Source organism: Malus sylvestris, chromosome 13 (genome assembly GCF_916048215.2).
Source record: "Malus sylvestris chromosome 13, drMalSylv7.2, whole genome shotgun sequence".
Lineage (NCBI taxonomy): Eukaryota > Viridiplantae > Streptophyta > Magnoliopsida > Rosales > Rosaceae > Malus > Malus sylvestris.
In genome coordinates, this window is record NC_062272.1 from 18,504,837 (window position 1) to 18,576,925 (window position 72,089).

General features: G+C 37.7%; 1 protein-coding gene across 1 annotated transcript; it reads left to right on the forward strand.

Moving 5' to 3' along the window:
• The first annotated feature begins 52,287 nt into the window (after nt 1-52,287).
• Nucleotides 52,288-56,639, forward strand: LOC126596372 (ethylene receptor 2-like). Its single transcript, XM_050262936.1, has 3 exons — nt 52,288-52,985; nt 53,330-55,177; nt 55,818-56,639. The coding sequence occupies exons 2-3, from the start codon at nt 53,429-53,431 to the stop codon at nt 56,370-56,372; spliced, it is 2,304 nt and encodes a 767-aa protein (XP_050118893.1). The 5' UTR covers nt 52,288-52,985; nt 53,330-53,428; the 3' UTR covers nt 56,373-56,639.
• Nucleotides 56,640-72,089: the final 15,450 nt, after the last annotated feature.

The window sequence follows — 72,089 nt, forward strand, 5'->3', positions numbered from 1 at the left end:
TCGTGTCATGTTTTTCATGTTTATTTTGTTTTCGTGACATACCCGATATCTTAACTAGTCAATACCCATTAAAATAAATGGGTAGTATGATCCGATCCGAAATCAACTTGTTAATATTAACGGGTAATATAACCTGACATTACCCGTTAAAGAAAATATTTTTTAAATCAATAAATAATCAAATGAAAAATATGGTACTAAATAAATTAGTATCTACATATCACATTGTCAAATAAATATTACTTCAAAACATAAAAACACATTTGTCTTACATACCACAAAATAAGAGCCTAATGAAGATATGCAGAATGAAGGGTTTCCTTTTTCAAGGTTACGGAGCCTTTCTAAAAAATCAGAACCTTGCCAATGAGACTCAAAGCTTGCACTTTTTTTTACAGCAAAACCTTTCAGTTTTCATTAATCACCAAGGAAAATGGTATTGGAACTTTGACTTGATCTATTGTCTTCAAGAGGTATATTGATGATGTTCTCAGTAAGGCTTCCTATATTAGCACATAAACTAAACATAGAAAAGCCAAACATTATAAACCATCCAAATTATTAGAAGTTTACCAAAAATAATTTTGAAAAGAAATAAAATAATAGTACTATGTTATATAAAATATATATTACCTATTTATTCAAAAAACCAATCTCGTGTGCACAACAAAGCTTGAATTGTGTCTGAAAACAATGAGCAATTGAATTTTTTACATTTCGCATACTTCTACATTAATTATTATGATTTTTATTAATTTTGCATTGAAACAAAAAAATTATTCATGAGGGTTTTAAATCTAAACGATTATTCTTTCACGATTTTCAACTTGTACACTACTTATTATGAATGTTTATTTATTTTGAACCCCCCTCCCCTCTAAAAATACTACTCATGAGAGTTTGTAGGGTTTTAAAAATTCAAACGACAATGTACCCATCGTCAAAGCGTAGAGGATGCGATCATGAGCGTTTGGCATATTTTTTTTCACATTTTTTACACTTGTATATGAATTATTATGATGTTTTTAATGTGCTTTGGAAAATTTTAATCTCAAGACTAAGTACTATGGCTATTGTAGAACAAGTACGGTTTTTTTAGTAGTTTAAAATAATCAAACTAACTTTTTTCTTAATGGGTTACCCGCTTGCAAATTCGTTAAGAATCCGTCATTAAAGGGTTTTTAACGGGTGACCCGATAACAACCCGATTAGTTATTGGGTTGACTCGAAACCTATTATATTTGTATCGAGTTAGCGAGTCGTGTAAGAAAATGCCAAATTTATGGGATGGTTTATAGATTTAATACATGAAGGATACAAACCCTATAAACACATACTGAAGGGTAATGTTAGGGAGACTAAATTTGGAAACGAAAGGACATGAATGTTTATGATTGGTTTATTACTTAAGCGTTTAATAAACGTGCACATTCCTATTGGTGACACACAATTTAGTTTGCAAATTTAGTCTCCCTAGTATTACCCATACTGAAAGATGATTTTATACTGTACCTCAACCCTAAGCTTGCTAAGAATCCAAAATTGAACTCGTAGCTCAAATATGTAATGCTTGAACTATATTGCCAATTTTGTGCTTTTCAAGCTGTTATTGATCAACTCCGCTATCTGTTATACATCTTGCAATCATTATTTCTTAAGGTTTATAAGCTCTACCAATGATTACATGGATCGAGTGTGAATAGTTTTAACAATAGCTAGCTTAATGGGACTAACCCAATTAAACTATCACAGACCATTCATTTTGGCCTTTTGGTTTTTTACACCGGGATTCCATGATTAGGGAAATGCTTAGATAGAGGTGACATTGGAGATGTTAAAAGATAAATGTTTAATGTTAATTTGATGATTGAATTGGTAAAGTCAAATTTTCTCTTCCTCCAACTCATATGTTTTTTTTTTTTGTTATAAGATATTTGTAGAACTCATTTTTAAAATGTAATCAATTAGAATAATTTTTCGTGATTTATAATTGGTGCATTAATGTGACTCACACAATAAAATAATTAAAGAATTAATTGACATCACCTCCAAAGGAGATGTTAAAAATGTCATATAGACATATAACAATAACAAATGACGTACTATTTACTCCAAACGAGATGTCAAAGCTGACATGAAAAAGAAGGCTAAGCTGACATGGACAAAGAGATGTCAAATTTGAAGTTGCCTTCAAGTATGATTTTTGCTATTTTCAAAGGCATTCCAACTTGCCTTACCTTAAATGTTAATATATTTAAGTATTATTTTATTATTGTTAAACCAACAACAACCAAACTTTTATTATTTTTGTTTAAATAAATATAAATGAAGCAATAAAATTTGGTATCTCGGGTGAAAGGAAAATATTGACAATATGTTAAATTGCCAATTCCACCATCAGATTGAAATTTGATGTTTCCTTTGAAAATGCTCTTATATGTCAATCCACGTAAGATTAACATATCGGTTGAAACCTGTTTTTAACTTCAAATTTGAAGGCTTATGTGGCAATTTGACATCTTATAAAGTTTTACTCTCCACCCGATATGCTAAATTTAAACAAAAAATAAAAATTTATATTTATTTTCTTTGTATTGGAAATGAAAGAAAAATAATTAAAAAGTATGAAAATACTTAAATATTGTATTGGTAATGAGAAGAAACAAAAAAGCAATGCTTTAAACATTTTGATATTTTCTTTAAAAATGCTAATTAGGCTAAAACCGAGGGCCAACATTGTTAATTAACAATTTAAAGTTAGTCATAGATATGGACCCCTTCACTTCCAACACATGGGATGTCATTGTATGAGCATGTGCATGAACTGTCATGAGACCCCTCCATCAAAACCAAGCACCAGCTTCCTTAAACATGTACCATCTCTCCATAGCTACTAGTGCACATGGAAATGTAATAAGGAAAAAAAGTCTCTTTGTGCTATCTCGACTTTCCCAACCCAATTATGCCTTTGTCCCTGTAATAATAAGCATTATTTTGCCATACCCATGCATTCTTGCTGAGTGAGCGAATTTGCATACTACATGCTTTTTCCCAAGTTTCTCTGTATTGCCATGTTTTCAAATACCACAACTTTTTGTCCTATATGAATACGTATCACTCCACTGTGTTGTTCATAAAAACGATTAGATTTTGTATATAAAGATTTTAGCAGTTAGATCTTGCATATGACCTATATCATTCAGTCATACGCATCAACAAGGACCCAGTTCTTTTCTTTTTCATTTCTTTTTTTGTTGCATATATATATAAGAGAGGATCCATGATATTATTTTTTTATATAATTTTTTACATACGTTTTTGCAGGGCGACTCTGTAATGAATTTCAACGATCAGACGTCTATCTTTTCGAACATCATTTATAGATCATCATTGTAAAAAATTAGACAAATCCAAAACCAGTACTAATATTCATTTGTAGTGAAGAAAATGAACGAAGTACATGATCCTATAAGAGAAACCTAAACTCTTAATCTAATGGTCATATAATTTTAGATTTTGGTGATTTTTGGTAGACATGATCTTTAAGGGAAGACTTAAAAGATAGACAGTTCGAATCCTTGATATACTTTATGAAGTGAGCCCTACAAAAACTTGTGTTAGCCTTTTTTTTTTTTAAGTAATGTCATGGATTCAATATATATATATCATCGTGTGGGCTAAAAATGTTCAAAACCACAATTGATGTTGGAAAACTGTGGACAGTGTATACTGAGTCAATGTTATAGCTATGGTACATGATGGCATTGCATACTTTTATATATATATATATGTGTGTGTGTGTGTGTCATCGTGTGGGCTAAAAATGTTCAAAACCACAATTGATGTTGGAAAACTGTGGACAGTGTATACTGAGTCAATGTTATCATCGATGATAGTGTGCGTGGAAGAGGGTGCAATCATGCCTGGCTTAACAAGCATCATGCATGATTCAACATTTCGTACGTGAGGAGGAACCATTTGTCTACGTGCGAGGAAATTTGTCAATAAACTCAATTATTTTTATAGAGTAAATATAGTCCAAGTCCCTGATATGATTCATGAATCTTCATTTTTAAGCTTTATCAGTAAAGCAGAACTAAAATATCTGGTATTAGTGATGGAAGAAGGACTTATTAAGACAGATGCTAGTTTTCAAAAAAAAAAAATATATATATATATATGTATGTATATATATTAAGACAGATGCCAAGTCATCCAAATCAGTCACTAGTTTGTTATAACACTAAATAGTTAGTTCTGATAATTGTGTAATTAGTTGTAGAAGTTAGGGGTCCTAGTGTAATAAGCCTGTGGCTATATATATCTTCTTATATTGTCATAATTATTCAAATCAATGAAAAGCAATATTTTACAAAGAATATCACAGTTTCTATATGGTATCTAACCAGCTGCCTCACGACGTTGATCCTCTTTCACTCACCGACTCGATTTCTCTATTTCTCGATCGATTTTTGTCTCCAATTCGTGATTCTTCCTCTCTTATCTCAACCCTTGCCTTTGTATATCATGGCCTCCCCCTCTGAATCATCATCTCCAATGAACTCGCCGCCATTACCAAACCCTAATTCCTCTAGAAATTCTCAACCTTAGAATTCGTATATGTCTCTTACGATCCAAAATATAGGTAGCATGGTGCCAATCAAACTCAAGCACACTAATTATCTACCACGACGTGCGTTTTTTGCCCTGATCCTGCGCAGATACAAGCTTTTTGGCCTCATTGATGGCACTGAGCCATGTCCAGCTCCACTTCTCCCTGATCAATCTCTGAATCCATCTTTTGAGTAGTGGTTTCAAAAGGATCAAAATCTTTTGATCTGGCTAAATTCGACGCTCTCTGAAGGCCTAATTCTTTTCAGGGTCAGTGTATCCATATCTCAAGAGCTATGGCAGAAACTTGAACAACGTTTTGGTGGCATTTCTGATGCTCATATCCACCAGCTCCGTTCTCGTCTTCAGTTAATTTAGAAATGCTCTCAATCCATCTCGGAATATCTCCAACAAATCAAGGAAATTTCAGATTCTCTCACCGTTGCTGGTGCAGCTATGTCTGATTGTAGGGCTGGGTTCAGTTTAAATCGGTTTGGTTTTTTGCCAAAACTAAAACCGAACCAAAATTTCAGTTTGGTTTTTTTCCGATTCGATTTCAGTTTGGTTTAGGTTTTTTTTTTTTTTTTCAAAAAATGAAAAAAATTGAAATCTAAAAATTTAAAATCTCCAACACAATCATAACATAAACATTCCAACTAGAATCAAAGACAATGAAAATAAACATTTAAAGTTCAACTAGAATCATCAATCAAGTCTTCCAAAGTCCAAACTTAAAATAAACATCAAAGTTTAAATAACTAATAGCCTCACAACACAAAAATCGAATCATCTGCAAACTGACTTACTCTTTTTCTTTAGGGTTCCACTCGGCAAGTGTGGACAAAGTTTAGGGTTTGCAGGACTTGTGGGCTACTATTGATGTATCAAAATATGAAGAGGGAGAAAAAAAAAGAAGAGGATGATTAGAGAGCAAAATAGAATGAAGGTTCGATTGGGGAGAAAAAAAAAACAAAGGGAGAAAAGAATGAAGGTGCGGCTGGAGTCTAGGAGAAAGAAATGAAAGAGAGAGACATAAAAGAAAAAGAAAGAAAGAAGATGGAGAGATGGTAAGGTGCAGCTAGGGTGAAAGAAAACAAGGGGGGAGAAATAATAGGTTAGGGTTTAGAGTTTCTAAAAGCTTTTTTTTTAATATTTTGTACTTAAAGTTTGGCAACACATTAGGCTTAGAAAATAATACCCAAAACGGATAAATAAATAAATAAAATAAAAATAATAATTTAATTAATTCGATTCGGTTTGGTTTCTAGACCACTGAAATCAAAATCGAACCAAAAGAATTCGGTTCGGTTTGATTCGGTTTTTTCAATTCAGTTCGTTTTTTTCTTTCGGTTCGGTTTTTTTTATCTTGATTTGGTCTTCGGTTCGGTTTTTTTTTATTTTCGATTTTTCGAACCCACCCTTATCCGATTGTGACCTAAGTGCATCAACACTTCATGGTCTCCATGATGAATTTGAGTCATTCATTGACTCAATCGTGCTTTGGTTGTCTTCTACTTCTCTTCGGTAGTCTTCTACTTCTTTTGATCAATTGCATGGTCTGCTGCTCACCAAAGAAATTTCCATGGCTCATCGCAAGCAAACAATTTCTTCCTCTGCCACTGAGCTATTTCAGGCATTTTCTGTCCAGTCTCAGACACCGTTGTTGCCAACGCCTGATCCACAGGCCTTTGTTGCATACAATTAGCCACTTCAATCTTCCTTTCGTTATAATTCAAATTAAGGGAGACATAATCGCAATTCGAACAAAGGGAATTGCAATTATATCACCAATCGTGGTAATTTCAATGGTCATAATCGTGGAGGTCAGAATCATTCTACTTATCAAGGCTCCAGGTCTAATTATCAATGTTCTTCATCTTCATCTGGTATCAAGAACACAATTTATTGTCTGCTTACCAATTTCTCAAAGACAATAATTGTTCTTTGATTCTTGACCCTTCCACTGTAAAGAATCGTGTTTCGAGGAAAACGCTTTTGTTGGGACGAGTTAAAGATGGATTTTATCCACTTCAAGGATCCAGTCATCACGCTAATTCATCACCATCAGCTCTAGTAAGTGTCAAAGCTTCTGTGAAGGTTTGGCATCGAAGATTAGGTCATCCATCTTCTTTTCTAGTTCGAAAGGTTATTTCCAGCAATAAACTTGCAGTGCAAGGCAAGGCTACTGTTGATTTTTTATGTTTAGATTGTGCTCTAGCTAAAAACCACAAGCTTTCCTTTGGATTTGCTAGCTCTACAACCACTCACAACTTACAATTGCTTTACTGTGATCTTTGGGGTCCAGCCTCCATTATTTCACCTAGTGGTTTCAAATACTACTTGTTGTTAGTTGATGATTACAATAGATATAGTTGGCTATTTCCCTTAAAGGCAAAGTCTGATGCCTATTCTACTTTTGTTGTATTCAAACATTATGTAGAAAATTTAATTAGCAATAAAAATCAAGATTGTGCATTTAGATTCAGGGGGTGAATTCATTGGTACTATGTTTAAATCTTTTCTTTGTAATCATGGTATTCTTCATCAACTAAGTTATCCCCACCCCCTTGAACAAAATGGTTGTGCTGAAAGAAAGTACAGACATTCTGTGGAGACTGCCATAACCTTACTTGTTGCTTCTAATGTTCCACATCTTTATTGGGTGGAGGCTTTCTCCATTGCTGTGTATCTCATTAACAGGTTGCCAATCTCTGGGATACCTCAGTCCCCTTGGGAATTCCTTTTTCACAAGCCATCAGACTATTCAAGGCTAAAAGTCTTTAGATGCAGTTGTTTCCCATGACTCAAGCCCTATGTTCATTCAAAGTTGGATGCAACAAGCAAAAACTGTGTCTTTTTGGGGTTTAGTTTACAACACAAGGGTTATAAATGTCTTGACCCAATAACTAGCATAATCTATATTTCAAGACAAGTGCAGTTTAATGAAACTACATATCTTTTTCGATCATTTCCTAAAGGCACTGCTTCATTTCTAGAATCTGCTTTCACTACTATGGATCTTCAGTTCTCTGTTCCAATTTTGAGATCACATTCTGGTTTTACCTCTTTAAGTTCTATCATTGAGAATACTCATTCATGATTATACAAGTTATGTACCACTTTATTCAAGTGACACATCTATACCAATGCCTCCTGGTAATACTCAGCACATGATTACTCGTTCCAAAGCTGGTATACATAAGCCCAAAGTATATGCAGCTACCAAGCATCCACTTCCAATAGATATTGATTTTGTCCTAACTACATACATGCAAGCATCTAAACATGCTCACTGGAGATCTGCCATGCAAGATGAACTCAATGCCTTGCAATTAACAGGTACTTGGACCTTAGTTCCTTTATCTTCCTCCCAAAATGTTGTTGGTTGCAAGTGGGTTTTCAGAATAAAGAAAAAAACTGATGATACTGTTGAGAGATTTAAAGCTTGTTTGGTAGCAAAGGGATGTCATCAGCAAAAAGGCATTGATTTTCAAGAGACCTTCACTCCTGTTGCTAAACCAGTCACCATTATAGTACTTTTATCACTTGCAGTGCAATTTAATTGGTTTTTAAATCAATTAGACATCAGTAATGCATTTCTTTATGGGGATTTAAAAGAAGATGTGTATATGGAAAATCCCTCAGGTTTTACTGATCCCAGTATGCCAAATCATGTCTGCAAATTAAGGAAATCTCTATATGGCCTTAAACAGGCACCATAGGCTTGGTTTGACAAACTATTTCAAGCTCATCTTCAATTTGGATTTGTGTAGTCTTCCTCAGATGCCTCTTTGTTTGTTTTCAGCGGTCATTCTCCAATCATGGTACTAGTCTTTGTAATGACATATTAGTCACTGGCCTTAATCTTTCTTTATGCACTCTGTTCATTCAAAAGCTTAGTGATATTTTTCCATTCAAAGATTTGGGTCCATTGCACTACTTTTTAGGATTAGAAGTTCAACGGTTTTCTGCAGGCATCTTCCTTCATCAAACTAAGTATTTACTGGATCTTCTTAGGAAAACCAATATGGATGTTGTTAAGCCTTGTTGTACTCCACTTGGCTCTAAGAAACTTGATCATATAGGCCATCTTCTTTCCAATCCAACTAAGTACAGGTCCATTGTTGGTGGTTTACAGTATTTAACATGGACACGCCCATATCTTTCTTTTGCACTTAATCAAACTTGTCAGTTTATTCATGCTCCTCGAGAACAACACATGCAAGCTGCAAAAAAGGTTCTTCAATATCTCAAAGGCAATATATCTGAAGGACTTTGGTTCAAAAAAGGTGTTACCAAACTCATTGCTTTCTTTGATGCTGATTGGGCTGGTTGTACTTTTAACAGACGCTCCACTAGTGGTTATTGTGTCTTTTTGGGATCTAACCTTATCAGTTAGTATGCCAAGAAACAATCCACTGTTGCTCGATCATCTATTAAAGCTGAATACCGTTCTCTAGCACACACAGCTGCTGAATTTACTTGGATCTGCAAAATCTTTCGTGACATTGGTTTCCCACTATCTTAGGTTCCTACCCTATGGTGTGACAACATTTTAGCCATCTTACTTACTTCAAATCCAGTGTTTCATGCCAGAACCGAACACGTTGAAATCAACTATCATTATATCAGGGAGTTGGTCTTGGTTCATCACATTAAGGTTCAATTTGTTTGTAGTCAAGATTAGTTGGCTGACATTCACACTAAATCTCTATCTTAAAGCCAGTTTAGTTATCTCTAGTCCAAGCTTCCTCTTGGTTCAATAGTTGATCCCAAACTCAGCTTGATGGGGTGTATTAAGATAGATGCTAAATCATCCAAACCAGTCACTATAGTTTGTTATAACAGTAAATAGTTAGTTATGATAATTATGTAATTAGTTATAGAAGTTAAGAGTACTAGTGTAATAAGTATGTAGCTACATGTATCTTCTTGTACTGTCATAATTATTCAAATCAATGAAAAGCAATCTTTTACAGAGAATATCTCAATTTCTATAGGCCTTCTTCTTATATACGTTAGTGGCAGAATCTGTCCTCAGATTTATGGGTCCTATCATTATATGAAAAACTGAAAATTGGTTTATTTCCTTGTATTAATGTTGCACAAAAATAAATTTAAAAACTCAATACCAACCACACTAACTTAAATGAGAAAGTAGTGTGTTTTTTTTTTTTTTTCTGCAAGTATCACCTCCTTTATCATTTGCCATGGTATTGGCTTCCCAACATGATTATAAGATAGGTTTATTTTTTATTTTTTTGGAGAATTAATACATAACCCAAAATTTCTGCTACAACAGTATCCTAATTTTTTTTTGTCAACCAACAGTATCCTAATTTAGTTGTCACCTCTAGTAGCATTTTAGCCGCGTGCTATTGTATAGCCCCTGCACCCAACCTAAACTACTTGGCTGCCGCAGACCATTGATCTTTAGTTCTTCACCCTTTTTGAGAAATCTCAAGAAGCATGTGGAAAGAAATGTTAACCATTTTTCATTTTTCCTTTTCCCTTCGTTTCATCTGGTATCGTGCCTTGACCATAGTAATCATATATCTTATGGACCAGCTTCACTGAAGGAAGTTAAGATTTAAATATAAAATCAATTAATAATGTGGGAAGTAATTCAACTTGAGTTTATGCAAGGTATTTATTCTTAATACGCTCCCTCACGTGCGGTCGATTTTTAAGACAAACACTCGGACAACTCAAACGGGATGACATGGAGCATGTGTGACCGTTGAGCTTTACACGTGAGACAATCTGTCTTTGTTAACATGAAAGAAGTTGAGGTTCCACTATAAAACTAATTAGTAATATGAAAAGTAACACAAATTACTTGAAAGCCAAAATGTATTTTCCCTCAACGTGTGATTCATTCTCAACTTTCTTATGAGCAAAAATTTAATATAAATTAAAAATTATACCCAATTTATCACATAGTTAATAAAATGGCCGAATAATTGAGAATTTGGCTTAATTTTTACAAAACGTATCTCTGAATAATATAAGTTTAGAAAATTATGTTGATCTTCGTACTAGATGCAAAATGTAAAGAAGATGATAAAAAGTAAAAGAAAATGGTCAAAGTTTTGCCAACTTAAGAGCATCTCTAGTTATATTCTCTAATTTTTAGTTAAATTTTATCTATAACGATTAAAGATTATAAAGTTATTTTAGAAGCTTCCTGAATTTTTTTTACTCCAATCATACTCTCTAGTTTAGAGAATCATAATAATCGTAGATCATCAGGGATAAAGTTTTTAAATAAAATATTAGTAATTACTGCTAGAAACTCCCTTCTCACTCCTGAATTTAAGAGCTTCTAGGATAATTTTTACCTTAGAAGATTGATAGAGAGTGTGATTAGAGATGTATTTTTCCAATCCTCTAAAATTTGGTAAAAACTCATTTAGGAGCCCTTAAAAGATGTTCTTGTGCAATCATTTTCCAGCTGACGTCTCCTTTTGAAAAAGTTCAACATGCATGATGCCTTTAAATTTGACAAAAATAAAAAGAAATGATGGCTTTAAACAGTGGTATAATTGAGAGAGTCGCGAAACCAGTCAAAAACAATGGGAGGGTGGATTTTTAGTCCCCTACAATCCTGAAAGAGACAGATAATGTACAAAGAGTATGAAACTGGAAACTGGAAACTGGAAACATATATGGAATATAATAAACCATGTGCCGATTAATTTTCTTTCTAATCAAATCGGTATAGGGTAATAATAGTAGTTTGAGCAGGTGAGCACACTTGCATGATTGGTGAATACCCATTGCAGCATCAAGAGAAACACTGCCACTGAAGGTGATTGAAAAAGAAAGAGAATGCCTTGAAAGATATGTTTATTCTTTTTAGGAAGAGGTATAATATACAATCTTAATTCTAACCAAATAGGGAAGAATAATTATAGGAGATTACAAAGAGATTTCTCCCAGATTACACGAGATTCATCCTAAACTAGGAAATCCGAAATTATAGGAAATTATACAAGTCAACACTTTCCCTCAAGTTAGTGCATATATGTTACACATACCCAACTTGTCTAGAAACTTAGATAACTTTTCACTAGAACTGCTTTGGTGAGAATGTCAGCTATTTGATCTTCCGTTCTGATTGGAGGCACTTCAATTATTTTACCTTATAACTTTTCTTTAATAAAGAACCTGTCAACCTCTACATGTTTAGTTCTATCATGTTGTACCGAATTATGAGCAATATCACGAGCAGCCTTATTATCATAAAACAACTTCATCGGTTGACTATGTTTGACACCCAAATCTTGTAGTAGTAGTTTAAGCCATAAAATCTCACAAATACCAAGGGCCATACTTCTGTATTTTGCTTCTGCACTCGACCTTGCTACTATTCCCTGCTTCTTGCTTTTCCAAGTAACCAGATTTCCACCAACAAAGGTGAAGTAACCTGATGTTGAGCGCCTATCATCACTCGAACCAGCCTAGTCAGCATCTGTACAACCTTTAATACTAAAATGACCATTCTTCTTAAATAAAATCCCTTTCCTCGGACTTCCTTTCAAATAAATCAATATTCTCATAACTGCATTCATGTGTTGTTCTCTTGGATCATGCATGTATTGACTAACGACACTCAAGGTATGAGCAAGGTCTAGTCTAGTTTGTGCTAAATACATTAATCTTCCTACTAGTCGTTGATACCTCCCTTTGTCCACCGGTACTTGGTTTAGATCAATGCTCAGCTTCATTCTTTTTGCCAATAGAGTAGTCACGGGTTTGCATGCTAACATGCAAGTTTCTTTTAAGAGGTCAAGAATATACTTTCTCTGTGACAGGAAGATTCCTGACTTGCTCCTTGATACCTCAATCCTGAGAAAATATTTCAGAGACCCAAGATCTTTCTTCTCGAATTTTGTACTTAAATATTTCTGCAAGGCTGCACACTCAATCGGAATATTACCGGTAACTACCATGTCATCCACATATACAATGAGTGATGTAAGCTTTCCATTTTGACGTTTCAAGAACAGCGTGTGATCACAGTTACTTTGCTTATATCCAAATGCTCCCTAGACTTTGTTTGTACCATACTTAGGGCCTCCGTATTTAGATCTCGTATAAATACTCGGGAGACTTAAATGTAATTATGTAATAAAGGAAGGGGCAAATATGTAATAAGTGAGGAGCCATTATTCTATAAAAGGACCCCTCACTCTCCTCATTAGAGGAGGCCATTTCTTAAGCCTCATCACATCCTCTAAGCTTTAAGCTCTCTCATGCTCTTACCCTCACAATCAAGCTCTCACAGAGAAATACAATATCAGTGTGGACGTAGCCCAAACCTTGGGGTGAACCACGATACATCTTGTGTTATTTTACATTCTTGCAGATTCACGATCGGATTTACGTTGTTCCAAGACTCCTCCAGTTTTGTGCATCAACATTTGGCGCCATTTGTGGGAATCGATTCAAAAAGTTGTGTCGGTTCTCTTTCATTTTTTCACCTCAATTGTGAATCTGCAAAACCCACACAGAAACACAAACTTTACACATTGTGTTATTTACTCTGCACACCTATTCGATATCTTTACCGACGAGATCATCCACGCCGTCCTTAACCACCTACACGACGACCCATTTACCAGAAAGTCCTTCTCTCTCGTCTGCAAGTCCTTCTACTTCCTCGAGTGCCTCCACCGCAAATCCCTCAATCCTCTCAGCTTCGAGCTCTTCCATAGAGTCCTCCACCGGTACCCTTCGATTTCCCACCTCGATCTCTCCTACTGTCCACGCATCAACGACCCATTACTCGCTTCACTTTTTGCTTCCTGGAAGTCCATGCTCCGTTCGATCAATCTCTCGGCACCAAATTTATCTGTTTGTGTGACTGTCTCGTGCTTGGACTCAGAAATATAAAAATGCCACCTTTTTTTCTAAGTTTACAGATGCTCATTTGGGCTCTCAGTCTCAGATTTGCTTGTTTTTGAAAGAACTGATAACAGAGAAGACAACCCATCTCAGCATATATTTCTGCTAAGATGAGAGGAGTAGGTTTATGACAACTTGGCCAGTCAATCACCCAGTGTATTTCTCAGGGTGACAAGAAGACTGTAGCTCGTCGATACTTTACCTTAAAAGCTGAACTCAAAAAGACAGTTTTTATGACTTCAGCGAGGTCAGGAATCGGTCCGGTAAGCGAGTTTTTTTTTCTGATGTTGTTCTATAATCCAGCGGCAGAAGGCTTGGGCGTCGTCATTCTCTTCGCCTCCGAGACTTCCCACGAGGCTTAAACAGAGGCTCAACCTTGTCGACGCAAACAAAACTCCAACCACCGCCGAACAAATTTAGACCAAGCTCAGACTCGTCGATCTTCACCGTCAGGAACACTATGAAAAGTTGTCAAGCAAGGAACGAGCAAAGCCGATGAATCCCTCATGATCTTCATCTGAAGGGGAAGACCTTGGCCAGCGCCTAGAAGCCAAGCTATAAGCTGCTGAGAAGAAAAGGTGTTGGAGGTCAAGGACTTTCCCACTGTGCCATGGAAGTCATAGGAATACCCACTGTGCGATGGAAGTGACAGGAATAAAAGTAGCAAAAGGAGAAAGCCAATGAGCTGGAAATACAAGTGCGGGAGATCATTGCAAGCATCCAATGCAGTTTCCTTATATTCCATGAACGTCGACCACCAGTAAAGCGAAAGTAGAAAACAAAAGCAGAAAGAAGTGATAAGAATAAAAGAAGAAAGTAAAAGTAATGTTTGATGGTGGGACAAACACAGAAATGTGTTCTGGATCTCACAAAGGAGGGCGCGCCATCGACCACCCACACTGCAAAAGCAAGGAATAAACACCCCACCAAAATGATGTGATTTACTTTTCTTGTTTTTGAATGATGTGATTTGTTTTTTGGAGACATCTGTATAAACCCCATTAAAGGGTAATAATAAAAATAAAATAAAAAATAAATAAAACTGCAAAGCCCAAAGTAAATGGGCTGGAATGCTGTGTGGAGGGCGAAGGCCCATAAGCCCAAAATAGCACCAACCAGGTGATCAAAAGTACGTCCAGTACTACAAAAAATTATTCGGCAGCATGCCGCTATTATCACCAACCAGGTGATCAAAAGTACGCCCAGTATTCCAAAAATTATTCGGCAACCTGCCGCTATTATCACCAATCAGGTGATAAAAGGTAGCCTAGTACTCCAAAATTATTCGGCAGCCTGCCGCTATTATCACCAACCAGGTGATCAAAGGTACGCCCAGTACTCCAAAATTATTCGGCAGCCTGCCGTTATTATCATCCACTAGGTGATCAAAAATACGGCCAGTACTTCAAAATTATACATGAGCACTACTCATGTCAATCATACATAAACATTCATGAGCATCACTCATCTCAACATTCACAAGCATCACTTATGTCAACATCCATGAATATCACTCATGTCAACATCCATGAGCATCACTTATGTCAATCAACATAAACATTCATGAGCATCACTCATGTCAATCAGCTTCGAAAGTTTCATTTACAGAGCTCCAGCTTTCAAAGCGTCATTTACAAAAGCTCTAGCTTCAAAAGCTTCACTTGCAAAGCTTCACTTACAAAGCTTCAGTGCAGGGTATACAAATAACGCCTCCGAACAACTGCCACTTCGGCCCATACATGGATTCAATTTGAAGTCTCCAGCCAACAGGCTCTATTGACTGAAGACTTGGGGGACTACATTATGTACCATATATTGGGCCTCAACTGGGCCTCATGAAAAATACTTGGGGGACTCTAGCCCATTATTTATGTATTGAGGAGCGAGCCCTTATTTTATAAAAGGGACTCCCTCACCATCATTAGAGAGCATCAACTCTAGCCCATATTTATGTATTGAGGAGCGAGCCCTTATTTTATAAAAGGGACTCCTTCACCTTCATTAGAGAGCATTGCTGCCAGCTGAGCAACCGACTCGCCGCGAGCATCACTCTTAGCCCATCATTTATGTATTAAGGAGCGAGCCCTTATTCTATAAAAGGGACTCCCTCACCTTCAACGCCACAAGCCGAGCCAACCAAGGCAACATAAGCCACAAACTAAGCAACCTCGCAACATGTGCTACTTCTAGTTGACCATTATTTCAGATTGAGTACCGCCTCATATCGACTATCAGTTCAAGACAACATCTAGTTACTTCGGCCCATACATGGACTGAATTTTAAGTCTCCAGCCAAAAGACTCTTTTGACTGAAGACTTGGGGGACTACTATTTATACTATACTTAGGGCCTCCGTATTTAGATCTCGTATAAATACTCGGGGGACTCAAATGTTATTATGTAATAAAGGAAAGGGGTAAATATGTAATATGTGATGAGCCCTTATTCTATAAAAGGACCTCTCGCTCTCCTCATTAGGGGATGCCATTTCTTAAGCCTCCTTACATCCCCTAAGCTCTAAGCTATCTCATGCTCTCACCCTCACAATCAAGCTCTTACAGAGAAATACAATATCAGTGTGGACGTAGCCCAAACCTTGGGGTGTACCACGATACATCTTGTGTTATTTTACATTCTTGCAAATTCACGGTCTGATTTACATTGTTCCAAGACCTTTCCGGTTTTGTGCATCAACAGACTTGGTAAATCTACCAAACCACATTCTTGGGGACTACTTTAACCCATACAATGATTTTCGAAGCCTGCATAACTTTTGTCTATGCATATCTAGAACGTTACTCCCTGGTGGGAGTTCCATACAAATCTCTTCTGTTAAATCCCCATGCAAGAAGACATTCTTCACATTGAACTGCTATAATGGCCAATTAAGATTTGTAGCCAAGGACAACAAAACAAGGACTGTATTGATCTTGGCCACATGGGAAAATGTATCTATATAGTCAATTCCATATTTTTAAGTGTATATTTTTGCTATAGTTTGCCTTGAAGCGATCCACTATCCCATCAGCTTTGTACTTCAACTTATAGACCCATTTGCATCCCACATGTTTCTTGCCATCCAGAAAGTTTGTGATCTCCTAGTTAGCATTATTCTTTAAAAACTTCAACTTTTCATTCATTACTGCTTGCCAACGTGGATCAGCTAAAGCCTCTTGCACATTGTTAGGAATACATATAGTAGATAATTGATGCACAAATGATTTATTTGATTATGATAGGTGACTGGTAGACACATAATTACTTAACGGGTATAACACATTAGACTCAGGGTTGGGCTTACTCATCGGATACCTAGTTTTTCATTTAAGGTTGGCTTCATAAGTAAGTTTAGGAATACCTCAGTTGACACGATCATGGGGATGACGTGGTGGTGGTGCATATGGGATTGAAGGTGATTGATTATGGTTATTGGGACTCAAGATCAACAATGAGTAGCTGGCAACACAAGATTGTTCAGTGGTGAGGAAACTGGCACTAAGCTATTAGGCAGTGAGTTATCTGGTGATGTCGACTCGTCAATTTCAAGATGTTCAACATTTTTTCCATGTGAATGATCACCACTTGTCTTCAAGACATTATCACTTAGCTCAAATTCATTCACATAATTGTTTTTGTGTGAATGATCACCACTTATTTCCAAGACATCACCACTTTAATCCAAATCATTCACACTATCTATATCTGGAATAGTATAATTAAGAGTTTGAACTTCTGTCTGATTTCCCCCCTGAAGTGAAGACTCGGGATTGGCAAAGTATATATCATTCTCATGAAACACAACATTTAGAGTGACAAAAAAAAATTTCATCAGAGGGTGATAACAATGATACCCCTTTTGATTTGAGGCATACCCTATAAACACACACCGTAAGGCCTGATGTTCAAGCTTACTTCTCTACTGTTTATGAAGATGAATGAAGGCCACACAGCCAAACACGTGAGGTGGAATATTAGGAACTGTAGAAGCTGTAAACACGAAAATTCTGTAACGAATGAAACGAGAACACGTGTACAAAGTAGATTTTGCATTAATGAATTTTTAGGGTTACAATCTCTGTTTATAATTTTCCTCTAATTTAGTCTTCAAATTTGATATAAATGCGTAGATTGTTGATCTTGGATGAACGATTGAACGAATGCTTTAAGTTTTAAGCTTGAAAACAACGCGTGGATGGTCTTCACTTCAAAGTTGTGGCAAAGATGGTGTAGATATGAGATTTCGTTGATTAAAGGTCCTTGATGACTTGATCTTGAATCGAACGTCGTTAGAAGTTTTAAGCTTGCAACAAAATCTTGAAAGAATCGGCACAAGTGCTTGTTGATTCTTCAAGGGAGTGTTTCGGCTTTTGGTCAAAAGAAAGCTTCGGCTTTGGTTGTGAGTTATTCGAAGAGAGCTTTGGCAACGTATTAGTCTTCAAAGGTTTGTGCAGAGGCTCTTTTGAATGTAGGATTTTCGGCCCCTTTGTGTGTCTTGGATCCTTGTATTTATAGACTTCCAAAGCCATGCCTTTAGATGGATTTGTCCTTGATTTGTGTCTTGATTCGTCCAGGGGAGAATTTATGCATGTTTTGTGTCTTAATTTCAGCCACTTTCCCTTACTTGGCTGAATTATAGGGTTTTCTTACCTATTTTATGAGCAATCTTCAATTCTTGCTTGTTTAATGAAGATGCTTTAGCTTTCTTTCCAATTGTGGGAGCAATTTGGATCCCTTGTCGATTTTAAGAGGGATTTTCTCCCTTTTGCCGACTTTTGGGAAGGTTTTGTACTTCCTTTGCTTGATTTATGCCACGTGTCATTGATGACTTGTCCATTTGTACCACGTGGAGCTTTGTGATGCACCTTTTGTATGCAACGAAATTTACATGCCTACAAATGCCCCCACTTCAAGGCGCGTTGTAGGTATGTGCTTGTCACATGTAGGAAACATGTTTTGAAGTCCTACAATGTGAATATTCTAACTCAAGGGTCATTGAGACTTGATCTTAAATTAGTTTGCTTCTTCAAGCTTCAAGGGCCGTAGAGGCGTATTTGTTGAATGAAATGATGAATTTCGTCAAGAGCCATTGAGGCGTATTTCTTGAATGAAACATTTCTTCAAGAGCCGTTGAGGCTTGGTCTTGAATTGAAGTGATGAATTTCTTCAGGAGCCATCGAGGCGTATTTTTTGGACGAAACATTTCTTCAATGGCCGTAGAGGCTTGATCCTAAAAGATTTTTGTTTTTTTTCAAGGATCATAGAGGCTTGATCTTGAAAGAAAGTTTGGAAATGGATAATTTGGCACATACTTATTGTGCATATTGATTTTCCATAATTTTGACAAAATACATTTGGTGAATGTTTTTCCTTCGGTAGGAATCTCCTTCAATTTTGGTAATGACGGTGATTTCCTTCAAAGTATTGGAAAGTTTTGGTGATTTCCTTCAATGTTTTGGAAAAATTTAATGCTTGTCCTTGGGTAAGTAGGATGTACATTTCTTTTTTTCCACGCCAAGGAGGGTGTTTTTTTTTTCTTTCCCTTTTTTTTTTCACGGCAAGGAAGGACTTTTTCCTTTCCCCTTTTGTTTTCCATGGCAAGGATGAGTTCTTTCCATTGTTGTTTTAGAAATTTTGAAGCCTTTTCCTTATTATTTTTTTTTGTTTCCTTTTCTCTTCCTTGTTGAATTTTTTTTTTATTGCAGAAAAAACATCATGTTTCCTTGGTTTGGGAAACACGTCATCTGATTTTCATGCCGAGTTTGAGGTCGATTTCTCTTTTGGAAAATTCTGTAAAAATATGAAAAACGTAGCATTATCTCTTATCTTTTTAGGCATATATTGCACACCACTAGGAAAAATCGGGAAAGCTTTCAACTCGTTATTTTCCCACAGCTGCACAGTTCTGACGGGAAAACAACTTCTGCGGGATTAACTTTGAAAACTGGAACGTTTGGCTTTAGGGAAAACTATGAAATTTGGATACAACGACCATCCGCCTCTTAGCTTCCTTCTCCAATTGGTCTTGCATCAAAACTCCTCCGGAAAGTCGAATTATCTCCAAAAACGTCCTGCTTGCGCAGATTGGTTGAAACTTGCCATTTTTTGCTTGGAATTTGCTTCCTTCTTTTCGTTGGACTATGCTTCCTTGTTTTGATTTTCCTTTTGCTATTTGGTATGTACTCTCCTTTATAGCATTAGGAAGTAATTAACTCCAATTTATAGGACAATTGGGTGTGTATTTTTTTTTCACAATTCTTCTTGTCATGCACTACCTTGCCGTGGGTTGCTGCTGTGCTTGCTACCGTGTGTAATTGAAGGTGTGCAATAGCCCATCATGCGTCCGACACCTTTTCCAACTAGCTCCAAGATCTCTCTTAGAGGGCCGAACCTTAGTGGCACTGAGAAGCTTATCCATCGCATCAGCCTTTGTGCAGCTATGGACACCAATAGCCACATTGAGAAGAGGATTGCAAAGTGCCCATTAGAGGACCTTGCATTTCTTAAAGAAGACTTGTTGAAGCTTGTTTCTGCAATTAATAATCTTAACGTTGATTCCTCACCCTTGAGAGTAAAGATTGCCGAACTTATGGCCGCCTCAACTGAGTATTCTTCCTTGCATGTTGTTTCCTCGAAGAAGTTGAGTCCAGAGGTTAGAGCTCAACAACTTGTGGCAATAGACTTATCAATTGCCCAAGTTCGGTCTTCTCAGCAAGCTACTTCGGAAGGTTATCAAGCCACATGGGCTTCTTTGGCTTCCGTCCAAGCACATCTAGAAGCGTTGGCGAGTGAGCAAGAGCAGTTGGCAACCGAAGCATCATGACTTCAAGGTGTACTTTCTTAGTATCAAGAGGAGGTTTTCCACATAGAGCAAGAGAAAGGCACAGCCATCGAAATGCCCACCTTGTCTCCCACCGATGTAGAGACTTTGAAGACTTTGGAAGGCTTGCTTGAAGACCATTGCTGTAGTTTTAGGGACATAGCTCTTTAGTAGTGTCTTCCATTTTTGTGCTTGAAGCCTTCCTTGTTTTTTGTTTTTTGCTTATTTTGTAATAAGGCTTTGTAGCCAAATTCTTCCTTTAAAGAAATAAAGTATTCACATTCTTGAATTTGCTCTTTATTCTTCAAAGTGTTTGTGTTTTTTGTTGATGTTGTGACTGTACTTAAAGTTTTGAAGCTTCAAGTTGCCCACGTACCCTCAGTTGAGGAGGGATTAAGTCATGATGTAGTTTAAATGAGTGATGGATTGTTTTTTATATTTTTTATGGTTTTGGTGATTTTGATGGTGATTTTGGTTTTGTTTTGTCGTACACAGTTTATGCTTTTGCGGGCCATGAGCGTTTGCAGTTTTAGCTTGTGCATGCGAGGAGTTTTATGTCGTGTGCAGTTTAGGCTTGTACAGCCAATGAGCATTGCTTGTTTGTTTTAGGGGTAGTAACGCTTTAAGAGTCTGCCATTGATGAGGCCGATCTTTAAGCCATCTTCCACCATGATTAAGTAGGCGCCAATGGTGTAGACCTTTTGTATTACATAAGGTCCATCCCACTTTGATGTGAACTTGCTTTTTGTTTTGTGAGTTATGATGATGGGCCTTCGTAACGATAAGACAAGATCTCCAGTTTGGAAAGACCTTGGGCATACCTTCTTGTTGAATGCCTTGGATAATTGTGCTTGGTAGTATTCCAAGTGTTGTTGAGCTTCGAGCCTTATTTCGTCGAGTGCTTCCAATTCTTGAAGTCTTAGCTTTGCATTTTCCTCTTCAGTCAAGCCTTCTTGTATAGCCATCCTTAATGAGGGGATTTGACTTTTGAGCGGCATGATAGCTTCTACGTCATATATGAAAGAATAAGGCGTGGCTTAGGTAGGAGTTTTATGTGTTGTCCTATATGCCCAAAGTGCTTCGCTTACTCTTTCGTGCCAATCTCTTTATGTTCAGCCGATTACCTTCTTCAGAAGGTTACATAATTTTTTGTTGAATGTTTTCGCAAGACTGTTAGCCGGAGCATGATACATGAAAGACTTGTGCTGTTGGAATTTGTATTTCTCGCAGAGCTCGTCCATGAGTGGGTTGGAGAATTGTCTTTTGTTGTCGGTGATGATGCAGCGTGGCACACTATATCGGTTGATTATATGCTCTTTGATGAAACAGACAACAGTTTCCTTCTTAACTTCCCTTTGGGGTACGACTTCAGCCCACTTGGAAAAGTAATCTGTTGTGGCTAGGATGTAGTATTCTCTTACAGATGACTTTGGTGTGATTGGTCCTACGACGTCCAATCCCTATGCATTAAACGACAATGAAGCAATCGTAGTGTAATGGCTCAGGTGGTTGATGTATAAAGTTGGCGTGGAATTGACAGGCTTGGCAACTTTTGGTGTATTCTAGGCAATCTTTCACCATGCTTGGCCAGTAGTAGCCCATTCTTTTGAGTTGGAAGTGTAGCTTTGAACGCCTGAATGTGCTTCTTCCATGGCTTGATTGGCTTATTCCTCACCTAGGCTTCTTAGAAGTACTCATTCAAAAGAGCATCGATAGAGTGTTCCTTTATAGTAGAAGAAGCAAGGTGCTCGTCGACGTATTTCAGAGCGGTGTCTAGGATCATTTGAAAGCTTTCCATGCTCCAAGTAGTCGATCAACGACTGTCTCCATTCTTCAATGTTGATTGGGAGTACTGAGATGACGTTTATGTCATCTAGTAACATTTCAGTGATAAGTGGGATCACCTATCTTTGGCAAATTGGCATGTCTGCAACTTCGTTTTCTCCTAGTGCCATACATGGGGCTAAGTTAGCGAGAACATCCGTCATTTGATTTTCTTTTCTTGGCACATGTTTTAACATCACGGCCTCAAACTTTTGTAGTAGTTGAGTTGCTAGCGGGAAGTATGAGACAAGATCATCTTTCCTCACTTTATATTCAGTCAAGAGTTGATTGATTATGAGCTTGGAGTTGCCATATACTTCTAGTGTTGTGATTTCCATGTCGATCGCCATTTGGAGTCCAATGACGAGCGCTTGGTACTCAGCCATATTGTTGAAGCATAACTTGTTTAGTTAGAGGGAACAGGGTAGTACTTGTCTTTATGGAAACATGAATACTATTCTTGCCCCTGCTCCATCCATTCGTACGGATTCGTCGAAGAACATTGTCCATGGTGGGAAGATGTCGATGTAGAACATCTCCTCGTTAGGCAAGTCATCTAAGATTTTCCAATTGATTGGGATTGGATGGTCGGCAAGGAAATCTGCTAGGGCTTCTCCCTTGACGGCTTTAGCTAGGACGTAGATGATCTCATATTGATTAAGAATCAATGCCCATTTAGCTAGTCGTCCTGTCAAATGGGTTTGGACATAACGTACTTGATTGGGTCGACTTTAGCAACCAAGTGGATGGTGTAAGCATGCACGTAGTGTCTTAACTTTTGGACGACGAAGACTAGGGCAAGGCACATCTTCTCGATTGGTGAGTATTTGAGCTCGGCACCAATGAGAGTTCTACTTAGGTTATAGAGTGCTCTTTCTTTTTGGTCTTCATTTTTTTGTGCCAAGAGTGCTCCAATGTAACCCTTTTGTGCAGTAATGTATATGATGAATGGCTTTCCAAGCACGGGCGCTCTTAAGATAGGTAGGCTTACTAGGTACCTTTTCATGCTCTCAAAGGCATTGCGACAGACGTTATCCCATATGAATGAAGCGTCATTCTTCATGAGTCGACTGAAGGGTTGACAACATCCAGCGAGGTTGGAGATGAAACGTCTGATGAGGGCTAGCCGCCCTTGTAGACTTTTCAGCTCGTGTAGATTACCTTGGCTCAAGCATGCTTTAAATGGCTTTAATCTTCAATTGGTCAACTTCAATGCCACAATTCTTAACAATGAAGTCGAGGAACTTCCGAGAGGTGACGCCAAATGCACATTTCAGGGTTCATCTTGAGGTTGTAGTGCCATAGTTTGTCGAACACCATTTATAAATCCTTCAAATGATTTGATTTCTTCTTGGTCTTGACAACTACGTCGTCAACGTAACATTCTACATTTTTATGTAGCATGTCGCTGAAGATCTTCTGCATTGCGCGTTGATATGTGGCTTCAGCTTTCTTCAACCCAAAGGGCATTACCTTGTAGTAGTAGATGCCTTTTAGAGTGTGGAAGGTTGTTAGTTCTTCATCTTCAGGAGCCATGTGGATTTGATTATACCCAGAGGAGCTATCCATGAATGATAGAGCCTCGTGGCCAATGGTTGCGTCCATCATGATTTCGATGATTGACAAGGGAAATTCATCATTTGGGCAAGCATCGTTGAGGTCTCAGAAGTCTACACAAACACGTATTTGTCCAGATTTCATAAGGACAATGACGACATTAAAGATCCATTTAGGGTATTGCACTTTCGAATGAAGCCTGCTTCAATTAGCTTGTCAATCTTGGCCTCAATTATGGGACGAGCTTGGATCAAAAATGTCTTTGAGTTTGCTTTATTGGTCATGTTCCAGGCTTGACTGCAAGACAATGCACGGCGATGGTAGGGTCAAGGCTGGGCATTTCTTTGTAGGTTCAAGCAAAGACGTCCTTGTACTCCAATAGCAGTTTGTAGTGTTCCTCGATCTTGTCCACACTTCATAGTGCATTTACGAAGATAGGCTTTGGTTCCTCGCTTGTGTTGAAGTTGAGCTTCTTGAGATCATCAATCGTGGCTTGCCCCCCATCCTCGAGTTGTGGTGGCACAGCAATGACGTCCTTCTCGGGGATTTCGTCTTCTTTGTCTTTTTGGATCGTGATATGGAAGATGTCTTGGACCTCATTTTTAGTGCCATCCCCTTAGGCTTGTTGGCATGAAGACTGGCTAGTGTAAATGATGGTGTGCTTTTTTACCTTTAGTTGTCCTTTTGTGTCGACTTCCAAGATGGCTTGGTGCTTCATCCTTGAAGGAATCGAGCTTAGAACGTCGTCCTTTTTTGCTAGACCGTCAAGCTTTTCTTCCTTGGGCGTTGTCTTCCTCTTTCTAGAAGGCTTCTTGGTTTCTTCAAGTCTTTCCAAGGTCGATTGTCACGAAAGAGAGCTAGCCGTGTTGCTTTGTTACTTGGGTTTTGACAACCTTTCGAAAACAGAGCCTTGGGATATTGGCGTGTTAAGCTTTTTGAAGATAGAGGTTCGATCTTCACCACCAATATGACCTAGTGCTGAAATTTTGGGTTTTGAACGATTTAGCCTATCAAAGATTGACATTCGATGGGCGGGTTTAGGCTCCGTTTGATCTTGTTTAACACGTACGCTGATGTGTTGAGTGCTAGCATTTTTTGCTTTTCTTGAAATCTTCACAAGTGTATTTGGTGTAAAGCTAAGTCTAGCTTTGTTGTTGTCAACTCCATAACCATACTCCTTCAACTTCTTTTGAGTTTCGGTGAGGTCATGTTCTTTGTTGTTGATGGTGTTTGTATTCTTCTTTCCAAGATTTGAATATGAGGCAAAATCGTACCCAACCTTTGACATGAGTTTGTAGGCATTTGGGTTGAAACCTTCTTCGAAGAGAGCTTGGTTCTGCCTCATTTGGTAGGGGTTTCACAAAGCCTTGCGGTGGTTTTGAAACCTTAACACCTTAACATCACCTAGCTATGTTAGAGGTAAAATTACGTTTATATTAAGTAGCTTTACATCATCATTATGCACCTGTGTGTCGGCTTTGCTTGCCAGTTTTGAATGAGGATTGACCATTCTTTCTTCTTGACATTATGATGTATCAAAAAATGGGTGTGTTTGATCGTTTTAAGGGTGTCACACTCCTTTTGATTGTTACGGGCTTAGCAGGCTCATCATCGTCTTTGCTTGAAGATGGCACAGCTTCCCTTTATTGCTTCTTAGGCATAGCTTGCCACTCCGTCTTTTTGAGTGTGGCTTTGCTAGTGGATTTGATCTTCTTTGGAAGAGCTTCAGGTACCATGTCCTCATCCATGTAGAACTTGGCATCGGCGAAGTGTGATTTGGCTTGGTGTCGCCTTGTATCACATTCACCCTTTCTCGGTAGAACTTTAGGCATTGGTAAAGGGTGGACAACACCACTCTATTCTCGTGGATCCAAGGCTTTCATAAGAGCAAGCTATAGGAAGTTCTTGCATCAATCACATGGAATAACATGCTTGATTTGAGTTCGCCAATGGTCATCTTTACTAGGATCATGTCCATCGCTTTTTGTCTTCCTTGGTTAAAACCTTGGATTAGAAGGCGGCTTCGGGATAATTCATCCACCTTGATGCCGATTGTGGTCATTGTTGACTTTGGCATGATGTTTATGGCTGATCCGTTATCCACAAACATGCAGTTGATTTTGTTCTATTTCATATACCTAGAGACGAAGAGAGGACGGTTGTAAGGCTTTGACCCTGGCAACAAGTCTTCATTAGTGAAGTGGATCGCATCTTGGGCGACATAGCATGTGGCATATTTATGTGGTCGAAGCTACAAGCCTTTGCCTTTGCTTTCTTGCACCTTGTGGTCATCGGAACTTACCAAAACTGCTACTAATGCTTTTCGTATCTCCTTGGGTAATCGTAAGGCCTCATTGATGGTAAAGTGTGTCGATAGGTTTTCTTCGGGCATGAGGGTTTTTTCTTCCTTGACGGTGATAACTTTGCCTTTTGAGGGCTCTTCTATCTTTATTTCAACCATGTGACAGACAACCGTAGTGCACTATTGGAAGAAACCATTCAGGAAGTACTCATGCAAAGAGATGAGAATGCATGACTCTTGCTTCATAGGTTCCCCAGCATACGTTGGCTTAACAGCTCTTACGTATCTTTTAGGCTTCCTATTGTTCCACCATCGACCGTTTGGCTCGTGGTCCTGGCTTCCTTGTCTTTTTGTAGGTCACCAGTGTCCACCCTTCTTCATCGTCGGTAAGTACATTTTGGTCACTTGCCCCTAGTGATGGTTGAGCAGAAGGTGCCTTGTGGCTTGAGCATTGACGAGAATGGTTAAACGTCATTTGGAAATGCACGGGATCGAATGATCCAAATGCAATCGTAGTAGTATGTGTTGCGGTTGTGTCTTCTAGGTCGAGTTCGATTCGCCCTTGTTGTGCCAGCTTCACGATGAACTTCTTGAGAATGAAGCATTTGCTAATAGGATGACTCACGATATAGTGGTATTTACAGTACCTAAGATCATTATTCATCTCTTTGGGACATTGCAACCACGTCAGAGTCAGGAAAAGGCTACATCTTCTGCTCCAATTCCCTCAAGGTGTTTTTGTACTTGTCTTGGGTGCGAGAAGGCCAACCTCTCTTCATCTCCTTTGTTTTATTCTTGTATGAGATCTTGATGGGGATGGTATTGGTGTTAAAAGCTTCCTTGGCGGGCTTTTTCCCAGTCTTGTCCACCTTCATATTAAACACCTTGTCCTTCTTGAAGTCGGTGATTGGCTTATTTTTCCTATGATTGCCCATACTCAACTCCATGTCGTGGGGTCGAGCTGCCAACTCCTCAAATGTTCTCCGTTTTATACCTTGGAAGATGTAATGTAACCCCCAGTGCATGCCATGAACACACATCTCAATGGCGGAGGTTTCAGAAAGTCGATCTTTGCAATCCAGACTTAATGAACGCCATATGTTGATGTAGTCAATGACAGGTTCATCATTCCACTACTTCGTACTTGTCAGCTATAGCATGCTTACGATACGACGAGTGTTGTAGAAGCAGTTGAGGAATTCCCTTTCAAGCTTGTCCCAGCTGTTGATGGACTTGAGCTCGAGGTTGGTGTACCAGTTAAAGGCGTTGTCCTTCAGGGAGCGCACAAAGTACTTGACGAGGTAGTCTCCCTCCGTCCCAACATTGTTGCAGGTTTCAATGAAATGGGCAATATGTTGTTTAGGATTGCCCTTTCCATCGAATTGCATAAATTTGGGTGGCTAATAACCCCTTGGCATCCTCAAGGCGTCAATCTTCTTGGACTAAAGCTTTGAGTACAGCACGGAGTCATGTGAGTTCCCTTCGTACTGCACCTTGATAGTGCTTATGATCATCTTTTGCAACTGTTGGATAGAGAGAGATCACATAAGCGTTACAACTCAGTCTACCTCTAGCTTCTGTTCAATTTTTTCCATTATAGGCTCCTCTTCTTCATCGGTTTCTTTTTTTTACGGATCAACCTTCAGGTCAGCTTTCTTGTCATGCTGCGAATCCAGACGGTTGACGAGTGTAGCAATCTGCAAGTCATTTTCCTCCATGATCTTTGTCAGCCTTGCGATTGCTTTGCTCATTTGTGCTAGCTGCTCTTTGATTGAAGTCACACCAGTAGTCATGACTTGCATGGCTATAGGATACAAGCTGCTGCTTGAGTCAGCATCGAAAGTCAACCATTGGCGCCCTTAGTGAGGCCAGGGTGATCACGGGCTCGTGCTTCGGATGCTCTTGTTCCTTCGGTAGAGTTAATGTAAGGGTGGATGGCACAGCAGAGAGAGAGAGAGAGCTCTTACCTTGCTTCGAGTTGTGACGCCCAAAGTGCCATCATTTGCGGCAAAGATGTTCTTATTCTTCACGTTGGTTGCAGGAACAACTTGATCCTTTCTTGATGCCATGTGTGTTTCTTGTGGATTTGAAGACAGAAATGAGAGACAGAGATGTCCCACTGGGCATGCTAAATTTGAAAACACAAAAATTCTGTAAAGAATGAAATGAGAACACATGTACAAAGTAGATTTTGTATTAATGAATTTGTAGGGTTACAATCTCTGTTTATAATGTTCCTCTGACTCAGTCTTCAAATTTAATGTAGATGCATAGGTTGTTGATCCAAGGGTCGCAATGACTTGATCTCGGACGAATGATTGAACGATTGCTTTAAGTTTTGAGCTTGAAAACAATGCGTAGATGGTCTTCACTTCAAAGTTACGGCAAATATGGTGTAGATGTGAGATTTCATTAATTCAAGGGCCTTGACGACTTAATCTTGAATCCAACGTCGTTACAAGTTTTGAGCTTGCAACAAAGTCTTGAAAGAATCGATACAAGTGCTTGTTGATTCTTCAAGGAAGTGCTTCGGCTTTTGGTCGAAAGAAAACTTCAACTTTGGTTGTGAGTTCTTCGAAGAGAGCTTTGGCAGCGTATTAGTCTTCAAAATTTTGTGCAGAAGTTCTTCTTAATGTAGAATTTTCGGCCCCTCTGTGTGTCTTGCATCCTTGTATTAATAGACTTCCAAAGCCATGCCTTTGGATGGATTTAGCCTTGTTTTGTGTCTTGATTCATCCACGGTAGAATTTAGGCATGTTTTGTGCCTTGATTTCAGCCACTTTCCCTTGCTGGGCTGAATTATAAGGCTTTCTTACGTATTTTGTAAGCAATCTTCAATTCTTGCTTGTTTTATGAAGATGCTTTAGCTTTCTTTTTGGTTTTGGGAGCAATTTGGACTCCTTGCCAATTTTAAGAGGGATTTTCTCCCTTTTGCCGACTTTTGGGAAGTTTGCTTAATTTGTGCCATGTGTCATTGATGACTTGTCCATTTGTGCCACGTGGAGCTTTATGATGCACCTTTTGTATGCAACGAAATTTATATGTCTCCAGGAGCATCAATATATGAAGAGAAAGTCTGGAGCAGTGTTTGAAAGTCGATTGACCGGATGGAACATGATTCATGAGATACGCAGCTGAGGTGAGAGTTTATCCCCAAAAGGATAATGAGAGACGTGCCTTAAGCAAAGAAGCACGAACAACCTCTAGAAGTTGATGATTCTTGTGTTCTGCAACACCATTTTGTTGTGAAGTATATGGACATGTAGTATGATGAACAATACCATGATGATTAAGAAAGGCACGGAGTTCAGAGTTTACATATTCGCTGCCATTGTCACTCATGAGAATCTGTATTTGTGACTTATATTGTACTTGTACCATTTTGTAAAACTACTGAAACAAAGAAGTAACTTCACTTTTGGACTTCATCAAACAAAAAAAAGTCATACGTGTGCATTCATCAATAAAAGTAACAAACCAATGAGCACCACCAAGTGTAGCAGTTTTAGATGGTCCCTAAACATCAGAATGAATTATCATAAACGAGATTGAACTTTCATTCAAACTAGGTGAAAATGAAGTACGATGACGTTTTGCCATTTCACAAACACCACATTTAAAGTTAGAAATATCATGCTTAACAAAAAGGCTATGAAATAACCTCTGCAGATAGTCGAACGAAGCATTACTAAGTTGATGATGCCACAACCAAATCTCCAAAGCTTTATTCCTATCTCTATGACTTCCTTCCACTGCAAGAGCTTGAGTCAACAATCGAGAATCGTTCGATGTCAGCTCCTAGCAGTAGAGCTTTCCTTTCCTAATACCATAACCAATCGTCTTATGAGTCTGAATATCCTTAAAAACACAAAAGAAAGGCCAAAATATCACAAGACAATGTAGGGCGACAATTATTTGAGCAACATATAATAAATTATAGTTAAGAGAAGGAACAACGAGTACAAAATCAAGATTCAGAGTATCAGAAAGTAAGACATCGCCTTCCCTGATAATGGGGGCAACATTACTATTGGTAACACTAACGACAGTTTTGGTGGATGGTTTTAAAGTTTGTACCTACTTAGAATCATAAGTCATATGTTCAGTACCACTAGAATTAATTATCCATGTACTATTCGTAATAGATGCATAAACATTTAAAGCCTTACCATTGTTACCTATATGATCAGAATTTACCATAACTTCAGCAATCAATGCATGCGACTTGTCATAACGGGGGTCACGAGTCTTGTCCCAACTATCAGGATAACCAATAAGCTCGAAACATCGATTTTTCAAATGTCCTTCCAAATCGCAGTGAGAACATTTGCTAGGTGGACGATAAGAAAAATGTCCAAGAATTTTGGACCGGTCACCATTGATCCGATGAGTTTGGCCTACCATTACTCTCGATGCAAAGTGAGTAAATGAGAGATAAAAGCCCAATCTCCAAATATACTTGGCCCAAGTGCAACCGCAATCAGTATAGGTCAAAAAAGATAAAAAAATGCCTAACACCACCAATTCTTTTCTCTTACGTTTTGATTCCCCTTGGTTCAAGACTCCAATAAGCACAATAGTAGTAGTTAAAAGTGGATTGGAGCAGCGGTGATGGTGGGTTCTTCACGCTTGACAGAAGTCACAGAAGATGCAAGTATTAATTAAAGTTCGGGATTGCAACAATGTAGCTGTAAGTCGGGGTTCGATGTGGCTTCGTGGTTCAAATAGCAATCCCAGCGGGGCGGGATCTGTGCTGGTTAGTGAGTCATCGGACCTCGAGTCGTGTACGACGTAGTGGCACTTGGCCTGCAATCGGTGCACTCTTTCACTACTTCAGATCAAATAAGAAGTAAACAGGCTAATTAGTCTGTCGTGTCACACAACGAAGAGTGAAACAATTTGATGAATTCAAGTCAGTAATAAAGGCATCGCTCGTGGTTCATTTTGAATTCAGATAGGGTAGCAACGACAACTGTCGCTCGTTGATTGAGGCATAGCAATGATGATAATTGCTTGCTAATCAAGGTCGGTGCACCAAACACGGCTGAGCCGCAGCAGTGCTATCACAGCTAAAGGTTTTTTCCTTTTTTCGACCTGGCTCTGGTGCTAAGAATAGGGAAGAATAATTACAGGGGATTACAAAGAGATTTCTCCCAGATTACACGGGATCCATCATAAACTAGGAAATCCTAAATTATAGGAAACTATACAAGTCAACAGAAAACACATTTGGTGATCAATTTTTTTTTAATTAGTTTTATTTTATTTATTTATTTATTTTTATGTCAAAAATGGATCGGAAATGCATAAGAGAAATGAGTTGTACAGAGAAGTGGAGAAATGATGATAGGAGAAATGTAGAAGAAATATATAGGAAAGGCATACATATGAAATGAAAACAAAAAGCATTAAATTGCTTCACTTTGAATATTTTGTTTTTATTCATTATTATTCTTCATCTCCCTCTCCACCACCATTCTTCGTTTCCCCTATATTTTGGCATGAAGGAGTTCTAGACTAACACCACAATGCTTTGACAAAGTCTAACATGTCTTTTCTCTTTATTGGTTGAAGACATCCTAGTAATTCTAGACTTGTGTGGAAATTGGTTCTGCACAACATTTTCCAAAAATTTCAATCACTTAAAAACAATAAGGACATATATGGTATCATACTTAGATCCAATCTTTTATTTGGTGTCCTTCTTTTAGAAACTAAGAAACAACCCCTAAATTATTGTGATATACATTATAATACATGTGTGATTGTGTAAATCCCAAGTAGAGATAAATTAGGAATCCTTCGGGATCTAGAATATCTTTCCTATTAAACCTTGTCTTACTTGGAGAGCAAGCTTTTCCTTATTACTATAAATAAAGGTACAAAGCCTGGGGAATAACACACATAATTTCTCAAGTCTATTCTCCATCTCTCTTTCTTTCTTGCCGTGTTCCCTCTCCCTCTCTTAAGTTAAACATAGGTCACAACACGTTATCAGCACGCTCTTGATGCTACACTAAAAAGAATTCATCTTCAGGGGAGTATTATGTTTAAGTTATTCTTATTAGATTAACTTTTGATTTTATTGAATTCATATACTTTTATTAGTTGAATTTATTTTTCTTATTTTGAACGTGATACAAGCCTTGAAGATAGAAAGCCTAAATTTGGAGGACAAACTCCTACAAACCCGTTCACAATATTCATCACGCAATCCAGGTTCTTCTAAAACAACAATTTTTATCTCGATATTTTTTTTTCAACCCTAGTTGCATGAACTTTCACCATATTGCATGACCTAACTTTACGTTTTACAAATGATAGATTCTACATAAATTGTGTATATACATTATATTCATAATATTGCTATATTAAGTGAATTGAATATGTGTGAATAAGAAAGAAAAAGGAAGAAAAAATTCAAAAAAAAAAAATAATGAAGAAAACAAATCCCTAATTGTGTTCGAGCTGCAGCTGGAAGTCGTGACTACACCAAGCTGCTCTAACCCAGTTGAGCCAGAAACTCATGGCATACCAGCATAAGGAAATAGTGATGTAACGATTGTCTTCCTCTCTTAGCCATCTACACCTCGTTCCCATCGAACATCACTATCCTTATCACCAGCGCTCGGGGACTGAAGAACAACGATGATTATGACACCAACAGTCTTGTCCCCTATGGCAAGATTATCGACTACGACGCCGAGACTGAGAATTCTGGTTGAATTCTCATCGGACATTTTGGACACCCACTTATCAGTACTAGGAATCACAACAACCTCTTTTCTCGACTAAATTCGAGGTCTACTTCGTGATGATGGACGACAACCGTGGTGGCTTTAAGGTTCTGTATGTGAAATTGATACCAGGTAGATTAACTTGCACTTAAAAATTTGTATGTGTGCTTGAATAACTAGTCAGTAACATTAGTCAACTAAGATCAAATAGTTAGCTTAACAATAGCGGAAGCAATAAATTTAAAGGCTTGAATTACCTAAAAGATCCTAGCTAAGTTAGATCTACTTCAGTACATATTCAAACGCTAATTAACGTAGTTGCAAGGACATGTTATAGTGATTGCATATAAACAATTATTGAATTATAAACGCTAATAAACACAATAATCAACACAAGATGTTTTCGGCTGGAAACCCACCTCTGAGTTAAAAAATTAGGGACTATCCCTTAAGTCCAATCTACTAGTGTAAACAAGGTTCATACAAAGACCACACAAGCTCAATTCCTAAATCCTTATCTACAGAGCAGCTTTACCTTTGTGCTACCTTGCCTTACACGAGATGAACTCCTTCGGTCTTCATGAAGTGGCAGCTCCTCTTGAGCTTTTCACCTTGTGGCACCGAGAATCAACACGGTATATGCAAATGGTATGACAATGATGGATTTAAAAACCAGTCAAATTCTCCAATTAAACATTTGAAGGAAGAACCGACTATAATCTAAACTTGATCTAATTGAGAAATCAATTCACAAACTAGATCAAGAACACAACACAAAACGAAAGAACTAATGCAACCTAGATGCACAATGATCTTGAGGTTAAATGCATAGGAATATTCTTTTGGCTGGGCAACTAGACGAGAAGGCACAAAGCACAAACTCACTTTTTGAAGATTGTAAAATGTTCTAGCCAAAGAGAAAATGAAGGCAGCTACAAGATTTTCTGTCCAAACAAAGAGAAAAGACACTTGTCAATGCAGAGCTCAATCTGAGCAAATCTAAGGCTGAGATTTCAACCTAGAACAAAGCTGTCAGAAAGCCCATGTGGGCTGACTTAAAAAACATGTCCAAACAATAGGATAACAGTGATAATTTCTGACTAGACAGCATGACTAGACAGAAGGAACTCAAGGTTTATGCATGAAATGTATATGAATGATCAAACATTTTGTGATGATGAATTGTCTTCGACCAAAGCATTTAGACACAATATTCAAAGACTATTTAAGAGCATATGTGGTATCATTTACAACTTTTGACAAGGAAAGCCAAACAAATAAATCTAGGCTTCACAATCTCCCCCTTTGGCATTCCTTGACAAAATATTCCCAACACCTATAACTAATTTCACACAATCCCACACTCAAATGAACATCAGTCAACAAGAGAATATCAAGTAACACCTCCTGCAAAATAACAGTTCTTGGCAAGAAAAAAGTGAAACTTTATCATGGGTTTGGAAGTAGGTTCAAGATTTACAAGGTTTTTCCTCCCCCATTTTGTCATGGTAAGATGAAGTAAGAAACATCATGAAAATAACAAGGATGGCAATGAAACATCATTAAAGCATATGAAACATCCTTCCATTTTAATAAAACATCAAAGATGGCATAACATAAACTAGAAGAAATAGTAGGTACAATTCTTGGTACCAAAACATGCCATAACATAAACCAAAGCAAAAAAAGATGTTCAGGGCTCCAGTTTGCCATTACCAACAAAGGAAGAAAACAAACAACACAATAAAGAGTTTTCAGGAAACCAAAATATTACAAATGTTCAAAGATAAGATAACTGAGCTCCCCCAAAAGATGTGCTACCTAGTTAAGTACACTCTCTCATAGTACTAAAACTCGTCGGATGGAGACGAGCTAGTTGAATGGAGATGAACCTATAGTAGCAAACTCCTCACTAGGATCTTCTTCAGGGCAATTGATGACATTATCCTCAACTTCATAATAAGTAAATCGGATGTGATTGGCAATGGGAATATGAAAAGAGAAGTTGACACTAGCATTCGTGGCAACACCCTTGCCCTTGGCAGCATAAACGGCTGCTATTTATGCAACAACTTGCTTAAAACATGCAAGGGATGTGGCAGAGAAGTATGATGAAGACTAGGGAGATGCATGTAATGATATAGCATGAACAAGCTTAGAAGGACGTACAGAGGGTTCAGGCACAAAAGAAGACAGATTCAAAGAGGATGGACTAGCAGGGGGAATAGATGACTAACTGACATGAGTTGATGAGACAGAATGATTCATCAAAGACTTGAACTTCACAAATTGTTGCCTAAGAGACTAAAGCTCATACTAAAAAAAGGTAATCTTCTTATCATGAGAAGCAGATAGTGGGGGACGAGGTTCACCATGAGCAATGACACACATCACATTGCTCAATTTTATAATGCCTTTGTCAATGACTTTGGTGGATCTAAGGTTAAGGTTATCAGGATGAGTGGGAACACCAGCTCAGTTACATAATTGAGTTATCAAACAGGGATAAATAGTTAAACCTCTCAGATGCCTACCAGGATAATCATTTTTGGATAAAATAGACTTGAATACAATATCCCCGAAAGGGACGATTAACCCTGATAGCATAGCAAACAAAATCTTGGTGAACTCAAGAGTTGGATTACCATTGTTTGTTGAACCTAAAACATTCATACGAATGATATCTAACCAAGTCCTATAAAATTGTTTCAGACGAAACTTTGATGCCTGACCTTTAACCAAAGGAATAGATGAATCTAAGTAGGCTTCATAATGGTATGCATTCATATCATAAAGACATGTGACAGTGTTAAAAGCAGTAGATACATCAAGACCAAGAACAGAGCAAATGACAAATGTATTAAAAAGAACGTTTACACCACTAACATAGACAGCCCCACCAAACTCATAAAACTTTAAGGAAACATTGGAGTAAAAATCCTGAACCCCTGAAAGATTAAAAATTGACATAGGAGATTTTACCCTTTCCAGTTTGTATTTTTCCAAAAGATCCTCGGAATGAATAGCATCTGTCATTAGAAGGTCATCCTAAAGGATTCTTCGATCAGGGACCACCTGACAAGTAGCTACAATCTTGAAAAAGTTCTTTGCAAAAGTTGAAGAGAGTGTACAAGGAGATTTCACAGAAGGGGCATTAGATGAGATCCTTGCGAACTGTGACCAAGTCATGCGACAAAGGATAGGAGATTGAGAGCAAGACTAGTAAGAAGAAGTTAAGTTTCTTGGCATTGTTGGCAAGATTTCCGATGAAGGAGAATCAGGTAGAGAGAGATTTTTCGAAAGAAAATAAACTTCAACGACAGTTTATAGAATACTGGTAAATACCTGGATATGTTAAAAGGAATTACACCCTAGGATACCGTGAAACAAATCTAGGTCATTCATTAGTAACCAATGGATAGGATGAAGCAGTTAAAAATTGAAGTGCAAAGATCGAAAAGCCCTTTTAACTCTCAAAGTACTTATAAGACCAGATAACTGGTAAGAATAAAAAAGTGAATAATTTACAAAGTGTTTGGGACCAGACACATACCTTAGAGGATGACCAAACTAGCCTTAACAAAGATAATCATAGCAAGAGATTGATCTTGACACCAAACAAACAACAACCAAGCAGATATTTCTTATAAGGATTAACTAGCGTACAACTTCAATAACTATGCCTCCCAATAGAAGAATCTAAACTAAATATGGATTCAAAATTAGCCATGCAATGCCTTTCACAAATAAAAAAACCTCAAGACCACAATTAGACAGTGAAACATAGATTAACACAAGCTCATAGAACAATTGTGATGTGTCAAGGAATGAGAATAGGATTGGAGAAAGCCATCCTTAAATCAAAACCTCAACTAACGAGGCTCAAAGCAATTTTTTTAAAAGCTAGTCAAATTTTTAATAATCTATTAAGTTTAAGAGCCAACACTTTAAAAATAAATTGAGCAAGAAGTAAAGCAAAAAACTACACTCTTGAAAAGTTAAAGCCAAATGGAACTTTAAGATGGCAAATTGAAGTAAGAAACCCAAGTCATTTGATATGGTTGGTGCAAGACGTATTTAAAGCACTCCAATAAACTTTTGAACTTTTTATGACAAAAATGAAAGACTTGAAGACACATGACATTGCATGCTGAACATACTTGTAAAGATGAAAGTTTGAGACCCTCTTTTTTAGATATTTAAGAAAGTACCCATCTTTTGAGATATTGAAGCTCATAATAGTAATTTTCTTTTGAAGAGCAACAAGCAAGAAGGCAAGATAGAAATTGGTGGTGTTTTGCACGGGAGATGATACTTGAACTCAATTTACGAAGCAAATAGTGTCACTATAACCCAATCAAGACCAAAGTAAGCCTAGTCCCAAAATCTACAAGAGTTTTTATTAAATGAAACGATGATTTTTCAGAGGCTAACAATCATAGTAAGGGAGAACCTTTGACATCACAGTTGAAGAATTATCCAAGGCTAATCCATATAAAACTTATACATGTGAGCACAAAGTATGCAGTTTGATAATACAAACAAGTGTATAAATACCTGATGAGATGACAGACACAACAGAAAATAGGACAAATAGAGAACATGCAATAACTGAAGCAATTTTGGATGCATAGTTATTCAATATATTCACGAAGCAATAGACCATCGAAGAAATTTGAGTATTCGATTATCCACGAAGTGTAAAACCATTATGCTAGCTATTTCCTATCTGGTACTTAGGCAACAATAACACTATTATTTCTTTGCCCAACCTTTCTAAGAATAAGATACGGATCCTCAAAATAATTGAAGGACAACAACTTCATAAGTTTCACCCAAACATCAAAGATATGTACAAAACCTTCATGCAAGTGACTGATTATATAATCAACGATAATATCCTTATCACAAATATCACTCAAATGCAAGATCCACAACATAAAAGTATATGCTAACGTGCCATAAGACAAATTTGCATCAATAATTGAAAAGTAGGTGTACCTTTGCAATTCACAACTTCCTACAACCAAGGAAGTACACATCTCACCACTAGTCATTGATGAGGATAGATTGTACCGAATCTCAATCACAAAAGAGTATCTTGAGTTATGATCCCAAGCATGAGACATGATAGTATGATCTTTCAAGTTGCACATTTCACACAATTGACATACAGAAAAGAATAACTGTGATGGTTTCCTTTCAAATCTTGGTTAAGAGACATTTTCATCCTAAATGAAGAGCATATCACATCTGAGTCTAGCCAAGGCATATCAGTCTTCCTTTGATCTTGGAATAGTTAGCATGATCTTCATATTTTTACACCAATAACTTTACAACCAGTCTTTGAAAAACATACTTCATCAGCAACATCGTCACAAAGCGACCAATGCCAAGCAGACTTGTTGAAAGCCCAGGAACATAGTACGCATCTTTAAGAAAATGGAGACCAAGAATCAAGGTTTTTCCTTTGCCTATAATTTCAGCCTTATTCCCTTTACCAAATTCTACCTTGTTCCCTTTGAATGACATGAGAGATAAGAACATGTCCTAGTTACCAGTCATGTGAAGAGAGTAACCATTGTCAAGAATCCACGTATCAGATTCATGGGTTACAATTGAATCTAAGGCAATCATACATTTGTCAAAATCATACTGGACGCCACTTGACTTTGAATTCACACAGTCTTAACTTGATGAGTTAACAATTCTTGCCATTTTGTTGACTTCTATGGTCAATCGATCGACTTGTTCCTTCAAGTCAAATTCCTTATCCAAGGGAAACTTTCTGTGGCTTGATACACATTGATCATATGTATCCTTAATAGGAAATCCATCATTCGTGAGATAATGACTCAAGCCAAACATGAGTGGTGATTCATCCAAGGTATAAGAAGTTGTACTCATAGATCTTGAAATGCTCTCCGCATCACAATGTGAGTTAACATCAGCATTTTGACCTTTATTTGTCAGAAATCTATTTAAAAATCCTGCATCAACAGACAGAAGTGATAATTTTCTTATAGCCACACATAATTCAGATGAGAGATTTAAGTTGAGTTCAAGATACATTTCATTGTTTTTCTTTAAAAGCTTGATTTTTCGAAGAAGACTTTCATGAGATGGCATTAAGTCATAAACATGAGCTTCAAGAGATGCAATTAAACTATCTTTTTCATCTTCACTTTCGCACATGGACCTTTTTCGTACATAGCATGTACAAGAGAATGCTTCATCAACATAAGCAACAAACGCAAAGCACAATTTTCATAATTTGATGACTTGTTAGTAAGTACAAACTCTTGATCGTCACTATCACTCCAAGTAACCATCATTGCTTTTTCACTATTTTGACCAAGGGACTTTGTGTTAGCACATTCAGCTGCCCAATGTCTGTTTCCTCCACACGTAATGCAAGGTCTAGACACTTTTAACAAGCCCCTATCACCTTTCCAGTATACTGTTTGTGATTCTCTTTTGTATACTGGTTCACACGATTAGTTGAAGACTCGCCAGACCACTTGCCATCATTTTCTTTGTTTCTGAAACCTCTTTTGAATTGTTTAACAAACAGTGCAAGATCATCATCAGAGCCATGTTCATAAGGACATTTTACACCTACACACATCTCAGAACTATGAAGAGCCATTTCCTTTCTCATTTTGGAGTCACCTTTATCGATGTCTAGCTCATCTCGTAAGTGATAAACTATCTTCCCAAGCTTAATTTCATTTAGATTTTGAAACCTTTGAATGAGAACTTTCTTAGCATGTAATCACTTAGGCAAGGATCTCAAAATTTTCTGAACGACTATTGTTTCATCAATAGGCTTCCCTAATCCTAGAGCTTCATTCATTAACATTTCAACTTTTTCATACAAGACTGAAAAGTCTCAGGCTCGAGCATTCTCAAGTCCTCAAACTTTGATAGAATCATTTGGAGTTTTAGATCTCTCACTTGTTTGTCACCTTCATGAAGGATTATGAGTTTATCTCAAGTTTGCTTAGCAGTCGTACAATAGCGCACATGAGCAAATTGATTAGACGAAATGGTAGAGACAATAGCATTTCTTGCTTTCTTGTTAGCCATTGCTGATGAAATTTCTCCTTGAGTCTATTCACCCTTGGGCTTGATCACATACTCTCCATCGACAAATCTCAAATGAGCATTCCACTCAAAGGTAAGATAATCAACATCAATGAGATCTTGAGCCTCAAGAAAAATTTGAAATTTTTCGCTCCATGCAACATAATTTGAACCATCAAAGAAAGGTGGTGTATTACATGATCCACCAACACGATCACGGTCCATGGTGAGATTCCACCCAATATCAGAAAATCCCAAAGATCATTCTATACCTAGAGCAAGCAAGGCTCTGATACCAACATAAATTGATACCAGGTAGATTAACCTGCATTTAAAAATCTGTATGTGTGCTTGTCTGACTAGTCAGTAACACCAGTTAACTAAGATCAAATGGTTAGTTTAACAATAGCATAATTAATCAATTTAAAGGCTTGAATTACATAAAAGATCCCAGCTAACTTAGATCTACTTCAGTACAGATTTAAACGCTAATTAACTTAGTTGCAAGGACAGATTATTATGATTGCATCTCATAAACAATTATTGAAGTATAAAAGCTAATAAACACAATAATCAACACAAGATGTTTTTGGAAGGAAAAATCCACCTCTGCATTAAAAACTAGGGACTATCTATTGAGTCAAATCCACTAGTGTAAACAAGGTTCATACAAAGACCACATAAGCTGAATTCCTAGATCCTTATCTACGAAACAACTTTACCTTTGTGCAATCTTGCCTTACGCGAGATGAACTCCTTCGGTCTTCACGAAGTGGCAGCTCTTCCTAAGCTCATCACCTTGTGGCACTGAGAACCAACATAATCAATGTAAATGATATGACGATGATGGATTTAAAAACTAGTCAGATTCTCCAATCAAACCTTTGAAGGAAGAACCGACTATAATCTAAACTTGATCTAATTAAGAAATCAATTCACAAACTAGATCAAGAACATAACATAAAATGACAAAACTAATATAATCTAGATGCACTCTTGAAGTTAAATGCATAAGAACAGTATTGTGGTTGGGCAACTAAACAAGAAGGCACAAAGCTTAAACTCACTTTTTGAACACTTGTACAATGTTCTAACCAAGTAGACAAGGAAGACAGCTAGGGTTTTATTATGAGAGCTGCAAGATTTTCTATCCAAACAAGGACAAAGACACTTGCCAATGCAGAACTTAATCTGATCAAATCTATGGCTGAGACTTCAACTTAGAACAAAGTTGTCACTTAAAAAGCGTGTCCAAACAGCTGGACAACAGTGATAATTTCTAACTAGACATCATGACTAGACAGAAGGAACTCATGGTTTATACATAGAATGTATATGAATGATCAAACCTTTTGTGATGATGAATTATCTTCGACTAAAGCCTTAAGACACAATATCCAGCAAGATGAACCCATAACAGAGTTGTAAATTTAAAGATTATCTAAGAGCATATGTGATATCATTTGCAACTTTTGACAAGGAAAACCAAACAAATAAATCTAGACTTCACCGTATGTATGTAAATGTCTTACCAGGCTTACCAGATTATAAGATATCCACTCAAATAATTCAACGACCAGGAACAATATTTTGGATGATAAATAAGAAGAAAGTCTCTTTAACCTATATGCTTGAGAAGACTACCATCTCGAAGGTACTTAAATTCATATGTATGTAAAAGTCATCCATGAACTTACTATCTAGATAACACTTAGTAATTCTACTATAGTAATATTGTCCTTGTGATTAATTAATGGACTAATCACTATGTTACCTTAAGCAATTAACTAATATATATTTCTTTTAGAGCATATATCCAACAATTTCTTTGTCTTCCACCTTACAACTACTCCTGCGAGTTTTTGGTAGGTTGCTTATGTACACCTCCATAACAACCAATAGAGTAAACTTGATCCTTGTGTTATTCGCTATGTTTTTTGGGATTTGCTTCTCAAGAAAAGAGGTGTTGATGCTATCATCCCGCTTCCCGTCATACGTATGTCATTATGAATGCCATTATCACCGAGTCAGAGCTTTTCTTATCCACATATCACATCCTCTATGTTCTTTAAAGGGAGACCATGTGTAAAGAACTTAGTTGGTGTAAATTTGGCATCGAGACAATAATTGTGCTTGTAGATGACTAGCCGGGAAATGGTGAACGACCGAGAGCGACAAACGGTCCACATATTGTACAAGGGCACGACCTGTCAGGAGAAAGAAAGAATGACCGGTCACCACAGTCCAAGTACTGTACAAGGGCACGACTTGTTAAGAGAGAGAAGGAACAACTGGTCGCCCAAGAATCTGACTCTGATTCTCGTCCGGAAGTGATAACTCAACCAAGTCAGTCTTCAAGTATCCATGAAGTAACCACTTTTTCTCTCTCAATTGTGCCTACTCATTAGTCTGTGGATATTCCTAAGGTAAATATTTTGGAAACTAATACTCTATCTAACTCTATTGGTGTTGAGCAATCTTATTCTTTACATCCAAGGCAAAATCACAGCAAACCACTAGCTTGGTAATCACCAAAAAGGAAGACTAGATATGTTATTGCTCAGTATGTATCTACTTACGGCTCTCATCACAATACCAGGCAATGGTGAATCATAAGGTAGGTATACAAATTTTCACACGAGTTGAAGAAGCTTTGAAAGATCCAAAATGGGCAAAAACTATGCAAGTGGAGTTTGAAACTTTGCAGAAAAATAAGACATGGAATATTGTGTCTTTACGGAAAGGGAAAAGACCAGTGGGTTGCAAATGGATGTTCACCATCAAACACAAACCTGACGTTACCATAGATTGATTCAAGGCCAATTTGGTTGCTCAAGGGCATACACCAACATATGGTATGGACAATCAAGAGAGGTTCACACTAGTTGCAAAAATGAATACAATACGAGTACTATCGTCTTTGGAAGCTAATCTTGATTGGCCTTTAAAACAGTTCGACGTGTAAAATTCTTTTAGACACGGTGATTGGGAGGAGAATATGTACATGAATCTTCCTACTAGATATGGAACACAAGATACTCTTGGAAAGTGTGTCAACTTTGCAAGACACTATATATATTAAAACAACCACCTTATGCATGGTTTGGGAGATTTACTCAAGCCATGAAGAAGTATGGTTATTGTTAAGAAAACTCTGATCACACCTTGGTTATCAAATGCAAGGGTGGTAAAGTGACCTTACTCATTATTTATGTAAACGACATGGTTGTTATATGAGATGATGTGGCAGAAATTGAGAAGTTACAAGGATATTTGGGCTCAGAGTTTGAGATCAAAGACTTGGGAGGACTAAAATATTTCCTAGGGATCGAGCTTGCTCTGTCGAAAGAAAGTATTTACTTGTTTTAACTAAGTATGTCCTTGATTTATTGTCTGAAAATTTGGGATGTTAGCCTACAAACCAGCTGAGATGTCAATTGTACAAGATCGTTACTTATGTATTTATCCAATTATCAGCAGTTGGTTGGGAAGCAAATCTATCTGTCGCTTACTCGTTCAGACATAACCTATGTTGTCATTGTTGTCAGTCAGTATAAGCAAGGTTCTAAAAAACATAGGCGCTAGTCGGGTAGTTGGCTGAGGTTTAGCGCCTAGGCGGCTAGGCGAGGGCCTAGGTGGATTTAAGTTAATTTATTATATATTGTATAAATTAGTGCCTATTTATACTTAAAAAAACACACATAATTGTATTTAGATACATAAATTGCAACATAGAATGATATATAAATTATAAAGTATTAGAACATAATAACAACATGGGAACAACCATATAATAAGTGTTCATCCAAGTATTCAACAAGTTTCGTACATTTTATTGAAAAATTAAAATGCAAAAATGAAAGTTATCGATGTTCTGTCTAAGTGAGAGTCGCAACCTAGGCGGGTTAAGCAGACACCTAAGCAGGTCTAGGCGCACTTTCTTAATTTTCAAATACCTAAGGACTAATCAGGGCGGTGACCTAGCGCCTATCGCCTTGGTGGGATTTTTAGAAAATGTGTGTTTATGCATTCTCTAAGTGAGGATTACATGGCAACAGTGGTGAGAGTTTTGAGCTATCTAAAATCAACTCCTAGAAAACGGCTTAATTTTCAGGAAGCATATTGGACTGGAAATGTGACTGACAAACGTTCAACTTCAAATTACTTCACATTTGTTGTGGGTAAACTTGTAACTTGGCAGAGCAAGAAACATAATGTAGTTGCTTGGTGTACAATGGAGGCTGAGTATAAAGGGGTATCACATGGTATTTATGAACTTTTGTGGATTTGAATTCTAGTTACGGAGATTAGGTTTAAACCCAAAGAGCTATGGACTTTACCAAATAACCCAGAACAACACGATCGCACAATGGATCGCCATTTTATCAAAGAAATGTTGGATGTGAGGTTGGAGATACCGTTTGTGAGGTTGGATGAACAACTAGTGGATGTTTTAGCTCATGTTGTATCATCAAAGGATTTTCATCACTCATTAGACAAGTTGGACTTATGAGATATATATGCACTAACTTGAAGGGGAGTGTTGGCGTGAGACTTGAGTCAACTATTATGTTATTTGTAAAATGGATAACATTGTGATTCCTGTTGTAAATGATGGGTATGTTTGCCCACATGTGTATAGTAATGTGTATAGTAAAGTATCACATGTGTACTATATACTCATAAGCTAAATAGTAATGTTTTGTAATTTTCCATTGAAGTAGCTCTATAAATAGAGCAATTCAATTGTGCAAAGATTAGTGAATGAGAAGAAGAAAGAAAAGAGAAATATATCTAATAGCAATAATATACATTACTTCCTCTGCAACAGCTTGTGTCGGTATATTACTCTGCAACTGCTTCGTTCATTCACCGAGTAAAGGTTATCTCTCTATAAATTTTGCCTTTTTATAACACGTTATCAGCACGACTCTCTAATCTTTTTCTCATTTCCTTTCACCGAAAGAAAAAAAAAAAAAAAATGTTTCCTCTAAGGTTTTTTCTGTTCTTCTTCTTCCTCTCCCTCAATTGCTGGGTATACCCTCGCGAAGAACTGTTTGCACCATGTTTACTTCTAGTTCTCCAACTAACTGTCACTTATATCTTTGATTTCTTGTTTGGTGTAGATATTGACTACTAACCCACTGATTATTTATGCAATCCAAGATTGTGCGGTTCTATCGCCTATCTTGGACTGCAGATCTAATTTTACTGCAAATTTTAAGTGGAGCGGTATAATCGCCCGCTCTATCCTGCATATTTAAATTTTCCCGTTATTTAATTTTATCGCAATTTTAGGTGGTGTGAAATAATCACCCACCCTGCTTTACATCTTTAATTTTATCGCAATTTTAGGTGGTGTGAAATAATCACCCACTCTGCTTTACATATTTAATTTTATCGCAATTTTAGGTGGTGTGAAATAATCACCCATCCTGCTTTGCATATTTAATTTTATTGCAATTTTAGGTGGTGCGGTATAATCGTCCACCCTCCTTTGCATATTTAATTTTATTGCAATTTTAGGTGGTGCGGTATAATCGTCCACCCTGCTTTGCATATTTAAATTTTATCGCAATTTTAGGTGGTGCGGTATAATCGTCCACCTTGCTCTACATATTTAAATTTTCCTGCTGTTTAAAGTAGTGCGGGATAATCACCCATCCTATACTTATTTCGATGAGAATGGTGCGGTACAATTGCCCTTCTCATTAATTGTGTAAATCTCGAGCCTGAAGTTTCGAGTACTTATCATTTTGGCCTGAAGATCAAAAAAAATTTGTAAGAACCAGAAGTTCTAACAATATATTTCTCCAGTACACATATTACTGCAAGTTCTTACACACCTCATTTTTCTTTCAGAAAAGAAAATGGCAAACTTGGCAAAGCTTGATTTTGCTGCCCTGGACATTACTGGAAAGAATTACCTTACATGGGTACTGGATACCAAGATCCATCTGGAAGCAGCAAATCTTGGAGATACCATCAAGGAAGAAAGCAGTTCATCCTCTCAAGATCGAGCAAAGGCCATGATTTTTATTCGTCGCCATCTTGATGAGGCACTAAAGAGCGAGTACTTAACGGTTGAAGATCCGTTAGCCCTTTGGAATGCCTTGAGAAGCAGATACAATCACCAGACAACGGTGATTCTTCCAAAAGCTCGCTATGACTGGACTCACCTAAGGATCCAGGATTTCAAATCATTGGCTGAGTACAATTCGGCGTTGTTCAGAATTACCTCTCAGATGAAACTCTGTGGGGATACTATCACTGAGGAGATGTTATTGGAAAAGACTTTCAGCACATTCCACGCCTCTAACATGGTACTGCAACAACAGTATAGAGCGCGAGGCTTCACTGAATACAACCAGCTGATATCTGTGCTCTTGGTGGCTGAACAGAACAATGAGCTTCTCATGAAAAACCATAATTCCCGACCTACTGGATCAGCACCGTTCCCAGAAGTGAATGTTGCGTCCCTTGAAAGAAATACCATATCCTCCCGTGGCAATAATTACAAACGAGGACGTGGTCACAAGCAAGGTCGGTGGAAAGGAAAAAGCAAGAACCATGGTGTCCAGTTTCACAACCAGGTTCCAAGGTATAATCCAGGCCCGAGCTTTAAAAATACCAATCGCCAGAAAGGAAAAGCTCATGTGAACACTCCTAGAAATCATGAAGGAGGTTGCCATAGGTGTGGTGGCAACGGACATTGGGCGCGTACTTGTCGCACCCCAAAGCATCTGGTGGAACTATATCAAGCCTCCTTCAAGGAGAAGGGTGTCGAGATCAATTTCCTTGACCAGGCTAAACCAATGGAAACCCCTGATCCAGTGACCAATTTATCAGGACAGTTAAACACAACCCACCTGGATGCTACAGACTTTATTAATGAAAGAGGGAATGAAGTTTATGGGTCCGATTGAATTATTTATGTTTAATGTACTCATGTTATTTGTACCTGTGGTTTAATGCTCGCATTTTCAATTCAATAAAAGTAGTATTCCAGTATGAATAAATTGCTTTTTCTTTACTCAGAGATCATGGATAAAAATTATGGTTATTCTCAAAACAAGATCAATGGCGGAGACTTTTGTCTTGCAGATAGCGCAACCACGCATTCAATACTTCGAGACCGAAAGTATTTCTCGAATTTGGTACTTGCAAAAGTAAAGGTAACAACAATATCAGGACCATCAGATGTAATTGAAGGCTCAGGAAAAGCCCAGATTATGTTACCAAATGGAACAATATTGTCTATAAAGAATGCATTATATGCTACTCGGTCCATTCGAAATTTGTTGAGTTTTAAAGACATACGTTTAAATGGATACCACCTTGAAACGAAAAGTGTAGAAAATGTGGAATATTTATGCATTACCTCCAACGATACCCAGAAGCGTATATTGGAGAAGTTGCATGGTTTATCGAGTGGATTGTATTGTACATACATAAAGACAGTTGAGGCATATACTGTCATGAACCAGAAGTTCATTGATTCAAAGGTTTACATGCTTTGGCATGACCGTCTAGGTCATCCAGGATCCACCATGATGCGTAGAATCATTACCAACTCTAATGGACATCCATTACTGAGCAGACACATTAATGTCCCGAATGATAATCCTTGCAAGGCTTGTTCCCAAGGGAAGTTGGTAATTAGACCATCACAACTAAAGGTTGATGATGAATCCCCATCATTTTTGCAAAGAATTCAAGGGGATATTTGTGGACCTATTCAACCACCTTGTGGACCATTTCGATATTTTATGGTTTTGGTTGATGCATCTACCCGATGGTCACATGTTTGCCTATTGTCTACTCGAAATGTAGCTTTTGCGAGACTTCTTGCTCAGATAATTAAGTTGCGAGCACAGTTCCCAGATCATCCCATTAAGTCCATTCGACTTGATAACGCTGGTGAATTTACGTCTCAAACCTTTGATGATTACTGTATGGCACTGGGCATTAATGTTGAACACCCTGTTCCTCATGTCCATACTCAAAATGGTTTAGCAGAGGCATTTATCAAGCGGCTTCAATTAATAGCCCGCACTCTGCTCATGAAAACGAAATTGCCAGTTTCTACATGGGGACATGCCATATTACATGCTGCATCATTGGTTAGATTGAGACCCATAGCCAACCACCAATACTCATCAATACAACTCGTGTTTGGACATCAGCCAAATATTTCACATTTACGAGTTTTTGGTTGTGCTGCTTATGTGCCTATTGCACCACCACAACGAACTAAAATGGGACCTCAGCGCAGATTGGGAATTTATGTGGGTTTTGATTCACCATCTATCATTAGATATTTGGAACCTTTGACTGGTGATGTGTTTACAGCTCGTTTTGCTGATTGTCATTTTGATGAGACAATTTTCCCGTCGTTAGGGGGAGAAAAGACCGTTCCAGAAGAACGACAAGAGCTAACATGGGTTGTTCCCACCTTATCTCATTTTGATCCAAGAAGCACTCAATGTGAAAACGAAGTGAAAAGAATCGTTCATCTTCAAGGTATTGCTAATCAAATGCCAGATGCATTTAATGATGCTTCGAAAGTGACACAGTCATATATACCGGCTGCAAACGCACCTGCAAGAATTGATGTCCCTGTTGGACAAAATAAAGTGGCAGCGAATGATTCATCCAGTGCACGCCTGAAGCGTGGTAGACCCCCAGGTTCAAAAGATTCAGCTCCTCGAAAGAGAAAGATGAGGGCCCAATTGAACCCAAATGATATCATTCAAGAAAAGGAATTGAATGATAAATCCACAATTCGTGACTCTGTACTTCCAGAAAAAGAAAATGTCCTTGATGAGACACATGTCCCTGAAGAGACAGAAGTACATGAAAGCAAAGAAATATCCATAAATTATGCATGTACTAATGAATTGTGGGATCGAAATGAAATAATCATCGATGACATGTTTGCATTTGCAATAGCCACTGAAATCATATTAAGTGATGATATTGAGCCCCGCTCTGTTGATGAATGCAAACAGAGACAAGATTGGCCTAAGTGGAAAGATGCAATCCAGGCAGAATTAAAATCCTTGGAAAGACGAAGTGTTTTTGGACCAGTAGTCCAAACCCCGCCTGGTGTGAACCCCGTAGGTTATAAATGGGTATTCACAAGGAAACGCAACGAGAAAAACGAGATTGCAAGATATAAAGCACGACTCGTTGCACAAGGTTTTTCACAAAGACCTGGAGTTGATTATGAAGAGACATACTCTCCTGTAATGGATGCAATTACGTTTCGTTACTTAATAAGTTTGGTGATTTCAGAAAAACTTGACATGCGACTTATGGATGTCATCACCGCGTATCTATATGGAGAATTAGATACTGACATATATATGAAAGTCCCAGAAGGACTTAAGTTGCCTGAAGCAACTAACAAACCACGGGGTATGTTCTCAATCAAATTAAGGCGATCACTATATGGGCTGAAACAATCTGGGCGAATGTGGTATAATCGTCTCAGTGAGTATTTGATTAAAGAAGGATATGCCAACAATGTCATCTGCCCTTGTGTGTTCATTAAGAAATCAAATACTGGATTTGCTATAGTGGCAGTATATGTCGATGATATGAACCTAGTTGGAACCCCCGAAGAGCTCAACAAAACTGCTGAATATCTGAAAAACGAATTTGAAATGAAAGACCTTGGGAAAACCAAATATTGTCTAGGCCTGCAGATCGAGCATTGTGTTAGTGGAATTTTGGTCCATCAATCAGCTTACATTGAAAAAATACTGAAGCGATTTGGCATGGACAAAGCTTATCCACTTAGCACCCCAATGGTCGTTCGTTCTTTGGACATTAAGAAAGATCCATTTCGTCCAAAAGAAGATGATGAACTGGTCCTTGGTCCAGAAGTACCATATTTGAGCGCAATAGGTGCTTTATTGTATTTAGCACAATGTACTAGACCAGATATAGCTTTTTCAGTTAACTTGTTAGCCAGGTACAGCTCTGCTCCAACAATTCGTCATTGGAAGGGAGTCAAAGATGTTCTACGATACCTTCGTGGGACAACAGATATGGGTCTCTTCTACTCAGACAAGCCCACAAATGAACAAATCCTTGTTGGATACGCAGATGCTGGTTTTCTCTCCGATCCGCATAAAGCCCGCTCACAAAATGGATATGTGTTCACTAATGGAGATACTGCAATTTCATGGCGATCAACAAAGCAAACGCTAGTTGCAACATCTTCCAATCATTCGGAAATAATTGCTTTACATGAAGCAAGTCGTGAATGTTCTTGGTTAAGATCAATGATCCATCACATCCGGAATTCATGTGGTCTACCTTCAAAGACAGACACTCCAACTGTCATCCATGAAGATAATGCAGCCTGTGTCGCCCAAATGAAGGAAGGATTTATCAAAGGTGATAAGACTAAACACATATCTCCAAGATTTTTCAGCGCACATGAGCTTCAGAAGGCTAAAGTTCTTGAAGTCAGACAAATCCGTTCCAATGAAAATTTAGCAGACTTGTTCACCAAATCTCTACCAAAGTGCACATTTCAGAAGTTGGTACAGGGAATCGGATTACGTCGGCTTACAGATTTGAAAAATGTGGAATCAGGGGGAGATACAATTCAGGGGGAGCATCCATGATACATGCATGTTGTACTCTTTTTCCTTCGCTTAGGATTTTTCCCACTGGGTTTTTCCTATCAAGGTTTTAACGAGGCAACCTAAGCATGCTCAACACCATCCGGGTAAAGTTGTACTCTTTTTCCTTCGCTATGGTTTTTTCCCACAGGGTTTTTCCAAGCAAGGTTTTAATGAGGCAACTGATGTTGATATGTGGGCATCCAAGGGGGAGTGTTGTAAATGATGGGTATGTTTGCCCACATGTGTATAGTAATGTGTATAGTAAAGTATCACATGTGTACTATATACTCATAAGCTAAATAGTAATGTTTTGTAATTTTCCATTGAAGTAGCTCTATAAATAGAGCAATTCAATTGTGCAAAGATTAGTGAATGAGAAGAAGAAAGAAAAGAGAAATATATCTAATAGCAATAATATACATTACTTCCTCTGCAACAGCTTGTGTCGGTATATTACTCTGCAACTGCTTCGTTCATTCACCGAGTAAAGGTTATCTCTCTATAAATTTTGCCTTTTTATAACAATTCCCTTTTTATTAGAATTTTCTTGTATATATATCACCTCCAAGAGAGAAGAATATGATTGAATTATTCCTCAAATGCACTTATACTTTTATCTATTTTCACCCGTTTTATGTGCATTTTAATTTTTCAAAAAAATCATATATATTTTTGGATTTTTTTTTTCCCGAATTCACCATTACTGTGGTGCTTTGGTAACCAGTACAAAAGCACGTGTAATACCCTCTTCATACGACCTTGTATAAGTAGCCCAAGATGACACAGTAACCCTAACGGGGGAGCCTAGTTATGTAACGGCCCCGTAATGTCCTTGGATACTAACTCGACGACGAATTGGCCTTTGTAGAGACAACATTCTAGTCGGTTACTGAAACCCTGACCCATGATTTCCTAATTAATAAGGGAGTGCATTACGCAATGTTTTCTTAACGTTCAAAGATACTATAGCTTTATAATCCATGTAGCATAACAACAAATATGACATCAATAGTTTCTATAGCCGTATGTTCATCCCCCCTTGTATGATTATGACCTCTATCTTTTTTCTTTTTTTTTTCTTGTTGACAACGAAGTATAAGTCTAAAAGAAAAGAAAAAATTACATAAAAATATCACAAAGTCACAAAACTATCGCTGCAATTTGTAAAACACCTTTGTTTATCCAAAAGAATACTATGTTTGTCAATAAATAATTTAATCTCCCATTTCTAACTGTAGAAAAGGATATATATAGAACTTTGGGAAAGGAGTTCAAAGTTGAAACCAATCTTGGCTTGCACTTGAATAATTCATATGGAATAGGATAGAAGGAAGTCATTTTGAGAAGCCAAAGGGAATTTTGAGAAGGAAGTCATTTTCACTCATTTTAGATTTGGAGAGGGTAAAGGGAATTTTACTCTGCCCGTAACCACAATCAAGCTTACCCTCAACTTAGAATATCGAACTTCGAGCCAACCACATTATTTTTTATTGAAGAATCGCAGTCCGCTCTGTTACCACTAGACCATTTGACGTGGTTATTCTCACTCAATTTAAGAGCAAACCTTTCGTCATCCCTTTGGCTGCCGCGTGGATTTTGATTTTTTTGGTTTTTTGTATTTGGGGGGTCCGTTTTGGGAAGGGGAGAAGTAAAAACAAATGTTCTTGGGTGAGTCGTGTGACGGTGACGTATAGTGCCAAAGAGCGTCCAAGTTCTCCTCATGTTACAAAGTGTGGGTCCCCTCCCCACCCCCACTTTCCTTCTCTTTCCTTGTGTTTTTATTTTTTCTGCTCTCCGAAACAACGGCGCAAAGCGCAAACAATATTCCCTCTCTCTCCCTTCCCCCCCTCTCTCTCTCTAGAAAATCTATCATTTTCAATTTTCTTTTGATTTCCTTTCTCCAAAGAACTGAAAAATCTTATTAAAAAGAGACAAAGAGATTTATGGGTATTTTCTTTTGTTTTGAATTTTTATTTGTTGCTATAAAGGGGAGCTGAAGACTCAGAAGTAAAATAACAGACAGAGAGAGAGGGAGGAGAGAGTGGGGGCAATCGACCTGGTTATTGGTTTTGTGCTTTCTACCGAATCGCACCACCGCCTTCTCAACTCTCCAAGCTCAAGTTTTTAGTGCCCACCAGCGGTTCACACGGCGCGAGGTGGCCGGCTTACTGATTCAGACAACTGGGTTTAGTGGTTTTTAAATAAAAAAATACTTATTTGTAAAAAATTAAAAAATCCTTCTTCTTTTCTTGGGTTTGTGATTTTTATGGGGATTTGTTTTTTTGGGTTTTCTTTTTAATAGATGCAAGCTTCCAATTGCTATAAATGGGGAGTGGTGGATTTTGGTGTGTGTGTGTTTGTTTACTTATGAGGTTAATGGGTCTCATTGCTGATGGCCGCAGAGGAGCTTTGAGTCTCTTGCATCTGCTGCAAGCCTAAGATCTGCAGCTGTTTTAATTCCAATCTGGGTTTTCAAAACGTTTCTCAGTGCTGTGAGACAGGTACGTTTCTCACTTGCCCAGCATTTCATTTTTTAAATATATTTTATTTGTGTTTTTTTAAATGTTTTTTTATTGTAGTTAAGACATTGGTTTGGTGGGTTTAATTTAAAAATGGTTTCTTTTGCTTCTGAGATTAATTTTTTTTCCTTCTGAGATTAACATTGTTTAATTTTGGGTTACCCTCCTCTGGTTGTGGAAAATTTGATCACTGTGCCATTCATCAATTCATAGTATGAAAGTTTGACAGGATTTCGTTGGTTTTGTGAGATCTCATATTTGTCGCTGTTAAATTCCTTCAAATTGTTAATGGGGTTTGTCTTCTTTTGGGTTGTGTATGTTTACAGGAAATGGAAATTGAAGTTTGTGGCTTTACGATCGTAGTTTCGAAACTTTAATCTGTGTTTACTGTTTAAATGGATTGAAGAAGTTGTTGTTTGGGTGCAATGTTAAAGGCCTTAGCATCTTGGCTATCAGTTTCGTTGCTCCTATTCTGTGTTTCTGCGTCGGATAACGGATTCCCACGGTGCAATTGTGACGATGATGGCAGCTTGTGGAGCATCGAGAGCATCCTAGAATGTCAGCGAGTGAGCGATTTCTTGATTGCTGTGGCCTACTTTTCAATCCCCATTGAGCTGCTCTACTTTGTCAGCTGCTCGAATGTACCATTCAAATGGGTTCTCTTTGAGTTCATTGCCTTCATTGTGCTATGTGGATTGACACATCTACTCAATGGCTGGACTTACGGCCCTCACCCGTTCCAGCTTATGCTGGCTCTCACGGTTTTCAAAATTCTTACTGCTCTGGTCTCATGTGCCACTGCTATAACACTCATCACTCTCATCCCTTTGCTTCTCAAAGTGAAAGTGAGGGAATTCATGCTGAAGAAGAAGACTTGGGATCTTGGGAGGGAGGTTGGGCTTATAATGAGACAGACAGAAGCTGGAATGCATGTTCGGATGCTCACCCAAGAAATTCGCAAGTCGCTTGATAGGCATACAATACTGTCGACAACACTTTTTGAGCTATCCGAGACATTGGGTTTGCAGTACTGTGCAGTTTGGATGCCCAATGAAACTAAAACAGAGATGATTCTCACGCACGAGCTGAAAGGGAGGAATTATTCTCATATGTACAACTTTTGTATACCTATAAGTGATCCTGATGTGCTACATATCAAGGGGAGTGATGGGGTGAACATCCTTAGGCCTGACTCTGCACTTGTTCATGCCAGTGGTGATTCAGGTGAGCCAGGACCAGTAGCTGCAATTCGGATGCCAATGCTTCGGGTTTCCAATTTCAAAGGAGGAACTCCGGAGTTGATCCAGACTTGTTATGCAATACTGGTTCTGGTCCTCCCTGGTGGACAACCTAGATCTTGGAGTAGCCAGGACTTGGAGATAATTAAGGTAGTTGCTGATCAGGTTGCCGTGGCTTTATCCCATGCTGCAGTCCTCGAAGAGTCTCAACTCATGAGGGAGAAATTGGCCGAGCAAAATCGAGCCTTGCAACAGGCAAAGATGAAGGCTATGATGGCAAGCCACGCAAGAAACGCATTCCAAAAGGTAATGAGTGATGGGATGAGGAGGCCGATGCACTCAATTTTGGGTTTGCTTTCTTTGATGCAGGATGACACTTTGGATAGAGATCAACGAGTCATTGTTGATGCAATGGTGAGGACGAGCAATGTCCTATCAACCTTGATAAATGATGTGATGGACAATTCGGCAAAGGAAAGTGGAAGATTTCCATTGGAGGTGAGATCTTTTGGGTTGCATGCAATGATAAAGGAAGCAGCTTGCCTTGCCAAATGCTTGTGTGTATTTAGGGGATTTGGTTTTGCAATTGATGTGGACAAGTCCTTACCTGATCATGTCATGGGGGATGAAAGACGAGTGTTTCAAGTGATTTTGCATATGGTTGGAAGCCTGTTAAATGGAAACAACGTGGGAGGGTTTGTAATGTTTCGGGTTGCTTCTGAGAAAGGGAGTCAGGGAAGGAGTGATCAAAGGTGGGCAGCCTGGAGACATAGCTCGTCTGATGGTGATGTGTGTGTTAGATTTGAGCTTGGGATAAGCAATAGCGGCTCTCGGTCAGAGGTCACAACACCAGCAGTGCAGCTTGTTGGTAGAAGATACACCAGTGAAGGCGTTGATGAGGGTTTGAGCTTCACCATTTGCAAAAAGCTAGTGCAGGTGAGGGTGATGAACTTTGTCTATATGTTTGAGTGTGTTTGTGTGTGTAGTATATCCCTTTGACTAATGATGGAACAAAAATATTACAATTTTAAAGTTAGACTCTATTCTTTTAGAGATAGGAAACCCAATAGCAGAAGATGTTAGTATAGCCAGAATCTGCATGAAAATTTTCACCCTTGTGCTTGTAGGATGTAACATTTTTCTTTTTCTTCAAAAATTCCCGTGTCAGAAATTGGTGACCTATGGTGCTAATCATATTCAGATAGCCCTTCTAATGACCAGTTACAAGTTTTAGGACAGGCTCTCGATAACCAAAGATGTTAACCCTATTTTTATCACAGTAGAATGTACAGGAACCTCACTCAGCCTTTAATAGGTAAGGTTGTACGGGAAGAACTTAGTTTAAAAGCATGGTAGCTTATTTTACACATAGCCATTAAGATTTTCGAACATGATATTTCCCCTCAAATCGTTACTAGTTTACTAGCATTAATACGAGGAAATCTTTTGGAGATATAGTTTTTTCAGATTCGCAAACCTTTACAATTTACATATATCTGCTAGTTCTACATTGACTGTTCATAAAGTTTTACTTGGTTGGAATTTTCTTTTTTAAGTATTAATTCTTAATTGTCAGATGATGCAAGGAAATATATGGGCAGTCCCTAACCCTCAAGGATTTGCTCAAAGCATGGCACTTGTTCTTCGGTTTCAACTTCGTCCCTCCATTGCAATAGCCATCTCTGAACCTGGAGAATCATCTGAGTACCCACATTCCAATTCACTTTTCAAAGGATTGCAAGTTTTATTAACCGATGATGATGACGTGAACAGGGTTGTGATGCGGAAAATGCTCGAGAAGCTTGGTTGCATCGTAACTGCCGTTTCATCTGGATTCGAATGCCTTTCTACTATTGGTACTTTTGGTCCAGCTGGATCTTCATTTCAAGTTGTTTTACTTGATCTTCACATGCCTGAGTTGGATGGTTTTGAAGTCGCAATGAGAATCAGAAAATTTCGAAGCCGTACTTGGCCATTGATCATTGCCGTAACTGCTAGTGCTGACGAAGATGTGTGGGATAGATGTATGCAAACAGGAATCAATGGGGTTATCCGAAAACCAGTTCTGCTGCAAGGGATCGCGAATGAGCTACGAAGAGTCTTGCTGCAGGCAAACAAAGGGATGACATAAGTTGCATATCAAGTTCCGACCAAAAATGCAGCATTGGGTGTTACGCGTTGCCACGCATCATCTCGTGTACGGTTGAGCTTGTTATAATTGCATAGATAGTTCCAGATGTGATCACAGGTAATATTTAGTTGTCTTCGAGGGATCCTTTTGTAAAAGAATGGAAAAAATTTGGCAAGAAAAAGTTTGTTGGAATACCATATACTGTAGAGAAATAAGAAATATCTGCAGAAATTGAGTAGAGTTAAAAAATCAGCAGTTAATTCTTTATATGTTATGTAGCAGGTGAAGGAAGGTTTATAGTTTTCGAGTTATGAAAAGGGCATCATAGTCAAATTATAGAAGTATTTGCAGAAGTGTGCGTTTTCCTTCACTCGAAACCTGCAGCTTACATGATATAGCATTGTCAAATGTGATGCCCAAAATTAATGCTATTACCTTCTCGTTTTACATAACAAATGTGAAAACGCATTAATTATACTGGCTTGAAATTAACTCAGAGTGTACTATTTTTCACAACAATTTTGTAACTAAAATATAGATGATAAATCAATATAAAGGTGATCGTACCTCACATACATGTTCGTTGATTTGGTTTTTTGGAACACAGGTCAAAGAAGATTAAAAAAGAAAGAAAGAAGAAAAATAGAGAAACGAAAAATAAAAGATGCTTTTGTTTTGTTAAATTCAGTGTAGCGCAGGCAGTTGGGAGTATATGGTCAACAAATAATTATATTCTATCAAATAGCAGACTGAGATCTGAAAGTGGATTTTATTTTGGTAATATTTATTTATTTATTTATTTTTATTTTTTGAGTGAGTTTATTTTATTTCATTCGAAATGGCAGAGAATATTTGATATTTTGTGGTTTGAAAGTAAATGGAAGAGTATGGGTAAAGTTTAGATTTGCAGAGACTTGTGCGTCTGGATACTTTTGCTTCGAAGAAAATAAAGTTTGCCATGCATGAACCAACGTACGTGGACTCTTTATGTTATGAATATTATAAATATCATATCCAAGTGGACCCTTTTTTTGCTTATTATACCCCCAGCTCCGGCAACAACAATAAGTTAGGTTTTATATTAATATAAGGTTTGGAATAAAATTTTGGCCAATTGGGTTTTCTTTTTATTTGTCAACTATTATATTTCAAATAGTTTGACGTTAAGAAAGATCCCTTTGAAATTTTAGGACTAAATTCCCTTCACAAAATTCTTCGTTTTTGTCATCCTTTGCTTTTTGCCTAGCAACTTCATGTACACCTTGGGAATGGCGTCTTTGTCAACAGTATATGATGAATCTTATCTGGAGTCTCACTATCAATGTCCCCGTACTTTATTAATGCAAACATTCAATTCTGTCACGTAATTATTCACGTCATGACTATCTACTGATGTATCTAAACTTTACTACAAAGTAAAAAAACATCAATGATTGATGAAGAATAATTAACATTGAAATTCTCCAAACACACTTTAGCCCCATCATATGTTTTCTAATCATTTATTTTTGTTGGATATTTTATTTTGATAATTTTATGAGACTAATGAATGGGGTTTTTTTATAGACTAAAGAATGTAATTTTATAGATTGATCAATGTAATATACCTAGTTTTTGCACTAAGAATGACTTATCTAAAGAAAATTTAGACATCCTAATATTAAGATATGATTCAACGAGGGAAACAGTTTAGTTTTTAGATTCTCTTTCTGAGGATTATGTCAAAACTCAGCTAAATCAACAATTGTTCAGACTTTCCATTATCTGTTTTTTTTTAGTTTATGCATGTATTTTTTTGGGGCATATTTTAGACGATCAAAACAGTTTTGGATTTGAATTTGAATTTTTTTGACAGTGATGACCTTCGAATGAGAACCTAAGGTATAGATTGTTTTAATCGTTGAAATGCATTATGAGAAAGCTCTAAGAAGGATATCGCCACACATATTTTGTCACACATTTTTAAGGCCCACTACTAATTTATATTAACGCTTCAACCGTCCATATTTCAATTGATCATTCATAGTTCATCGTTGCAAAAAATTAAGCAAATTCAAAATCATTAAGATATTCATTTATAGTGAAGAAATTGGGACAAGTGCAGTTATGCAAAGAAACACTAAAATGGTTATCTTTAATCTAACTGTCATATGGTTTCGGATATGAGTAACTTTTGATAGACAGGATTTTTAAGAAAAAACCTAAAAGCTATACAGTTAAATCGTTGAAATATATACGAAATAAGTCCTATAAAATGTTCGTCATAAATGTGTACCTCAATTCTAACCCTCTATATGTAAGTGATTTGTAAGCAAACCTGAATTGCAATTTCCCTTTTTTATTTTAAGAAAACCCCTTTATGTTAATCTCTGTATGATACTCGGGTTTTATATATCAGATTAATGAGACCTTGCAATATCAAATGCAGTACATAATCATCATGAACATTGTGTTATATTAATGAGACAACCTAATGATGAGAAGAGTGCTCCAATTTGTTTTCCTTAATTTAGGTACCTCCAATCTCAATCTAATTTTGTGACAATATTATAGTTTGACCACTTGGGCTTGTCTGTGACACCCCGTCCCTAATTTTACGTTTTTATAAATTTTCAAAGCGTGAATTTACGAAAATGCCCTAGAGGCAAGGACTTTGACTTCCATTGACCATCGGTTTGAGAGATGTAGGTCTTATTCTTTTAGCGTATCCTCGTAGTACTCGTTGGTATGAACACATAAGCGAAAACCGTTTACAAGTCCGGATTATAATGGTATAGTTATGGACGTTTGAAAATGGTTATTTAAAGTTATAAATTATTTGAATTCCCACCTTGTGGGAAAGTGGCCCAATCATATTTGTGTTAGTCAAGGACCAATTAGATAAAGGAGTGAGTGACTAATCAGAATGGCAGAAAAGAGGGCAGCAGCCAGGAGAGAAGCTCCCAGCTTCTCCTTCCCATGCATAACCCAAAACCACCTTCGCGACCTTCCATTTTCTAAGGCCGATTCCGACCAACTCCGATGGAGTTTTTCGACGCCACCACCACCATCTTGAAGCTCTCATTCCCCTCTACAAAACCCAACCAAGAACCACCTTTATAAACCACCACATGTGGCGGGGCGAAGCCATGAAATCCGACACGTCAAAACCGTGTCCAACCACTCTTTTCAAATTTTCGGTGAATCGGCAAAGCAATGGCCGATGCCACCACTTGGGCTTTGTAGCCCATCATCCCAAGAGAAAATCTCAACCAACCTTGACCCTGTTGGACCACCGTAGACGACGAATCGTCGCCGGGAAGCTTTAAACACCTGTCGGCTTTGTGGGAAAAATTGACCATCTTCCGTCCACTTTTGGACTTCATGGAAAGTATGAAAGTTGTTCCTCTCTTTGAGATCTTCATTTCTGTGAAATTCAAGAATTTTTAGAAATAGTGAAATTTTCCGACGAACCGTGGTGGCCGGCCACCACTCGCTGCGTCGCCTGTGGCGGTGCTTGAGCCAAGACTCCACCTAACTTTCCTAGGCTAATTTTAAAGCCCCGATTCCATATTTGACATCCATTTAGTGAAATTATGATGTTTAATATAGTTTCATAGTTGACCACCTAGTTGGCCATCAATAGGTCCTTGCATGAATTGACGATCCGACCGTTGGATCGTCACCAAATTTTAATACATTATAGTATGTAATATTTGAGAATATTAGAAACTTATGGATCGGAATTTTGACTTACGGATCTTCCCAAATTGCATTTGTAAGTTTTGTAAAATAAAATGTTGACTGCCACTTGAATTGGCAATTGGCGGAGATCAAACCGTTGAATCATAATGAAAATTTAGTATTATGTTCTAGAAGTATAATGTGTATCTTTAGAAGTTTCAAATTGGAAATTTGAGATGCGGATCTTCCGGATTGAGTTACATAGTGTTGTGGCCCCTATCGTTGATCTTTGACCGAAGGTTGACTTTTGGTCAATGGATCTCAAATCATTCTAGAACGTACTTGGGATGTGTTTTATGTAAATTACAGGTTCTATGATAAGAGTTCTGAGACATGACTGAATAATTGTTCCAAATGAGGATCGTTCGTGACATCTCGATATTCGTGCTTGATAATTCCACAAACGCTTCTAAATTGATTTATGCATGTTACCTACAAATAATTATTGTGACTACGATTGGCTTGATCCCTGTTTAGGGTACGTAGGCAGTCTAACAAGACGTTAGATGTAGCCATACAATAAATGAGATTAAATAATCAAGATAAAAGCCTTGTTTGGGGAATTGAGCAATGTGTGAGGAATTGAGAAATTGAAGTAAAGAATCATAAGCAATGATAGTTAATTAAACTAGTGTTTAGTTGAGCTTATCCCCGATAATTATTCCAGAAATAAATAGTTCGGGAGTGGGGAGTTACAAATTATGCATTTTTCGCCATGTTATATATATGTATATATTTGAAAATGCTATGACATGGTTGAGTATTAGGTTGCATCATGGCATATCCATATGTATACTACCTGCACATAATTACTGTAAATACTTTGAAGTGCAAAGAGGAATGCAGGACGCACAGGTAAGTTCAAGTGAGTTTATGGTGTTACTCGAAATGATCGAGTTATGGCATGACTATATTTATGTTAATAGGTAACTCCGACATTGTCGTACAGGTTGCATTGATAGGCAACTCCAACCTTGTCGTACAGGTTGCAATGATAGGCAACTCCGACATTGTCGTACATGTTGCAATGATATGCAACTCCGACCTTGTCGTACAGGTTGCAATGATAGGCAACTCCGACCTTGTCGTACATGTTGCAATGATAAGCAACTCCGATACTATCGTACATGTTGCTCATGAGTTGTACATGTTATGTTGAGATGCATTGAGAGCTCATAAACCTGCACACTAGTGTTAGTGTTCCTGCCTATGGCCAGGGCACAGTCCTTCACGTGATGTTCACCTCCCGCACCTTACGCTCACCTTGGATCCAAGGTAGGTGCACAGTCCTATCGTACAGACCACTTTAGGTGGTTCCGACTCATAAGTGACCTACGATTATTCGCACAGTCTTCATGTGATCGTATCACTTGAGTGTATTTATTTACACCCAGTACTGTCGTACAAACCACTTTAGGTGGTTCCAACTCATATGCAGGTATACTTATTGAGCTATAGATTCAGTCGTACAGGTCACAAGAGGTGACTTTGACTTATGTGCTAGCATTGATTGATGAGATATTGGTAAGTTGTATAGGTCACAAAAGGTGACTCCGACTTATGTGCTAACATTGATTAATGAGCTATGGATGAGTCGTACAGGTCATAAGAGGTGACTCTGACTTATGTGCTAGCATTGATTGATGAGCTATGGGTCTAGTCGTACATGTCACGTTAAGTGACTCCGACTTGCGTGCTAATATAGATTGTTAAGCACATGATTATTTATATTGTTGATGAGATGCTGTGTCGTGGTATATTTATGGTTTTCATGTTGATATACTTTTGATTTCACATTGGTACGTTGTATGATTTCCTGGAAACTATATAGGTGTTACAGCTAGGGATTATGACGTTTTAAAAGGTTTTTATTAAAATTTTATTTCCAGGGCCACTCACCTTTGTTTTGTTTCACCCTTCAGGTTTTATTAGCTGAGTTTTCTTATCGACGAGGATTCATGGCAAATCTTGGTATTGGAGATTACCTTCAAGGGTATGATTCTCAATCCTCTCTACTGTACTTTACTTATGCTTTGGCATCACGTGTGAAATGGGTTCATTCCCGCTCACAGCGCACTCTCGTATTTAGTCACTTTTAGGTTTAAATTTATTCACATTTCCCACATCACTATACTTTATGGCTTCGTCACCCTCTAGGTGTCGGCCAACACAACTCGATTTGGAGTCCAAGTGAACTTTCCGGGTCGGGGTGTGTCATTGTCTGTCTCTTGTGTTAAAATATGAATATGATAGTGAAGTTAAAAATCAATTATAGTGTTTCAAATTGGTATGAAAAGGTCTTATAAAAGAGTTAAAACCAATTATAGTGCTTTATTATACATATTGTAAGTCGAGCATATTATTTTTGCAAGAGAGGAAAAACTTACAATTAAAGCTGGCTATGATTTCATCCTCTTTGCTGTTTTTAAAGGTCAATTTAGTCTTACAAATGGTATCAAGACCAAATTGAGAATATTTTCCATAACAAATTATTTATTGTTTGATGGTTTTATTGACGAGTTATACCCAATTTTTTGCGGCTAGATTTTTTTTTGCTGCTTAATGCATTTTAGTTGGCTTCTACAACCAAGTTTTCAAGTCAATATTATGAATAATCTAGTTTATTAAAATAAGTCCAATCTCTTAAGTTTAGGATTATTTATTATCAATAATTATCTCTTCTATAAAAATTAAATTTCTTCTCAATTATTTCTTATTATTTTTTTTCCCTTTTTTTTGTTATTTCTTGTTCTTCTTCGTGCTCTAAACCCTATTATAGATTTTATTTTTAATTTTTATAATAAACCTATATCACAAGTTAATTGTATTTATCTACCTAATGACATATTCTTTTTCATAATCAACCTGTATTACAAATTAATGTGTCTTGATGGTAGGTATATTATGTTTTTGTACCTTTTAGTTAATTTCATATCTGCCTTATAGGTATAATATACATTCATATATTTGTTATTTGAGTTAGATTCGTATGTTATGCAGATAATTTATGTAAGTATCTTAGTTTTTGGTTAGAAGATATTAAGTAGATTTATTCGAATTTCTCATATGCATGAAATCATAAAACATAAGTATAAAAGAAATAAAAATGGAGAAAAGATAATACTAGACTTAACCTAATAACTATGATGACTTTTGAACCAACCTAATAACTATGTTGACTTTTGAACCCAAAGATGAAGAAAAGATAATACCATTTGAAATAAAAGGTAATAGGAATCTACCTCAAATAACAAATATATGTTAACTTTTGTTGTAGTATGATTGGATCTACTGCTGGTAGGCGGCCAGTTGAACTTGAGCGCATTCCAGACATTTTTCCTCGAGGTCGAGGTTGGGCTTATGGATTCTCGTGTAGTCTAGGGTGACTTGAGCGCATTCCCAGTATTTTTCTGCAAAGTCGAGGTCGGACTTGAGGATTCGCACGTTTTCTAAGGTGGTTCGTTATTCGGTATGCAGATTTGGCACAATCGTGACTAGGACTGGGATGACATCTGTTTCGTAAGCCATGGAGAATGGTGTTTACCTCGTAGCTTTTCAAATTGTTGTGCGATATGCCCATAAGACTCCTGGCAACTCTTCTGGCCACTTACTTTTTTTTTTCAAGCATTTTTTTCAAACATTAGGATGGTCTTGTTCAAAACTTCTACCTGTCCATTTTACCTTATGGGTATCTTGGAGTGGAAATGAGATGACGGATTCCCAATTCCTTGTACCAATATGTGACTTTGGAACTGGTGAGTTGCAGCTCGTTGGCACTATCGGATACTCATTTCGAGAAGTAGTATGTAGCCACTATCGGGTACTCATTGTTTCCTTGAGCCTACTTGAAGGGCCTAACTAAGTCGATATCCCATTGCATAAATGGGCACGATCCTATCAAAATATTGAGTTCCTCTACTTGTTAATGGTTCATAAAGGTGTACCTTTGACATTTATTGCAACTTTGGGCGTAGCTAGTAGCGTCATGTCGCATGGTGGGCTAGTAAAATCCTGCAATTAATGCCTTTTAGGCCAACGATCTTCCTCTTGTGTGGTTGCCACTTACTCTGGTATGGATATTGCTCAAGATCTTTAAGCCTACTGTTGGAGCGATACACAATGTATTAGGTCCAGAATAAGAGCGTTGATAAAGCTTCCCACTAATGACTGCGTATCTTGAAGCATTTTGGACCAATTTTCTAGTTAAGTAGCAATCCTCTGGTTGTTTTCCTTTTCGTATGTAGTTGATTATTTCGTCCATTCAATTTTCTCTAGCATCAATAACAGCAACTACCTCTGGTTCTGACTCATGGATGCTCGGAACAGTAAGGTACTCAAAATGGATCGTTTATCAGAGATAATAGTCGACATTTGATGTTATGTTTGCCAGTGCATCGGCATGGCTATTTTCTCCTCTTCAGACTTGGGTGATATTATACTTTTTGAATTTCTCGAGTAGCGCTTTGACTTTGTTCAGGTAGAGTCCTGTCGCGGAATGATGAGTGGCGAAGTCCCCCATGACTTGGTTAACTATGATTATCGAGTCACAATGGATTCACAATTCTTTCACTTAGAGCTTTTCCGCCCCCAGAGTCCCGCGAAAAGTGCTTTCTATTCTGCTTTGTTATTACTTGCCTTGAATCCAAGCTTGAAAGCATGTTCAAGTATGGAGCCGTCTGGTGTCATCAAGACCATTTCTGCCCTAGTCTCGTTTATAACATGCTCTGAGGGTCTGCCGAAAGTGAGGATTTCTGGCATGACACACCCTGATCCCAATGTCCTTGGGACATCGGGATGGCCACGTGTTGGCCGATACCCGAGGGTGACGAAAGTCATTTAATTAATGCAAATGCTAAGAACATGTGAACATGCATATAAATTTCACTTATGAATTATAACAAGATAATAGGATGTGACTTTTCATGCAGTATGAGAGTACTATCACAATAATAATGTTCAACTGCCAACAATGAATATAATAATAATGCATGACATGTTCAGAGCATACATCTAATACAGAGTACAAGTGGAAGGTAAGATAGAGAAGTGCCATTACAATAGATGTCAAACAAAGAGAATAACACAATGTCACTGGTAAGGGAAAGCCTCGTAGCGCGAGTCGTAATCCTCGTTCCTACGTCCTGAGGGAACACAAAACAAACATGAGTGGACCAAGTTGATATATATATATAATACTAAATAGTTATCAACATACTAACCCCCAAAGTTTTATGAAAACTCAATAGCATAATATGTAGTAGGTTTTTCGAAAGCCCTAGCATGCCATAAAACTTTTCACAAAACATGTCTCGTATATAGTGTGCTAACTATCAGTATCGCCCGAAGGCATATAGAAATCTTCCTTCAGAAACTTCTTTCACAAGTATCAATCGCCCGTAAGCTTCTACAACACATAACCCATAGGTCAATATAAGTATCATCGCCCATAGGCTCTTACAACACCCAACTCGAAGGTCAATATAAGTATCAATCGCCTGAAGGCACCTACAGCACCCAACCCGAAGGTCAATATGTGACCACTAGATACGCACAAAACCATTGAACATAGACTTTCCAAACATAGGTGTATATATGTATGTGTGTTTATATATACATACATACATATATATATATATATATATAACTCAAAATCATCTTCATAGTATAAAGTTATCCATCATCTTTATATAAAGAAGTGTGTAAAAGTATGTTCATAAATAGTATATCGTCATCCATCAGATATACTACAAAGAATGTTGGTTCGATAGAAAATATGGTAATTCAAAATATTCTAAGTAAGCATAATATCTCATAAAACGTAATCATGTATGCATTTTACTATTAAAACATGCATTTTAGAAGAGGTCCACTCACAGATACTCCGTCGTCGAAGAGCCGTACGAAATAGGAATGATGAAATCGTTGCTAATATTCGCACCTAAGCACATAAAGTGTCCAATTAATAAAACTTTAATCAAACGATTGAATTTGGGAAAACAAACGTCAAAAATGGGTCCAAGACGTCGAAATTAGCCTAAGAGGGGTCTCAAACGAAGACTCGAAAAAAGTCAATAAAAGTCAATGTTAATCGTTGATCGGTTAAAGTCAAAGTCAATGCTGACCGTTAACTGGGTTTAGGGTTTTGGGCTTAAGGCCCGACCCAAGGATTTGGGCCAAGGGCTCGTGCTAACTCGGCCCAAAGGCTTGATTGGGTTCTAAAAAGAAAATAAATTAAATTAAATTAAATGGATTTGGGTTTAGGGTTAACAGGCCTAAGGCTCGGGTCCTAAACGGCCCAAAGGCCTATGCGACAATGGTTTTGGTTTGGGCTATAAAAGGGTTGGGCTCAGGGGTTTAAACGGCCAAAAGCCCGATGTTTGGTCACGGCCTGAAAGGACTGGGTTTGGTATCTCGCCCAGGAAGGAGGCTGGAGCCTCCTGTGCTCCGGTCGACGGCGATTTGGACGATTCAACTTATGATCTAAGTGCCAAATGAAATTAGAGACAAGAAGAGAGTTTTGGTACCTTTAGTTCGCCGTGAAAGAGCTGCAGACGACCGGAATCTGGCTCGAAGCTCACGGGGTTTGCCAGAGCTAGTTCAAGGTTTCTAGGCTTCACCGAGCTCCACAAAAACGAGGGAGAGTGAGAGAGAGAGGGTCCACGGTGGCGGTGATGTGTTGTCAATGGTATGGGTAAGAGTGAGAGAGCTGAAAGAGTGAGAGATCAGAGAGAAACTAGGGAAAAAGAGAGGGATAAGTAAGTTAGAAGGCTGCCACATGGCAGCATGAGGGATGAGGGAAATCTAGATGAAGGGTTCGGATTTAGATTAGGATAGGGGACAAAATTGCAAGATTCTATAAACTTTTAAGGAATTTGTCTAATTACAAAACTTTTGAGGGTGGGGTTTAACATGGCATGCTCCGGGGGTCTGGCAAGTCTACAATTTCTTGTGTTGCTAGAGTGAACCCGTCTATAAAACCTGCCAGTGTTGTGCTTTGATCGAAGTCTTAGTACGGTATATGATGTCATGCTGTTCCAATTCAATGGCCCACTTAGTGACCCTAGATGATGCATCGGGGCTTGTCACGCCCCGGACTCGGGGTCGACAATAAAAACTCGAACCCGAATCTGAAACGTGAGTTAAAAACTAAATAATTAAAATGAAATTGAAACGGGTTGGAAAATAAATTCCTCTTATAAAAATAATTCATGATTCTTAAAGAAATCAAGAATTCTTTACAACCTACCATAAATAGATGAATAAACATTCTATTCTCACATCTAATCCGATCCCATCATGTCTATTCTTTTGAATGTCTAGTTCGTATACCTGCATAACTATAAAGGGATGAGCTTAAACAGCTCAATAAATACATAACCTTATCACAGTAAATTGACAATATTAAATTAAGTGTCATGAAATCATATAGCCAAATATCAAATCATTATTGATAATAATTCATGAATGCAACCTCTTCAACTATTCTCATTAACTCATATAATAAAACACGAAGGCATGCACATCTCCTACCATGCATTTTACTACTGCAGTGGGGGTTCGAATATTCTATTATACAACCTCATAAGATATCAAGGTTAATAAACCCTTTTTGTTAGTCATCTTATCTAATTCATTGATCTCCAACCCAAATTGCCCACATTGACAATTTATTCGGCCTATATCCTATTCTAATGTGCACACCGAGCTCGCCTGAGACCTGGTTCACAATGAATAGATTCAACTACACAAAAGATCATTTCCAATTACCCTCATTCCAGACCAATCTCAACATTCCAACCACATCAACATGAATGATGCACTAATAATGTCATCCCATCTTTCACATGTATCACAGTATATTCTCAACGAATATTGATTTCAACAATAATTCCATAACCAATAACAAGTAAACACTCAACTGAAGCAATTAGCCAATTAATATCCAACCACATTAATCAATAAAAAAGATAAAGGATATTATAACACTTCATGAAATTTAATAAAATTAATTTCCGTAAAGGATTGCCATATTTCCCCTACCTGGATTCCAAGCTAAAACGAAGATTCCACGTCACTACCATAATAGCTAGGCTCCACGTACTTGAGCAAGCTCCTTGATAGCCATGTATTTCTTCCACTCTTATTTCTTTTCTAGTCTATATATATATATAATCTCTACATGAACTCTTATTGCATGCACCGCATACTCCTCATATTTTCCATGTCAGTCTATATCCATCCCCGCCTACGTTGCATGCATTGCATGCTACGGTTCTCTGTAAAAAAAAAAAGGAACTACTCCTATTTATACTAAAAGAGGCGGCTAGCAAATGACTATGATTGATTTTTGGTAGCAATTGATAAGCTTAGACTCATCTAATGACTATCCATCTGCATGTACAAGAGGTGTCAACCTAAGATAACAAATGGCTTTTGAAACATAACACCTCCTGCTTAACTTTATTTGCCACCTCCTGCTAAATTAAGCATAGTCTGTCTAAATGCATGGAAGTGTAACCACATTGACAACTAGCTTGTCATAGACTCCACCTCCAATATTCTAACTAGCCACGTCCACTTATGTAGTATCTGTGCTTACCTAGCATTCATGCTTCACTCTAACAATTGGTAGTACTAATTACATCAAGTATAACTCATAAGGATAAAATATTAAAATAAAATAATAACTAACTAAAAGTATCATGTAAACGTACAATATAAATTAGTGATATAAGCAAATAAAAATACATGTACATAAAAGAAACACTACTATAATATTATTTAATAATAATAATAATAACAAATATATTTAAAAACACGGGTTCTCATAGGACTGTGCAGAATGAATTGTAGAGGGTATTCCGTCATGTAGACTAGCCTGAATGATTGGAAGTATGGTCCAAACTTTCTGGCTATTGTAACCAGTGCAAGAATAACTTTTGACACGTAGTACACCGGTTTATGCTCCCCTAAGTCTTCTCGAATTAGAGCCATGCTTACTACACAGTCTCATACTACTAAGTATAAGTACAAATCTTCTCCGTCGATCAATTTGTACATTAGTGGGGATTTAGACAAGTACTCCTTCAATTTTGTAAAGGCCTCTTCACACTTGTCTGTCGAGAGCAGGCCTTTACTTTTCTTTATTGTAATGAAGAAGGGCTTGCATTTATCGATGGAACACGAATGAAAATGACTGATAGCAACTGCTCTTTCCGTCAAGCTATGTATCTCCTTCATGGTTCTTAGCGAACTGGTCTCCATGATTGGCTTTGATTCCATGTTTGGTAACCAGGCATCCCAGAAATTTGCTTGATGCTACTTCAAATGTGCATTCCTTCGGATTCAGCTTTGTGTTGTATTTTCGGAGTAGGTCGAACGATTCTTAAGGGTGGACTATGTGGTCCTTCTTTTCCTTGCTCTTGACAACCATGTCATCTATATAAACTTCCACCATGTCTCCGATTTTTTCTTTGAAGATTCGGTTGACGAGTCTTTGGTATGTTACCCTTACATTTTTAAGATCAAAGGGCATAATCTTGTAGCAGTACGTATCTCAATCAATAACGAAGGATGTCGCTTCCATGTCTGGCTCGTACAACGTTATCTAATTGTATCCGGAGTAGTTGTTTAGGCCTGTGAAGTCCACATACACTCTTCACTTGTCCTTTTTCTTTTGCACCAGTACCACGTTCGCTAGCTAGTCCAGATGGTGCACCTCGACAATGAAGTAGGTATCCTTAAGCTTGTCGATCTCAACTTCTATGATCTTGCTCCACTGTGTTCCGTAATTTCACTTAGGCTAGATAACTAGTATGGCAGTTGGTTCCAAGTAAAAGCAGTGGCAAATGACAGAATGATCAATCTTGGGCATGATTTCTACAGACCCAACGAACACATCCTTGTTGGCCCATAAAACTTCTTAAACAATTTTTTTCTCATGGCCAGTCAATTTTGAACCGATTCTGGCTTTTTGCTCCAGCTTATCGGGATCGAGGCCGATTTACACGGTATCCTTATCTACTTTCAGCTCCAAAGTGTTGTCGTTTTGGGGGTCGAGATCTAAGTCAAATTCTTTGTAATTCGTCTGCTAGAGAACTTGAACTTCTTTCTCCATTTCATATCATATTCATGCTTTCAATGGCGTAACAGTATGCTACTAATTGATCTCCTTTTTATTTATTTCAATGGCGAGTAAACTGTCGGTTTACCCCCTGAACTTTCACCTCACTTTCGATTTCCCCCCTGAACTTTTCCATTGGAAAATTAAGGACTCAAACTAATTTTTTTAGCCAATTTGCCCCCTACCGTTAGTTTTTCATATATTCCATCCATATTTCCGTTAAGTGAGACCATGTGCACAACATGTGAGGGTAGTTAAGTTATTTCACTCTTAAAAATGATTAAAAAACTGAAAATAATAAAAAAAGCAAAACTTTCCCTCTATTTTTTCCCGCTAATTCCTATCCTCGATTTTATTTTTCCCTCTCATTCCTATGCATGAGAAATGACATATGGTGTTATTGTCTACCATTTTTATTTTCTCTAACAAATTAATAATTTGACAAATGCTAATTGTGCTATTGTCTCCAAAGCAGTGCATTAATATAAGAAACCCTAGTCTTTTTTATGGACATGTTTCTTATATTAATGCACTGCTTTGGAGACAATAACACCATTAGCATTTGTCAAATTATTAATTTGTTAGAGAAAATAAAAATGGTAGTACATGCTTCAAAAAAAAGATTAACTTAGCTACTTATGAAGACAATAACACCGTATGTTATTTCTCATGCATAGGAATGAGAGGGAAAATTAAAATTGAGGATAGGAATTAGCGGGAAAAAATAGAGGGAAAATTATTATTATTATTTATTTTCAGTTTTTAATCATTTTTAAATTGAAATGACTTAACTATCCTCACATGTTATGCACATGGTCTCACTTAACGGAAATATGGATGGAATATATGAAAAACTAACGGTAGGGGGCAAATTGGCTAAAAAAATTAGTTTGAGTCCTTAATTTTCCAATAGAAAAGTTCAGGGGGGAAATCGAAAGTGAGGTGAAAGTTCAGGGGGTAAACCGACAGTTTACCCTTTCAATGGCATAACGGAGTAGTTAATAGTAACTAGACAGAACAACCTTCATCTTATGCAACTAATTCTAACCAATGATGGCTTTGCATGGAGTCGAACCGTCCATGACGTGGAAGGTCACCAAGTGGTTGTAGGGCTCCACCTAGACTGCCAATTTTATCGTTCCTAAGGATTAAACTGGTGCCTTGTTGTAAGTGTGAAGGGTGGTTCTCCCCTTGTTGATGCTATCAAGAATACCCATCTTTTATGCAACGTCCTTGAAGAGGACGTTAATTCCCGATCTGTTGTCCATTAGGACCCGACTGAGCATGGCGTTAGAGATTTGTACTTTGACGACGAGGGCGTCATTGTGGGGTGAATGGACCCCTTCCAGGTCTCGATCAGAGAACATTAAGATATTAGAGTCAATGGTTAGCGGTTTATTGATTGGAGTCAATGGCTAGCAGTTTATTGATCGAAGCCACCATTCGATGTTTCTTGCAAGCCATCTTTCTTACTTTCCAAGTGTTTCCCAGATATTTTTGTTCATCACATATGAATTTCACTCTAGGGATGGTTCTTTGTTCGATCATTGGATGAGATGAAGGCCTTATAGCCTCCTTGGTTTCCGACGGTGCATCTTGTGTGTAGGGCATTAGGGAGACGTTTTGAAGGTCAAATAAATGATTTCCGTTATATTGGCTGACGCTTGTTTGAAGCATGAGATGACTTCTTCCATGTCTTTCACTCACATTTTCAAGTCAATGAGTCTTAGAGGTTCTTTGGCTAAGAGACTTCATCAAAAGTCCTCAAAGAACAGACAAATATGTATCACGTCTTCCTATATCTCGTCCATGGTGATAACTCAGTCGATCTCGGGGTTGACGCTACGCGTTTGAGCATCCAGCTCGTTGCG

Excerpts from the sequence above, each read along its gene's own strand:
- LOC126596372 (XM_050262936.1), top strand. The coding sequence starts at position 53,429 with ATGTTAAAGGCCTTAGCATCTTGGCTATCAGTTTCGTTGCTCCTATTC. Across the intron at positions 55,178-55,817 it reads TTTGCAAAAAGCTAGTGCAG|ATGATGCAAGGAAATATATG; the intron begins GTGAGGGTGATG and ends CTTAATTGTCAG.